The sequence below is a fragment of the Chenopodium album genome, chromosome 16 (assembly GCF_948465745.1).
Source record: "Chenopodium album chromosome 16, dcCheAlbu1.1, whole genome shotgun sequence".
Classification (NCBI taxonomy): Eukaryota; Viridiplantae; Streptophyta; class Magnoliopsida; order Caryophyllales; family Amaranthaceae; genus Chenopodium; species Chenopodium album.
This window is the reverse complement of record NC_137849.1, coordinates 35,135,474-35,198,830: the sequence shown is the minus strand read 5'-3', so window position 1 is coordinate 35,198,830 and position 63,357 is coordinate 35,135,474. Positions and strand designations below refer to the sequence as shown.

General features: G+C 35.2%; 2 protein-coding genes and 1 long non-coding RNA gene across 5 annotated transcripts in view; 1 reads left to right on the top strand and 2 right to left on the bottom strand.

Annotated features, from left to right (window-relative positions):
• Positions 1–5,151: 5,151 nt before the first annotated feature.
• Positions 5,152–18,935, bottom strand: LOC145586404 (5'-3' exoribonuclease 3-like). Of its 2 annotated transcripts, none has more exons than XM_081643239.1 (23): positions 18,633–18,935; positions 16,497–16,599; positions 16,327–16,403; positions 16,047–16,238; positions 15,820–15,939; positions 15,670–15,732; positions 15,415–15,564; positions 15,126–15,290; positions 14,456–14,533; positions 14,252–14,338; positions 13,688–13,942; positions 13,486–13,581; positions 12,364–12,459; positions 11,216–11,286; positions 10,543–10,671; positions 10,395–10,471; positions 9,696–9,736; positions 9,532–9,606; positions 9,267–9,424; positions 7,498–7,614; positions 7,329–7,404; positions 6,138–6,298; positions 5,152–6,035 (listed from the first exon to the last, which is right to left on the bottom strand). In XM_081643239.1, the coding sequence occupies exons 1-23, from the start codon at positions 18,831–18,833 to the stop codon at positions 5,426–5,428; spliced, it is 3,198 nt and encodes a 1,065-aa protein (XP_081499365.1). In that variant the 5' UTR covers positions 18,834–18,935; the 3' UTR covers positions 5,152–5,425. The 2 variants fall into 2 exon arrangements, with proteins under 2 accessions (XP_081499365.1, XP_081499366.1); XM_081643240.1 differs by having other exon boundaries at positions 7,498–7,602.
• Positions 18,936–51,265: 32,330 nt separating this feature from the next.
• LOC145585165 (uncharacterized) lies at positions 51,266–53,908 on the bottom strand. Its single transcript, XR_014100577.1, has 3 exons — positions 53,792–53,908; positions 51,954–52,016; positions 51,266–51,392 (listed from the first exon to the last, which is right to left on the bottom strand). It is a non-coding gene; the product is annotated as an uncharacterized LOC145585165 (long non-coding RNA).
• A 505-nt stretch (positions 53,909–54,413) lies between these two features.
• LOC145585164 (histone-lysine N-methyltransferase ASHH1-like) overlaps positions 54,414–63,357 on the top strand; it is a 10,266-nt gene continuing 1,322 nt past the window's right edge. Inside the window, exons 1-10 of one of the 2 annotated variants that reach the window (XM_081641895.1) lie at positions 54,414–54,657; positions 54,896–55,047; positions 60,057–60,213; positions 60,684–60,770; positions 61,234–61,318; positions 61,429–61,522; positions 61,607–61,805; positions 62,339–62,373; positions 62,894–62,961; positions 63,055–63,221. In XM_081641895.1, coding sequence (XP_081498021.1) covers positions 54,917–55,047; positions 60,057–60,213; positions 60,684–60,770; positions 61,234–61,318; positions 61,429–61,522; positions 61,607–61,805; positions 62,339–62,373; positions 62,894–62,961; positions 63,055–63,221 — 1,023 coding nt within the window. In that variant the 5' untranslated portion in view covers positions 54,414–54,657; positions 54,896–54,916. Of the gene's footprint in view, positions 54,658–54,895; positions 55,048–60,056; positions 60,214–60,683; positions 60,771–61,233; positions 61,319–61,428; positions 61,523–61,606; positions 61,806–62,338; positions 62,374–62,893; positions 63,222–63,357 lie in introns of both variants that reach the window. The other variant, XM_081641894.1, reaches the window with a different exon arrangement.

Sequence of the window (63,357 nt, the reverse complement as noted above, 5' to 3'; positions counted from 1 at the left end):
GGCTTTATTAAACTTGCTATTAATCTGAGGTGAAGTAATCTTGCTAATACTCAAGTCTAGCCAGCTATAATCACGTAATGCAATTCATTGAATCTGTATTAGTAGGAATAGGAGGATAGTGCTCAGATGCACACAACTTCGCAGAATTGGAAAGACCTCATAGTTTCAACGAAATTCATTCTTTCTATACCTTTATTCTGAAGGCAACATCTTTGTTAAACACCTAATACGAAGGATAGTTTGGTGAGGGATTACTAAAGTATATGTAGCTCATTGTACTATTAAGTACATTAACCTTACTCAAGGAACAATAAAATATGCTATTTCTGGTGAACTGCATAACATTGTTGCACGCTTAATACGAAGTAAGTGATTGCTTTTCCTGCATTCAAAGAAGCAGTAAGGTATGAGAATCAAGTGGAAACTTGATGGTAGAAAATTAGAGATCCCACCCTCTAAGGTTGGAGGTTCAATTCTCATCACCCCAACTTTATGATTGAGGTAATCATGATGGCTTATCCTTAGGTAAACTCCTACTATCAGTAAAACGGCTGTTGTTGATGATATTGGGGAAACAGAGCGAAAATCAAGCAATTGGATCATAATGACTTGTGACATATGATAAGTCTTGAACCTCGGCTAGATTAACAAACAAGATTCTAAATTTTTTTTTTTTTTTGAAGTCGTATCTGCTTTCTGTTTTCTTGTGGTTTAATAAGCATTTATGAGCTGCTAATAGATGCTTTTTGTTCAACCTAACATTTTAAGTTCTACAAATGATGTTCAGTTCTAGCTCTTAGGGGACCAACTCTTAATATAACTAGAGTTTGCATTGATACTAAGACATCCCAAACTACGCTTGAAGTAGCAAGTATTTGTCTGCCTATAGAAGCTTACTGATTGCTTCTCTTTATTTTCAATTATATCAAGTGGGCTCATGGCTTTGAGTTCAATTTTTTTGGTCTCCAATTCTCTTCTACTGCAGCTCCATGGTTCCGACAAAGAAAAGAAAGAACCTGCCTCAGGACTTCTGAAACAAGTCTGAAATTATCATCGAGATTTCCCTTTTCATTTATAGAGATGATACCTTGACTTAAAAAGGCACCATGCTCGACTGATAGGTGTCTTCTACGACAGGGTCACTATTTTGGCACGAAACCTACACAGGCTGCATTTGAAGAGATTATATTTCTGGCTTAAGAACTATCACATTTCTTGCTAAAGAACTATCACGCTAAATAGGGAAGAATCTAACATCGCACTCTAAAGATTAAACACCATAAAGAACATCATATTTATTAAAGATCCTAGATTAAAGCAAACGACAACATAACAGTAGTACGAAAGCTCATAACTAAAGGATCTTAACTGGAAAACTCGGAACTCCCCTGTTAACAGTAGTGAAACTGAAGGATAATTCAATATTTAATTTGAGCTGTGTTCTCAAGTCCCCGGTTAGATTTTAAGCATGATAACAAGTACGAACACATAATACAGAAGTGAATTAAAATTAGAGCCAAATTAGGCCAGAGACTGAATTCATCCAGTTCACATATTTAAATTTAGGAATTGAATCAACTAATTATGTTAAAATTTACAACTTCACGTCATTCTTTAAGAATTCATGATTTTTAGGACATAAGACCAATTATACGAAGTATATAACATCATTTTGAAAAGAAAATCCATTAATATACATATAAAAAAAAAAAAAAAAAAAAAAAACGTGAAATCATGAATAACAACATGTGCAAATTTCAACTGAAATAATATAGAATCCAATAAAAAAAATAAAAAATAAAAAATAAAAATAAAAAAGCAAACTCTATAAACAAGATTGTGATAATTCATGAAAATTAATTATTACATAACCAAAAACATCAAAAATCCACCAAAAAAATAACAAAATACCCAATATGAAGCGCGAATTGATGAATCCCCAGATGACGATTGAGTCGATCACTGATTTTGTGATGAAATTTGCGCGAATTGAACTTGAATTGAGATATTGGATTTTTGTGATAACCTAACATTGTCGTTGCTGAAGGAAAAAATTAAACTTGAATTGAGAGTTTTTTTTTTTTTTTTTTTTTTTTTTTTTTTTTTTTTTTTTAGATTCTGGCGATTTAAGCTAAGTGAGGCCAAAATTTTATTTTTTTAAATTGCTTTGGCGGTAATCCTAAACTTTTTTAATAAATTGGTACTCCTTCCGTTCCTTTTTTATATTCCTGCTCTCCTTTTTTGGGTATTCCAAAATTACATTCCTCATTTTCTTTTTTAGTAAGTATTTTTTTTACAAGCATCCCAAATTATTCCTCTTTTTTTGTTATGTAATTAATGTTCACTCTTATTTTCTCACTCTTACTTTCCTATTCTCACTCCTAAATTTAGATGAATATAATTGGTTCTTAATTTTCTAATAGGAGCATGTTATTGGTCTTTTTTTTTTTTGCAAAGGATTGATGACATGACATCATTAAATATTAATCTACTACGTATCTTTGTTTTACTCAAAGACATCATTTAATGTTTTGTACTTCCCATTGTGTTTTGTTTTATTGTTATTTGTTTTATTTTTAGTTCCTTAATTCCCGTGTAATTTTAGAAATAGGAATGTAAAAAAGGGACGGAGGGAGTAATTAAATTTGGGGATTAATATTAATTTTCACTCTTTTTTTTCTTTTTTTTTTTTTTTTTTGAAAGGAAATACTAACTTTTACTTAAGTATATATGTTAATTCACCTTAAAAGAATGTAACACCTCTTAGTGTGACTATAAAATGTTACTTATTTTAAAATTGTTACTTTGGAGTGTTACTTATGTTAAAAGTGTTATATTGAGTGTTACATTCTAATAAAGTGTTACCAAAGTGTTGCTTATAAATCTAATATTTTGCATTTCAAGAAGTGTTACCAATTAGGTGTTGCATAAAGTCAATTATATACTAGTGCAATTTTTATAATTTATGTTAATGTGAAATTAAAATTATTAGCGATAAAAAATTTACAATCGATATACGTAAGTAGGAAGTTTGTTGTAAAACAGAGCAATAAAGTACTCCGTACTATAATAACTATATACAAGTATATATATATAAAATAAAAATTAAAAAAAAAAAAAAGATAAAGGTGTCCAAGTCTATACCTATAACGTCATCCATGTAGTATAAGGGAGAATGCTTCCAAAAATGATGTTCATCATATAGTAGTACTCCACATAAATATAGGATATATTGGGTATTTTGAGAAAACAATATAGTGTAGCAGTGCTCTTTTTAGCCAAACCAACTATTCTCTTTTTAGAATGTTATAGATTATATTTTATTTTTAATTCTAAAAACCGTCATGCAGTTTTTTATGTGGTCGTGGCAGCAGTTTTTTAAATTATATTTTGTTCTTAATTTATTTTTTTTTTGAAGAAGTTTTTTTAATTTATTTTTTATTTCTTATATTAACACAGGTTTTTTTTTTTAGTTAAAATGAAATTTATTTTTTTGGTAATTTTAAATATTGAGAAGGGCAATTTGGGATAGTGAAATTTATCACCCAAAAGGCTCTTTCTTTATATATTACTATAGATGAGACAATTTTTATTTAATTTTGTTTGATTTATGTCATTTTTCATACAAAAAAAAAAAAAAGCCAATTTTTAGTTTTGATAATATCAATATGTTTATTGAATGTATTTTGATTTTTTGGAACGAATTTTGATTAATCTTTTGTCCTTAAAATGACAATATTAATATGTGTTTGAATTTTTACCTTTACTTGGGTTTGGTCACTTTAATATTTCCATATAAATTTTCTATATAATATGGCAACAATTTTAATTATATTAATCTTGTATAATTCTTTAACTAATTTATGTATCAAAGAGAGTAAGGCATAATTGTATTTTCGATCACATAGACATCACACCCCCTCACTTTACTCACTGCTAACAAGTCACCACCTTATTCTTGTCAGTTGCCTTCCACCTACCCACCCTTCCCCCGGGCTTGAGAAAGTCACTGCCCAATAAAATTCTTGTCATTAATGGCAATTATAAGTGTACGTGCATTCATTGATTTAGAATCCATTACTTTCAAATAGGGTCCATAAACTAAATTTTGACAACTTAACAAAAATTCATCAAGAAACTGACATCGCCATTTGGGACAACTACAACTTGCAATTGCATAACACACCCCTTTTTTAACTGGAAGCTACAACACTCCACAAGTGCCATCAAGAGGCTATCACCAAAGGTATCTCTAAGAGGCTAGTTGTTTTCATCTTAATTACTAAATCACTTTTAACATTTTCTTTTTAGCAAGTTTTTTTCAACCAAATTAGCTTAGTTGCATATTCTTGCTCCAATGATCAAGCTAGTAGCTAGGAACTATTTAAAATTGCAAGCAACTCCCTAGTTACAACCATTGGACTAGTTCTTAGAGAGAAAACTTATAACTCGTTTTCACAATTTTAAGGATTTCATTGGTTTCCCATGTAGTAATCAAATGGAACTCTGTGCATTTTTATTTGAGTACTGAAATAGATATATTCATTTTAGTCTGAAGTAATATGGCCCACATAAGTACAATGGGCTCATGGCCGAAAGAGGTCAAATACTTGGCCCAATATGGTCATTCTCTTGCCACAAAAAGAGGACCAATGCCCACTATCTCTCCTTTACATACTCTCAATCATACATTGTTTGAGCATTAACTTGGACATCAAAATCTCCTTTGGATTTTCGTTTAATTCGACAACTTCGCCGTTATTAATGTCGGTGTGGGTTCGCAGAAGGAAGATGAAGATGGTGGTCGCTAGTTGGCTCATGGGAAGATGAAGGTGGTAGTCAGATTGCAGGTAAAATATGAAGGTTGTGGTCGATTTCTGGTTGTGGATCGAAGGAGATATGAGGTATAGGAAGAAGATGGCAGTGGTTTTGAATTTGATGGTGTTCGCAGGAGGAAGGAGATCAAGGAAGAAGAAAGGGGATAGATTTACAAATTTGCTCTTCACCTTATTGCGAAAATGACAATTTTAACCCTATCAAGCAGATCAACTGGGTCTGCCTACTATCTAAGGCACCACAAGAAACAACCAAGTCACAGCAGATGAATAACAATTGTTCCCGTATCAACATTAAGATAAAAGAGTTACTCTGTAAAGAAGATATGCAGTTGTACTTTCCTGAAAAAAAATACTTCAGCTTAAATTTTTTATGGCCAAGATTGGCAGATGATATTGTACAACAATAAATACAATACAACTATGACAAAGGAAAAGCGCCTATATGTTTAAAACTCTAAAAAATGAGATGGGAAAAAATTACACAAATATGAAGCTGAAAGAATGCTACAGAATGCTATAATCCGAAATTGCATATTTTACAGCTTTACCTATCTCAGACATCTTTAGCTCAAATTCTAGTAATTTTACTACCGGCCACGACTAGATGGTGGCCTACGACTTGATCCTCTTTCGAATGCAGAGTAACGGTTTCCTCCTTGTTGGGAACTATTACCATATCCTCTACCACCCCCTCTACCAGAATTGTGAGACTGGGGGTGCCCACCCCACTGATTATAGCCACCAACACCGTAGCTTTGCCCACTCTGATGATGGTAGGCTCCAGGTACAACAGGAGCTGCAGGCCCAGCAGGAGAGTACTGAGACCCATTTTGATGAGGTCCAGGGGGATAATATCCCTGAACGGGAGCTGAAAGATTACCTCTTGCACCATGGTGGGGGCGGGAAGCAGGTGAACTGTATGGCCGACTGTGATGGATTTGTGCAACACCAGGAGGTCGCTGATGTCCAGGGCCCGGATAGGCTGCTCTAAGAGGTGGTATTATCCCACTGTGTTCCTGACCATAGTAACTGTTGACTGGATGTGGGTTGACAGGTCCATATGCGGCAGAGGTAGTTGCATAAGCTGGAGCTCTGGCATATCCACTCTGATCTGCCCTCACTGATAAACTATTAATCACCAGACGATGTGCTGCCTCACCGAGCTGACGACCAGATATGCTCCCAGGGGGGTTTGACCTGCCCAGAACAGACAGATATATGAAGGCCTAATCTAAACATTATGGATCCAAATTTTCCACCTTCAGACTAAATTAATAAGAGGGAGATTAAAAAGTATACCTTTGACTGTCCGTATGCCGCCCTACATTTTCCATATGCCTTCTTCCATTATCCATATGCCTTCTACCATTATCCATATGCCTTCTTCCATTATCCATATGCCTTCTTCCATTATCCTCATGCCATAAGACAGGTTCTTTTAGATCTCCCATTGAGACAATCTGCCATAAATTTTATATGAGCCACAGAAAGATAAGACACTTAGCAGCCAACAAAAAGGCAGAGGGAAGCTGTTAGCCAGCGTGTGCAAGTCACACGTGGGGATTTAATGAAACACAGATCATTGTACCTGAGTACAGAAAAAAGGAACCCATGACTTGTCAAAAACATGGAAATATCATTATCCACCCCAGACCCCGAAGTAAAATCTAGGGAAGATATAACCATACAATCAACAACACTAACTAAAAAGGAATAGATGCAGACTACCAGCTACAAGAACAGTGAATGGTAAATTTAGCAACCTATACAAAATCAAACCTATAGAAAAACAGAAAATTGAAAGAACCATAACCGGAATCATGATTACAATGTACACAGTCAAGATGTAAAATTAAAGACTGGCAAGCACCTGAGGAAGGTCCAAGTGGGACTCTAAACCCAATCCACTTTTAATACAATACAAATTTCAAGTTGCTCATCAGAAGTCAAAACCAAGAGAAGCCAGGTTGATCAGAATAATAGTAATTTTGTTGAAGCTAGAGATTCACTCCCCTTCATACTGAACTGAACTTGGGTAAATGCTCACTCTTCAAGTTTAAATGAAGGCATAATCTTTCACTAACACTAAATATTGCCACAATTGTTTCATACCCAACTTGTAAAGCAAAGATACACTGAGGAGGAGGAGTTCATAAGCCTCCACAATGTCTCAGACATAGAAATGCTAAAAGCATGTACAAAACGTAATTCAAAGGGCAAGCAGGCTGATGTAACATTTTGGTTGCTTGGAGTATCTGAAGTTACTAAAATGTGGACAGAACTGTTCTTCACAAGAACTTTTCAGGGCCCAAAGAAAGCCCAATGAAAAGAAGGGGAACCATTCACTCAGGTGCAGAGCAAAACACTGCGAATTTACTAATGATATTTAACAGTTCATAAAGCAATCACTAATTTAAAAGAAACATATACTAAATTGAAGCAAATGTACTGGCAGCAGCAATTTAGATTCATTATATGAGAACTTATTACCTTCGTTGGAAATTTCACCCCTGGTGGTGGCCGTGCTATGTGTTTGTGATACTCTGGGAGTTTGTATATTGCACAACTACAGAGAAACCATAAAATTAGAATGTCAAAGATACAGCATGGTCATAAATAACCACAGGTTCACACTACAAAAGTGGAGGTTATATCTTACATTACTTGATTGTCTACAATATCTTCCATTCCAGAAACCGGGGATCTGAAAATAGGAGGGCAAGGGTCTCCAGCACAAAGGCAAATGTAACCATTCATCCCCCCACTGCAAGCAGCCCTAAACCACATCAGAAAATGTACGAATTGATCTCAAAACTCATTGATGGCACAAACAGACCTATGATTTAAATTGAAGTAGATAGCAGGAAAAAGGTTTCCAATGTGGAAAATGCCTAAGTAGATTACTTGATCTAGAGCAAATCACAGCAACCACAAATCTCCATTCCCCAAAAGACTTAAGCCTTCCCTAGACTATATTAACCTGCTGAATGTGGATCATAAAAGACATGGATTGATGCAAAGATGCATCACTGCATCCCCACTCAAGAGAGAACATAACAAGCCCAAGAAAAGAAAGCACTTCCCCACCCTCACCCCAATAACAGGGGAAACTGTTGGCGGAAAACTTTTCCACATCATCTAGGTCGTATACCCAGACGCTGCACCCTAAATTTATTCCTAGATTTACTAATACGTTTCAAGACTGAAACCAATATTCGACTCAGACATGTGACAAGTACGACAGAAATGCAGCAAGGTAGGTGGATAAACCGAGTAATGCAGCCTCAAAGACTTGGTTAACATAAGCTACTATGCACATCACACATCAAAAAAACTTGTTGGCAAAATCTTTTGAGAAGACCCAGTTGTTTGTCATTCTTCTTTCGTACAATCATATAACTAATATATAAAGCTAAACTTTTAGCCAAGTCACGAGGCAGCGACACTTGGCGTTCCAATTTTTCGTCAAGTGTCGCACCACGTAGGATAGATATAAATAGACTTCATAAGATAAAAAAAATTAGTTTAGAATTCTATTTGAATAGAATTTTAGGATAAAATTGTTAGTTTAGAGTTTTAATTTCGATAAAATACCAATATTTCATTTGCACAAATTGAATTATAATTTTATACGTAAAAATTATTAGATTATAATTCTAAAAAATTATAATATAAATTTATTTTTTATATCATAATATTTTTTGGAGCGAAGGAAGTAGTTCAACGCGTAAAATATTTATAATATATACTAATCGGTTAAACTAATACACTTCACAATCTAATAGAATTTTAATACTATGTAAACCTATCAATTAGGGTCGGGTCATGAGTCATCTCGGATTTGGTCACTTCAGGTTACGAGTTAAAAAATGTTCAACTCTTGAATAAAGTTTTGGTTCAGATCAACCCAACAGACTTTGAACATTTATTTTATTTAATTTATTTTTTGCTAATTTTTTTTATTTTTTAAATGTATTAAATCGAACATTTTCATCAATAGATAGCAAATCGTCACAAAAGCGCATCAATTCCTAATTTTATTTTATTTTTATTTTATTTTATTTTTATTTTTTTTTTTTTGTTGAAAGGAATTCCTAACTAATTTTGTATCAATGATATATTTTAAAATTTGGTATATAGATTAAAAATTTATCTTAAAATTCAATAAACAAGGGCATCGCAGGGGGCACAAAACTAGTAATTCTTGTAAAGTGATTGTGCACCATGTATATACTCAACCCCAAATGGATAAGACAACATGATATACAAAACATAGATGAGACCAGAATCATCATTATCACTAGTCCACTCAAAAACCTTTACCAGAGATTAATACATAAAAGCATATAGGAATTTAGACACAAACACAAGCACAAGGACACAAATACCTAATTAATATTCAAATAGCATCAAGAGCCCCAGAAATACCTGGCCTTAGGGTCGATTTTTTCTTTGACTAGTACTCTTTCTCCCTCTTTCATTTGCTTACAGCGATCATCAAGTGAAAATATATAAGGGGACAATGGATGCGACACAGAAACAAATAGCATGTCCGACAAGATACTGTTCCTTCTCTTTTCTTCTGCCTACAGAAACACAGTAGATTATCAGGATTAGTACCCAGACCAGAACAACTAACATTGTCACAAGACCAGACACCACACCAGGTCATCAGTCACTCCGAAACACGTACCGTTAAAGTATGTTCAACTTTTGCAATTTCAGTAAGAAGGCAGGATTGATCAATAAAAGGCAATTTAGCAATGCCCTGTAACATTCCCAAGCAAAAATTGTCAAATTTCAAGGCAATATTACATAGAAAGCCCAAAAAAATATGGCCAAGGCAAGAATAGAGACCTGCCAAGCAAAACGCTTCCCATTCATGTCCACTTCAAAATCTGAAAGAGGATCATATATGCGTAGTTAAACATAATCTAGTAGGCAGATTTACATTTGATGAAACACAGCTGTTAATCAACAACCATACTTATTTTCCCTTCATTTAAATTTCTAATTACCATTCATCTGCATGATCTAAAAGTAAAGAAATTATTTATTCAATTAAAAAGACCATGAATTTTTCATCTCTAACCCAAAACCCTACAAAGGAAAGAAAGCATCGATCATGTTCCTTATCAACAAGCTCGGAGTCTAGACAACTAAAGAAAAAAAAACACAAACATATATATCCCCTGCAATACATAAGATTAATGCCCCTTCAAATCTAACCCGCAATTTAGACAGGTTAGACCCCTTCCCCCCTTCCTTGTTACAAGGCTCAACAAAGCTGACCACCCACACACTCCGTGGAGGGAATGGAGCAAATTAAAATAGAACCTGTAGTGTGCAGCACAACAATGATATATAATGTCGGCAAGCTATGAATATCCTTTACATTCATGAGATAAGTAACACCCAAAAAAAAAAAAAAAAAGCCACAGCAACCTTTACTCTGTATTATTTAAATTGAACCTAATCTGTATTATTTAAATTGAACCTAATTAATTTTCTTCAGTTGTACTTAAATATTGAAACCATTCTTCATAAGATACATACCTGTTGGGTAGAAATCAATAATTGGGGAGTTAGGATCACTCATCAACTTCCTATAAGTCTCAGGAAGTGCATGGGAACTGCAAGAAATCATCATTAGAACACTATACTCAGCAACTAGAAAAGAGAGAGAAACAGTAACAAAAACAACCTTGCAGCAGGGAAGACTCCCATAAGCTGATCAAATGGCTTGAAGGGAGAACCAAGCTCAAAATTGATATCTAGGTGTGCAACATCCTTAATATCAGAAGCAAAGGGAGCATAATGATATGGATAGAACCTGTAAAGTAAACATGAGATAAAAAAAAATTTAAAAAAAAATACATTAAACATGGGAAGAAAACAAACCAGGTGCTACAATTATATCTTAAAATTAATGCTTCAAAAATACCCACCCCAATGTAGACAATCCGCTAAAAATGCAGTCATGTAAACAAAATAGGCAATCATTGAAAAATATCTGTGTGCTCCGGCCCTCCCAAAGAATCATATCATTGCCTCATTGTGCAAGTTAGTCATAGGGTAAGTTAATTTAAGACGAGCCATTTAACCTCATAATTCATTCGAAAATGGCGTGGGACAAGATAAGGAGACAATAAGTTGAAACAAATTTGTCAATTTCAAAATCATTGATGATTCAACTTTAAAATTCTGAGTGCATACCAAGTAGGCAGTTCATATAACAACACCATTCACTCAAATGTGACAAGAGATAAAAACACATTTCTAATGAATTGTGTTCTGTAAATTGATAATTGACATAGGAGGCAACAAGATGTTAAGACAAAAAATCATAAGACCTGAAATAGGTTCAAATAACTCACCACTCCCATGAGCAGACTCCTTCATAATAATAATGCATAACCCAGCACAAGCCTTCTGTGTACTTCAAGACCTGAAACCAAAACAATATTAATCTAATAGTCTGGATAAACTGAAACAGTAAACAAAACACACAAGTAGAGAAAGACTTCTACGTAACACCAAATAAAAATTATCTGGTCACAGCCCATGTAAAGAAGGCATCTTGATAAATATTCTCATCATCTTCACAAGTATATTATCTTTTTTAATCCATATAAAACCCTAGTGTATACTCAATTAACAAAAGAGTGTCAATGTTCCAACTTTGACCATTAGGAACAAAACAGCATTATACACTCTTCTCAATCAATCAAAGCCTTAATACCATACATTATACACTCTTATGTATACATTAAAAGTAACTGAGCAACAACTTCATGACATCCATAAAGAGCATCAGCCTTCAATCCCACCCACTGACATAACTAATTTTATTCAACATTTTTTCGATTTCAATCTCCTGATACATAAACTAGGTGCTCATGTGCTTCAACAATGAGCCCACTAGTAATGATCAAGGTCCCAAATATTGCTCAAGTCTAGCTAGTTTACTTGTCACCGTAAGAAAGGGTACATCACAGATTCAGCTATTCCTACCAGCATAGAGTCAAACAGTGACACAACAAGACTCTGCAGCATAAAAAATGAGGGAAAGTAATTCCAGAGCCATACTTATTCCATTATAATACAAAAGCCAAGGTGCCCAAGGATAGTCCACTATATAACATAGCATCCTCAAAAATCTTTCAAAGAACTAGAAATTTTGCAAGACATGAAAAGTAAGAACAAATTCGGGTTTCAACTTTATTGCTAAAAGGCAAGTCTTAACTTAAGGCAATTAACAAGCAAATACTGAGAATAACAAATGCAAGTAATCATTTATTCTACATCATCAACACCCAACAAAACCCCATTAGACAGCTCAAAAGAAGCTAATCCGAGTGTAAAAAACAAACAGTCATGACACCAAATGAAAATACAGATCATTATGCAAGAAATATGAGCTAGGAGGGCCCAAAACATAGGAAACAAACATATTCAAGAAAGCATCACCAAAGAACATATGTAACAATAAATCTCAAAAGAGCAAGCAGAGTATGCAACTTACAACATCCTTACGAATGCTTTCCATTTCCTCTAAAGATTTTGCAGAGAACTTTTCTTCATAGTACCTTTCCTTCCATCCAGGCTCTCCTAATTTGATCTGATTCAAAATAAACGGTGTAAAATAAGCCAGATACTCCAAAACTGTTACAAGAAATTCTTAAAACTTGATAATAACATTAGCAACTAGGAATGAGAACTCTGGAAATTGGTAGTTAGATTTAGAAAAAATTAAACATCAGTAATTATGTCTAACAGATACAAATAATATAAACCACAAATAGAAAGAATTTTGACTACCAAATGTAGCAACTAGCATACATCAAGAGTATGAGATATCTATGGTACAATGAAGAAGAGAAATATAAGAGAAAGAAAAAATTAACTTAGCTAAATTTATTGTTTAAAGGTACCAACCCCATTCCTTCTCATATCCCCCGAAACAATTAAGATGACTACCTTGCGTACATCATAGCAAAATTTGCATACATCATATATATAACCTTAACTGGAAACTATAATGAATAAGGACATGAAGTACTGAGTTCCCACTACTGATTGCGAAGTACGTGTCCTTCCAAAATTCATATTAACTTAACATTAAGTAGAGCCGTTTCCAATCAACCACTTGTATATTCAGTAACCACTAGAAACTGCTATAAGTTAAAGAATGAAGCTAAATTAGTTGAGGTACATTAAATTATATAAAACTATCGTAACTTACAATATCAATCAGCAAACATTCACCTACTGCCATGGTACTGACTCCCTCAAGCCACTATAGTCCGTATGCACCAGAAGGTCCAAAATGAAAGGTGGAAATGCTAAAGAGTCTGAAAAGTTATGTGGCACATAAGCTATGCCTATTAATCCCCAAATTTAAGGTTACGGAAATGATAGGGAATACAAGAACTAAAATAATACCGAGATTCTATAACTTGCATATTCCAGCTGAGCATATCAATAGACTTTACACAATAACACTACTCGTATTTCAAATATACCAGTTACATAAAGCATCTCAAGTAAACAATCCAACTTATATATTATTTCATTAATACCAGAACGAAAATGCTATGATTAAAATATCTATCAGACAGAAATAGAGGATGGAATCAAAATAAACCTTATCTTCCTCCCGGACATCTGAGTTAAAACAATCGGACTTCTCACGAATGGACTCTTTAAGCTTTGCTTTCAAGTCTTCTTTATTTTCATGAGCCTTAAGAACAAAGAATTAACAATTATTTCAGAGTAATATGAAGACAGTAACTTCTTCAAAAGTACAAGAGAAAATGTGCTAGTGGCTCAAAAGTAAAAAAACATACTTCCATCTCAAGACTATTTTCAGCCTGAACAATAGCAGCGCCAATTGTTGCTCCAGAAGTACGTGCCATTTTCTGAGGCTTACTTTCTGAACTCCCGCCTAGTCCCTTTTGAAAGGGGGAAGGTGATGGAGCTGAAGCAAGGCGAGAACCGTGAAATCGTGACACAGGGACTAAGGACTCAGGCACAACTTGTGGTTGCATATCATCTCCTCTTTTGGCATTAGCTTTGTCTCTTTTTATCCTCTCTGCTTGACGCTGAACAATCAAGAAAAGCATATTGAGTACTTATAAACTGCTCATTACATATTTCCACCTCCTCTAAAACTTTCTATTAAAACCGCACAACCTTTAAGCCAACAAGCATTATTAATTACAACCAATATCAAAGTGCTTGGGAATTAACGCAACATCTGTGGTACAGATTGTTGGAACAAATATAACACCTATTTCCAATCTCCAAACATGAAGGGAAACACGGCAGCCTAATAATATCAGCATCTACAATAAATTGATAGCTCGTTCAACCACAACAACCCACTATTCTGCATATAGGAAATAACTAACCTGGTGCAACCGAGCCCTTTTCTGAAAGATCTGGTCTTCATATGATCCAATAGCTTGAATAAATTGTTCAACTTTACTTAAGTCAGGCTGCACATACACAGAGTAAACTTTATCCTACCGGCTATCCATGCAAGAAGCTTAAAAAAAAGGACTACCACCACTATTAACGGGCCTACATATAAAAGCACCCAATCATCTTAATACCTTGCTTCCATTGGTCAGATACCCACCAATTGCACTAAATTCCTTCTTATACACAGCCACCAGCAAGTTTATTGCACCCTGATAAACAGTGAAGATAAATGATGAATAAGAGACAGTAAATAAGGTCCGCGCTTACGTTCTTGCATCAGTGACACCACCAACTTCCTCTCATACCAATAAACAAACAAAGGAAAAAACAGTCTACTTAAAATGCATATACAAAACTGTCTCAAATGGACCTGATCCAGGGTCATTTTGCACAAGATTATTTTATTTCTAAATTTGGTGTTTAATACTAGAGTGTTTAACTTCTAAAAATGCTAACTCCAGCGCCTAAAAGGGCAACATGAGCATGATTACTAGATAACAGTCACCTAAAAACTGATAACTTATTCCTCCAAAAAAAATAAGAAAAATGATAACTTATGCATGGGTGCACAATAATCTTATTGTAGCCCCACACCTGATCCATGTAAGACCAAATGAGATGGATTTAACACACTCTCTTCACTACCACACTCTGTAGCAATATCGACCAAACTATAGCTGCCAAGAACATAAATTAGTTACAAGGCTAATCATATTGGCTGGTTTAGAGTATATATGCTATTGACTCATACAAATTCTTCACGAGAACATAGCAACAGGAAAGCAAAAAACATATACAAACCTCACGGATTTCCAGGGTGGGCATGTGAGGTAAAAAGTCATTGCCAACAAAAAAGCAGATGAAGATGAAGTCATCTACAATGCGCTCAAAATCAATCTTACAAGGAGGATTGGGAATCCTCATCTCATGCTCCAGGTACTCCCTGAGAGTCCACACATTCAGGAACTGCAACAAAAGGCTCAAAGTTATGGAAAAAAAGTAACGAAAAATGAAAACACGCGAAAATTATTTGTTTTCCTACTTCTGTGATGAAAAACAGTTCTAATATAATATAAAATTAATGGCAAACCTGAAAAGGTTTTTTGGAAACAGCAGCATCACCACCTTTCTCATCAAATTCACCAGCCTTCCTCTTTGCCTTGCCTTCGCAATTCGCTGCTAAATGGCCAACCTGACCACATAGGAAGCACTTATCTTGCTGTCCGGCAACAAATACAACCTGCATTAACAATCAAAATAATTCATTTTAAAATTACCACAAAATCAATGAAAAAATCAACAAAAAATACTACAGAAAGAAAAGAGAAGCAAAAGAACAGCATACCTCTCTTAAAATCGAAAAATGAACTTCATGGGTCGCCAGTGCCAACATGATCAAATCTGCATCCTGTCAAAAAATATTTATCATCAATATAAAAAGAGCACATGAACGGTTTATTTTGGGTGTAAACTGCAGAAAATGAAGTGATAATACCAATCCATATAGACAATGGCGTGTATTTGGATCATAACCAGGAAGATTCCTTTGAAGGCGTATGTATGACATAATTTTGTGCTCCCCTTCCCCAGGAACATTTGCATCAGATAATATAACCTTCAAAATTCAACCACGGAGAATTAGAACCCTGCACACCCACCAAATGCTCCAAAACAACCAAATGCCTGAATTTAATGCAAAAGCCTTAAACTTTAAGGCAATACCTTGACAGATTTCCACCCTGGATCATTATTTATTCTCAGGTGAACATAATATTGTAATGCAATAGACAATACAGCCATAAACTCTGTTCCAGGAGTAATAATATTGGTATCGAAGGTTTGTGACTCCTCTTTTGGAGGAAGCTTTCTTCCCTCTTGTTCGAATTCTTGCCGTAAACGTTCTTCTTCAGCAGCCTAAATGAAACCAAAAAAATACACTAAGCAAGTTGATGATTCATGAAGAACGAAGATCCAGAAGTATCAATTATAATGAATCACATACAGCTTCAGCTGCATCTTTAGCAGCCCTGAAACGCCTTGAACGCTGCTGATTCATCTTGGCTCTAGGAGCAACACCATCTGAAAGCAGTTATTGTAGTATTAGTATAATTCTAATGCAGATATCCCATGCACAAGGGTTTGAAATAATTTGTAAAAGATCAATAAACCCACCAATCGCCATGTATAGCAGCTTTCTAGGACGAACCATGTTAAAAAGCCTATCAATGTAGTTGAACATATTTTGAAACACCTCCTCAAATGTTGCTGGAGAAGGCTGAATAAAAATGAAGGAAAAGGTTCAGACATACTGAAAATGCACAAAAAATATTAGATTTTTCAATGTAATATATACTAATATAGAAATCTCAAGCCTAATTGATCAAAACATTGATGTCCCCAAATAGACGAAAGACCCACTCAGCTAATATCTAAAGGACATAAGAAAGGATGATGGCCAGACACGAAAAATATAACATTCAACCTGAAAATTATAAATTCCACTCACAAAGAGGTTTATAAATGGCGAAAAAAGGCAAGCAACAAGAACACACGAAAATAAGGAAACTTCTGGCCTTTTCCTGATACTTAATTAGATTCATTGTGCAGTGTTTTAACTTTGAAATCCATCAAATTTTGCTTTACCTCTTTTACATCAAAAGCAAGCTTCTACTTCTAACAATTATCTAATAATTAAATATAATGAGAAAACAAACCTACGAGTCTATGATGACTTTATGATGCAGTCATACCAAACCATTAGAAAAAATGGCACCTCCTCCCACTTGATCAAAAAATTATCAAGAAGAAAGAGGCAAAATACAAATACCAAAAGTACAAGAAAATTCCATTTTTTCTATTACATACAAGCTAATCCTCCACTTAAATCTGGTGGTTTACTAATGACAAAGTAGCAATGGCTATGAATTGATGATTATAAAAAAAAATCCTCAAACCTCAAGGTATCAGTATTTAAGTTCAAGAGATTGACAATTGCAAACTGCTTATAATCAATCCTCCACTTGTGGTGATTTACTGATCGACTATTGCAACCTGCTAATCAATCATGCCTTAATGATCATCTCAAAAATCATTTAAGTTTAAGAGACTTAGCCAATAAGCCACCACCCAGTATGATGGCCATACTTGATGAGTTGATGGCAGAGATAGAAAATTGTCCTTTGGTCTCAATACTCTCAACTCCTTCATCATGCCTATCTCCTATTGACTCACACTCTGGTGATCTAGGTTGTTCCCCTCTCGACAATGAAACGTATCCCCTGTTGTCTCACACTATCACTGTCTCACGTACCTACATTCTACCAGGAATAATCTAGTCACTACAAAGCTGATGCATACATCATACTAGCAGTAGGCAAACCTCCTAACCGCTTGAAGTAAAATATGTAACCTATCTGGCATCATTACAAGCCCAAGTGATCACACTCTAAGCATAAAAACTGACTTTAAAATATATATATATATATATGGACTTAGGACACCCTACCCCTGAATTAAAGGAGAGGTGAATTGGCATTGGCAAAATATTCCCCGGAAATCAAAAGCATGAATCACAAACCCGCCATCCCATATGCCAAAGTACAATGTTTGCTGGGTCCACTTTGCTTATTCCATATGGGAGGTATTGACATCTTATATTTTCATAGGGCACCATACATTTCACGTAATCAAGCCATCAAAATCCATCCCAGTAGCATATTATCCCAATCATAAAACCTTTAATCTCCAGCACAGTGCAACCTAGCCCTACCCAAACTACTTCCCGGAAATCAAAAGTGCACCACATTTCAATTAATCAAACCACCCATTTCCTCTCCATAGCAAACCACCCATTTCCTTTACTCTGATTCCAGCAAAATGCAACCTAGACCAACTCAAACTACTTCCCGGATATCAAAAGCGCTACGCATTTCAATTAAACAAACCACTCATATCCTCTCCATAACAAATTACCTCAATTAACCTTAAATCTTCAGCACCATGCAACCTAGCCCCAAGCAAACTATTTCCCGGAAATCAAAAGCACCACACATTTCAAGTTACTAAGCGATCCATACCAACTTCAATAGCAAACTACCGCAATCCTAAAATTACAATCTCCATCATACTATCTAACCTCAGCTAAAACTAACAAATTCAGCTCTCCTGAACTAAAAAATCATAAATTTACAGAAAAACAAACCCAAAATAAAAATTTAAAAAAAAAAAAAAATCATACTTTTTTTTTTAATAACACTAATCAACTCCAAATAACATAACATTAAGAAAAAATAAATAAAAATCAATTACCCGATCCTCAGGATGAAAGCAGGGATGAATGATTCCATTCATATCAAGATAAAGATTATCATACTCGAGATTAGGATTAGGTTTACTGGTATCAACTGGAATCTTAATTCCATCGATTTCAACTTCTTCTTCCTCGATTACATCCACAACAATCAACGGATATTTCTCCGCTAACCACCGGTAAAACGCTGGAACTCCCATTGCAGCAGAAGTTCAATGTCGTAAACCCTAGATTGGGAGAAAGGATAAACCCTAATTTAATAAATTAGGGGAAATTGGTTTAGGTTAGAGAGAGAAAGAGAGGAGAGAGAGAAGATTTTTACGACGGCAAAAAAAAGGTAGGTTAAAGAGAGAGATATTTAGTTGGACGATTTTGCCCTCCTGTGCGCGCCTCTACACGTGTGCGATTGTACGGCTCTGATTAATTGGATACGGAGTATTTTTTTGATGCATTGTTCTATCCGTTTGATCTTTTAATTGTTTGCCGCCAATTTTTTTTTTTGTGTTTTTTTTTTATTTATTTTTGTACTCTTTTGCTTTTTGACTTATGTTTTAGTGGTACACAAAATCACAAATTATATTACTTCCGTTTTGTAGCTGACATATTTCTTTGTAGAAATTTTATTTTTAATTGACACTAGATTAATCCCGTGCGATGCACGATTTTAAAATAAAAATTGAATTTAGACTTTTAACATGTATTAAAAGAAAATAACTTCCTCATTTTTTCTAACTAATTTTTCTAATTAAATATGAATATACAATTCCCGAAAGTGCATAATTTTCATACTTCAATTAAATTATATTATTAAAACAATTGTTAACAACTCATAAATAACTAAATAGCATAATATGTGTAGAAAACCCAAAATTTAAAAATTCAAATGGAATATATTTTCAAAGTTATGATAAATAGGGTATCTTAAAAGGGAAAAAAATATATGACATCATCCTTGCATTTTGGAGGGAAAAATCAAAAAAATAAAGTGACACGTAGGCAATGATGACATCAGCAGTTGTTATTTTAGTGTATATATAGATAGATGTTTTTTTTTTTTATTTTGGTAATTTTATATATTGCAGTTACTAGTGTACCTCACTTGTTTTTAGGGGTGTCAAAAACTTACCCGACCCGAAAAGTTTACCTGAATCCGAACTGTTTTTGAACTAGTTGGACCTAAAAAAATTTAATCCAAACCCAATCTGGAATCAATCCGAAGTTAACTCGAAATCAATTTTACCTGGTAATTTACGATCCAAACCCAACTTGGTATCGACTCATTGTTTATCTGAAATCAATAAAACCCGATAATTCAAGACCTAGATTCAATTTAACCCGAAACGAAATCTACTCGAAACCATATATAACCGAGAATACCTCATTTTGCCCAATTCTTATTCAACCCGATCCAAAACTACCCACGACCCCATTAAACTCAACCCAAAACTTATTAGTTAATCAGCTATCGACTTATTGATTATAGGGAGACCAAAGGGGGATTTTAAATAAAAAGTGTAGTTAACGAGGGTAATATTTAATTGTTAGTAGAAGAGAGAACTTCTAAAACACTTGTTAAATAGGGTTGATATATAGGAGTGAAAGACAATTTATATACTTGTATAGAAAATAACTCAATAATGAGTTTAAAATTACATGATTGATTCAAACTAAGATCTAATCAAAACTAAATTGGTTTGAACTGAAACCTAACTTAATATGAAATTACCTGATCCAAAGTCTATTAAATCCATTTTGACCCAAATAAACCCAATTAAATCCCACTCCAAGCTCACCTGAACTCGATATGACTCGACCCGAATTTGACTTGACCCGAATTCGATTTGTATCTGGCCATACCTGGACCCACCTTTGACTCGAATGTAATTAAACTTGACTCGACTTGATTTGGTTTGTTAGGATAAAATGACCCGTCATTACCCGATCCAAACAGCCCGACCCATTGTGGGTCAACCCAAACTCCATTTGGGTACCCAATATGACACCTCTACTTGTTTTTATCATTTTCTCTCCTCTCCTTAATACTACCTCCGTCTGTTTAGTTGACACGTTTTGACTTTGTGCACAATTCACATAACTTACTTTGACTTTTTTTTTTTTTTTGTGATTTAGTATTAGATAAAACCATAGTCGTGCGAGGTATTGTTAGCTTCGTCTCAATGTCTAATTTCCGAATATAAAAATTTTATAATTTTTGCTCATACGCAATTAAAGATATTTATATTTAAAAGCATGCATTGGCAAACGTGCCTAAATAAAATGTGTCAACTAAATATAAACGGATGAACGTATTATTCCCGAAAACTCGCAATTTTTTATGGCGCTTCTGCAGTGAAACGCTTCCAGTCCGTGCACTCTTAAAATATCTCCATCTCACTGACTATGATCTTTGTCCATGGTGCAGTAGTGAGACTGAAAGTTGGAAGCATATTTTCTTTGATTGTGATAGGGTCAGGGAACTTTGGTATGATTTGGATTGTGCAGCAATGGCTAAACATAAGCAGTTTGAAGGGGCCTGTGACTTATTTGATAGCTGGAAAGGATTGCGGGCTGATATGGTAGTGCGTGGAGTGTACTTAATGTGGGGTTTGTGGTAGGAACGGAACTTAAATGTCTTTCAGAATGCGATCACTCCAAACAAGTACTCCAATGCTATCTACAAACCCCAAGTAGTCATGCATCAGCCTAGTCCTCCCTGAGGGAACCATTAAAATTAACACTGATGCCTCTCTTGCAGAAGAGGGATGGGTGAGGCTAGGGGTAGTTGTGCGCAGTTCAGAAGGGAAGGTGGTCTTTGCTACTACTGGGAGAGTTAAGGCCTGTTGAAATAGCCGAAGCGAAAGCTAGTGTCATGGCTATCAGGGTGGGTCGAAAGTATGGCTGTGAGAAAGTGATAATTGAGTCCGACTGCCAAGTAATCATCAATAGACTATCAAAGGGGGCTGCCTATCTTACGGACCTTGACTCTTTTCTATGCGACGCTATGTGCCAGAGTACTTGTTTCTTGAGCTTACAATGGAGGCATGTAAAGCGCAATGGGAATTTGGTTGCTCACAACCTTGCTCGTTATCTCCCCTTTGGTGTAGAACAAATATGGGAAAATTGTGTTCCCCCTAGTGTAGCTTCTTTTGTACTCATGGATGCTTTGATTAATGAGTAATTAGTTTGCTTCCCCTCAAAAAAAAAAAAAAAAAAAAATATTTATATATATATATATATATATATATATATATATATATATATATAAACGGATGAAATATTTGGTTTTTCTCTACTAGGCTTGTAATAACTTCCACTACTACAAAAATGCTCAAAGAGACCATAATTAAGAGACCATTTAAATAAATATGTGGTCTCTTGAATGGTCTCTTGGATTCAAGAGACCAAATATTTCAAATAAATGGTCTCTTATATATAATCTTAGAGAGATGAAAATGTACCAAAGACCATTTATTCCAAATAAGTGGTCTCTCTTTTATTTTTTAATTAAATAAATAAATAAAAAGACCATTTATTTAGGAGAAGTGATCTCTCCTTTTTTAATTAAATAAAAAAAGACCATCTATTTAACAAAAGTGGTCTCTGCTTTTTTTAATTAAATAAATAAAAAAGAGAGAGATCATGTTAAGATTGATACTCAATTACGTCCCCTTCTCATTGCTTATGATCAAATATTTATACAAGAGGACTCCTTGGGCTACAAGGAGAAGATAATACCAAATAATATCAAACTAGGAAACTAACAATAATTTCCTAAGATAAGATAATACTACCATAAGATAATTAATTAGAGATTCTATCATATCTTTCCTAATACCCCCCTCAAGTTGGAGCACTTGGGTCAAAGATGCCCAACTTGCTAAGAAGATAATCAAATTGTTGTTTACCCAAGGCCTTCGTAAAAACATCCGCTAGTTGCTCATTAGTACGCACATGAATAGGAGTAATTAGACCTTCTTGAATTGCATCTCGAACAAAATGACAATCAACTTCAATGTGTTTTGTTCGTTCATGGAACACCGGGTTTTGAGCTATATGAATCGCGGCTTGACTATCACAAAATATTGGAATAGCTTTAGGATGTTGAACCCCAAGACTTAGAAGTAGACCCTTCAACCATTTCATTTCCATTGTTATAGCACACATTGAACGATACTCGGACTCACCAGACGAAGTGGCCACCGTGGGCTGCTTTTTACACTTCCAAGCAATCGGACTATGGCCAAGGAAAACCAACCAGCCCGAGACTGACCTCCTCGTTAAAGGGCACGCGGCCTAGTCCGCATCACACCATCCTTCAAGAGTAAGATCTCCATCCGTCCTTAGCAATATACCATGACCCGGGGTACTCTTCAAATACCGTACTACACGTAAAGCTGCCTCCATATGAGCTTGTTGAGGGGCTTGCATGAATTGAGAAAGAACATGCACAGAGTAGGTTAGATCGGGCCGAGTCACAGCTAAATACACAAGTCGGCCCACCAGCCTGCGGTACGGCTCTGGGTCAGCAAGAATAGGCCCACTTGCACGGCCTAAGTGATGGTTTTGTTCCATAGGAGTCATTGCCGGCTTTGACCCCAAAAGACCCGTTTCGGAGATAATGTCAAGTGAATATTTTCGTTGACACAAAAACAACCCCGTACTACTTCTTGCTACTTCAATGCCAAGAAAATATTTTAGAACGCCCAAGTCCTTCATATGAAAGCAAGTGTTCAAATAATTTTTGAACAATTTTAAAGCTGTAGAATTGTTCCCTGCAACAATCAAATCATCAACATACACAAGCACATTTAATTGAATTGATCCCTTTGTGTAAGTAAACAAGGAATAATTCGAATATGATTGTATAAAACCATATTTCTTCAAGGCCGTAGTCAACTTGGCAAACCAACATCTAGGAGCTTACTTGAGCCCATATAAAGACTTTCGAAGGCGACAAACAAGACCCGGTTCATCAGTGGTAAAACCCGGAGGAAGTTTCATGTACACTTCTTCTTCTAAATCACCATGGAGAAACGCATTGTGAACATCCATTTGATGCAACTCCCAATTTTTAGAAGCAACAATGGCAAGAAAAGCACGAACTGTAGTCATCTTCACAACCGGGGCAAAAGTCTCATCATAATCAATGCCTTCGGTTTGATGGTTACCATAGACAACTAACCTTGCCTTCAATCTTTCAATACTCCCATCAGAGTTGTATTTGATTTTATACAACCATTGACTCCCAAGGGCTTTCTTCCCGGGAGGAAGCTTCTCTAAAGTCCATGTGCCATTGGCTTCTAAGGCACGCATTTCTTCTTTCATGGCCATCTTCCAACCATGGTCTTGCATTGCCTCTTTGAAGGATCGGGGCTCCTTTCCACCTGTTATAGCTGCAACAAAATTTCGGTGTTTTGCAGAAAACTTATCACAACTAACATAATGTGCTATAGGATACGGCATACCTGAGGGAGGCGTAACAATTGGAGTGAGTGAAGTGTCGGATGGACTATTTCGAGCAACATTCATATGAGTGACAAAATCCCGGTATTTTGGGTTAGGGAATTTCGGTCGATGCCCACGTCCCAACAACTCGGCTGCCGTGGGGTCTTCGGCAGTTTCTGCCCGAGCTGCTGCCGTGGCAGTGGGGTCAGCCGTGGCAGGGCTGCGTGGCTGGGCAGCTGCCTGTGACTGCTCGGCTATGGGGTCGACGGTCATGGGTGGCTGCCCTTCCTCACTGTCGAAAATAGGAGGTGAAAAATCCATGTTTTCCCCCAAATTAATTGTAGCTTGTATCCCATCCATGGCTATGTCAATATTAGTACTCTCGGCATCTAAGTAAGGATATACATCCTCAAAAAAACGTACATCCCGTGACACAAAAAATTCCTTTTTGTCCAAGTCAAACAAATACCATCCCTTCTTCCCAAAGGGATACCCAACAAAAATACACTTACGGCTCCTACTTGCAAACTTATCCCCCTTTGCCCTTTGGTTATGAGCAAAACACAAGGAACCAAACACGCGTAACTCATTAAATAAAGGTGGGGTACCAAATAGCATTTCATACGGAGTTTTGTTGTCAAGTAAAATAGAGGGTGTACGATTAATAATATGAGCTGCCGCTAGAGCACACTCCCCCCAAAAATAAATTGGTAACCCCCCCTGAAATCTAAGGGCACGGGCAACATTGAGAATGTGTTGGTGTTTCCTTTCTACCCTCCCATTCTGTTGAGGTGTACCTACACATGAAGTTTGAAATAGGATACCTTGGGCAAGAAAATAATTTTTCATACAAAAAAATTCGGTACCATTATCACTCCGAACGATTTTTATTTTCTGAGAAAATTGCCTATCAATCATGGCAATAAAAGACATAAAAATCTTAAAGACCTCTGTTTTATCCACTAATAAATATATCCATACAGCACGAGAGTAATCATCAACCAATGTTAAAAAATAATGAGCACCACAAGACGAGGGTTCGGCATAAGGGCCCCATAGATCACAATGCACTATTTCAAAAATACGAGAAGCTTTATTATTACTTAAAGGAAATTTGTCTCTAGTGTGTTTAGAACGAGACACACTTCACAACTTTTATTTAAATGACCACTAGAATTGCTAAGGAAAGGAAGTAACTTTACAACTTTTTCGGATGGGTGTCCCAACCGTTTATGCCAAAGGGTCAAGGTATCTTCAATCGAAATAGCCGCAATTGATGCCTCCTCCCTTAAGTAGTATAGTCCATCCTTTAGATCACCCGTTCATATCACCTCCCTCGTGCGTTGGTCCTGTATAGTACACAATGTAGAGTTAGTTATGACTTCACAATTATTAGTAGAGCACAATTGTGAAACCGAAATCAAGTTACAATTTAATTTAGGAACATATAGCACATTATGAAGAGTAATTTTCTCCGTTATTTTTACAATGCCTTCTTTCATGGCAACCACGTTTTTGCCATTCGGAAGTCCTACATTGCAAGGAGGAACATCTCGTACTTCCAATAAACAAGTAGCATCCCCGGTCACATGATGTGAGCAACCGGTATCAATAATCCACTTACCATTAACACGATGAGGTGGAGGTGTTGTATTACCCATCGTGTACGGTTGTTAAAAAAAAAATTTATGAAAGGTTAACCGGCTCCGATACCATGTTAAGATTGATACTCAATTACGTCCCCTTCTCATTGCTTATGATCAAATATTTATACAAGAGGACTCCTTGGGCTACAAGGAGAAGATAATACCAAATAATATCAAACTAGGAAACTAACAATAATTTCCTAAGATAAGATAATACTACCATAAGATAATTAATTAGAGATTCTATCATATCTTTCCTAATAGATCATTTATTTAAGAGAAATGGTCTCTCTTTCTTTTTAATTAATTTTTTATCTGATCTACAAGCATTACAGGAATTACCATGTGTAAAAAGATCAAACCCTAGATTTCTCAAACCCTAAACTCACAACTCCTCCTAATTTTTCACCCCCAACCCCTTCATTTCTCCCATCCTCTTCTCACTTTCATCACAGTCAATTGACTCAAGCTGTGGGATTATAGATAATATGGTTTGTGCTTCTTACTTTTCTTGATTATATTATTGCCATATTATATAATGTTAGGTAGATTTAATCAGCCACAACTAGGAGTCGCCACCTTCAACGTTTTGGTTCGCGACCATCAGCGACCCAGATCGCATTTGTTCCGCGTTCTGATTCGCACGAGTCAGTTTGCGATTTGTGGCATCGTACCACGTTCCTTGTAACATTGTCCACATTTATTTAAAAAGTAATTTTATTACTCATGTTAGCGTAATAATCAAATTCATAACACTCATCTTGGCAAGGACAACAAATACATATTGGTTGTTGCTTTCATATCTAAAAAGTTTTTGGTGTTACTATTCAATTTGCTTGGCTTGTGTGAGAATTGATTAGTTAATACTCTTGTAGTGTCGTGTTTTAAAGCTTTCAACTTTAATAGTCTAACATCCTTTCTCTACTTCAATGTAATAAGGTAGCTGATTCCATTGCAAAGCTCTCCCTTTCTTGGACTTAGGAGTTGATTTGGATGGAGGACTATCATGTTTTTGTTCTTCCCCTTGTCCTAGCTGATAAGGTGAACTCTTATTCTTAATACTACTTTGTTTGCTTCTCGTCCAAAAAAAAAAAAAACAAAAATAAAAACACTACTTGTATATTAGATTTGAAATCTGTAATTTTCATTTTAATTTTCAATTATATCAGATCTAAAATTTTTGGTTTGTTTTCTTTAATGTCATTTTTTTGATAAATTTTAATTTCTTTTGAATTTGTTTTAAAAAATTATATTCGTCTTTTTTTAATTTTTTTGATTTGATTTCGAATTAAGTTTTTAATTTTTAATTCCTGCAATTTTAAATATAATTGCTAATTCAAATATTTGTTTGTTTATTATTATAATTTTGGATGCTTTGGAAAAAATTTCAGGATAAAAAGTGTAATCGAAGAAGATTGCTTACTTTCATTTTTGTTTTTATTTTTTGTTTTTAAAAATTTAATTGATATAAAAGTTTGTTTAATATTTTTTTTATTATCATTGTGTGCTAATTTTGGATTTCTTGGAAAATTTTCAGGATACAAAGTGTAATTGAAGAAGATTAATGATTTTATTTGTTGAATTGTTCGGTTGGTAGCACAAGATATGCTTAGAAGGTCTTGATTGTAGTATTAATAAAGTTTGTTGGTATGAGTTTTGTATAATTTTTGAATGAATATTGATTGTAGTATTAATGAATTTGTTAGTATTGGTTTTGTATATTTTTTTGTAAGTGTAAACTACGTGTATAATTTTTAGTATTAATGAATTGTATTTTTTGTTTGATTGATATTTTATATATTAAAATACGAATATTTTTTTTTAATAAAAAAAGAAAGAAAGAGACCATCTATTTAAAATAGGTGGTCTCAGATTTTGAAAAACTGAGACCATCTATTTGAAATAGGTGGTCTTAGTTTTTGAAAAAATTGAGACCATCTATTCTAAATAAGTGGTCTCTCTTTTTAAAACAAGAGACCACTTTTGATGAAATAGTCTCTTAGGCCAAAGAGACCTATGAGCTAGAGACTACCCCTAAGGTAGTCTCTTTGGCCATTTTGATATGGTCTCTTTGGCCAATTTTGTAGTAGTGTACTTACTCCATATTAAATATAGACTTGGTGCACTTAGTGTTGATTACAAGGGTTGGTCAAAGGGAGGTATGTCCAAAGTATCTTTAACGAATCATCAAGTCAGGTCAAGAGCATTGAGTAAATTAGAATAACCACCCCAAACCCACTATTAATTATTTATAATAATCAGCGACAATAACATCTTCAATTACATCCACACGTCCATCTTCCCAACTCTAGTTAAGTGATCTATTGGGCTAAGATGAGCTATTAGATGTGTCGTTTTATTATACTCGTAGAAAAAAAAAATTATTTGCACCACTTATATAGGCCTTAAAGGTACCTAATGTGAGCGGGTGTAAATGGTTGGTACCAAAATTAGTAAATTTATTAAAAAAAATAACTCTTTTAAATTGATGAAAGTGTATATAAATATTCAAATAAATTCTTATATAATTACACTTTCATAAAAAAAAATAATAATAAAAAAAAATAAAAAATAAAATAAAATGCCTCAAGTCAAGACTGACAGTAAAGCATAATTGAGGGTGCTCACTCAATTTTCGGCCTATCTTTCTTCCACTCAATTTACAACCTTTCTTCCTTTCTTTTAGCTTTTACATCTAGTAGAAAAGATAATCTCATTACTCGTACCTCTTTGTCAACGGCAAAAAAACTTTTCTTGAATTCAACCAAAGAAATTCCAATCCCTGTAAGTTCCATAATTGTTAAATCAAAACACTATAATTGAGCTCGACTTTCATCTCCGCTGGTGGCCTAGTTGTAGCATCATTCGCTTTCTCCACATTAAGAGAAAAATAAAGTATGTGTTTCTTAGACGCAACACATTTGCATTTACATATAGATTTGTGTGCATTGTTAAGAAAAGGACAAGAAAATTGGGCATTAACTAGGGATTATGGAAAAAAAAAAAGTAGTTAGTGCAAGGATATGGCCTGGACACGCATAGAGGGCGTTTAGTTCTTTATTTTTTTTTTTGACAAAAGAGCTATGAAAAAAACTACTACTGAAAATACAACAATTGCCTACGACGAGCACACCCGGCCAACTAGTGAGCTGGTGAAACCCAAGCCCAAGGTTCTTTCCGAATCTGACACACCAACAGGGAACGGACGGCGTCTCGCAAGTCTTGAATGAGCCACTAAACCGAAATGTCTAAAGACCCTCGAGACGAGAGAAATGAAATGACAGCAGCACAATCCGTATAAATCCGGATCTTCAAGAATCCCTTGCGCACTGCAAACTGAACCCCCCATAAACAGGCCTGTAACTCATAATGTAAAGCAGAACTCGCCATAAAAAGCCCGACTCCCACCACCTAGGACCTCTGACGAGCAAAGGTCACGCATAACCCAGCCTGCCCCTGCTCTATTAGTGGAACTATCCCAAGCCCCATCCACAATCAAGCAAGCTATTGGGAAAATATTAGGTAACCCCTGCAAGCAAATCCACGGGACAACCGACAAACCCGAACCAACAGCCGGACGAGAACGAACAGAAGAGTTCTTCAGCTCCTGAGCCTGAACACACCGATAATACCATTCCTTAGCCATACTCTCAATTGTATCAGGCGACCAGACTGCATACTTGAACCTAGAGCTGTCAAAAGTTGACCCGACCCGAAATACTAAACCTAACCCGACCCAAACCCTAACCCGTCTGAACCCGAAAAAAATGGTGACCCGAACCCGGCCTAACCCGACATGAATCAATCCTAAACCTGAGTTGACCCGAGTATTTGAGACCCGAACCTGACCATGAACCGACCTAGAGAGGACCCGACCGAATGTTACCCGTAAATTATTGACCTGAACCGAACCCGACTCGAACCCGAGAATGACCCAAACCCGATTTAACCCGTCAAAACCCGAATTCAACCCGACCTGTTACTAACCCAACCCGTTCCTAATCCGACTCGAATTTAAACCCGACCCTAAATTAACCCGACTTGTTATTGACCCGACCCAAATTCAACCTGACTTGTTATTGACCCGACCCGAATTTAAACTCGACCTATTACTAACCCAAATTTTAGGATTTAGGAATTTTTAGGATAAAAAGAGTACTCCGTATTGACTATTGGGTTTCAAGCTTTTTTTCAATTTATTAACATGGATTCCAATTATAAAACAAAAGTGGCCTTTCTCATCTTACTTGACTTATCTCTTACATAATCCTCGTCAAAGAAAAACTGAACTAGACAGCAGCCAAAAAAAAAATTTTAACAAAAAAATAAAAAATACACGGGACCCAGACAATAGCAGGTCTTTCTCATCTTACTTAACTTATCTTTTTTTTATTATTATTATTTTTTTAAGGGAATTCAAATTTTATTATTCACTTGTCTGTTTAATATTTTTTTTAGAAAATGTTTTAAATTACGTAATTTAATTTGGAGTTTTAAATAAATTGAAAAAAATTAAAAAAACGTAAGTGGACCCAATATGACCCGACCTGATATCAAACTTAAACCCTATTAATCCAATATTTGATACCCGAATTCAAACATGACCCGACTTGATTATTATAACCCGCAAATTATTGACTTGAATAGAACCCGACTCAACCCCGATAATGACCCTACTTGGAAATGACCCGACTTGATTATGTCCCGTAAATTATTGACTTGAACCGAACCCGACTCAAACCCGATAATGGACCGACCTGATTATAACCCGAAAAAAATTGACTTGAACCAAACCCGACTCGAACCCGAACACGACCCTAACTCATTTAAACCCGTAAAAACCTGAATTTAACCCGACTTGTTTTTCACCCGACCCGAATGTAACCCGACCTTTTATTGACCCGACCTAAACCCGACCCGAACCCGAAAAGATGTATGACCCGACGTGACCCGACTCAAGCATGACCCAACCCGAACCCGACCCACATAGGTCCTGACATTAACCTGTATTGACCCGACCCGAGATGACTCGACCCACACAAACCCGACCCATTTACTCGAATTGACAGCTCTACTTGAACCTCAGTTGGTTCCTAGAAAGCCAAATAGCCTAAATAATAGCAAATAAAGCCATAACCTTGTTTTCAGAGCCAGCCGAAGAGTAACGAGAAATAAAATTAGCTAACCAAACCCCAAAAGGTGAAGACTGTTAAAACACCCAGGAAACCCCAACACCACCAACTCCTACAGCGGACGAACAGACGGACAGTCCCTAAAAGTGTGTCCCGCCACCTCCAACTCAGCGTGGCAAAATGCACAAATCGGATCAACTGGACAACCTCGAGAAGAAAGGAGGGCGGACAACGGAAGAGCGTCCTACAGCAACTTCCAACCAAAACATTTCCAACGGGGCAGAATAGGTAACCTCCAAAATTTCCACCACCAGGAAGGAGACAACTGACAACCTGAACCCAAGGAAATGCCAAATTAACATTAAAGAGCATAAGCTGATTTTGTAGAAAAAACACCGTCCCTAGTGAATTTCCAATAAACAAAATCATCCATCAGCCGCTCCGGACGATCCAACGACAGAATCCTCATCGCAGAATGAGAATAAAAAAGGTTGTGAACAACCGAAGCATCCCACGCGTAAGAACGCGGATCAAATAGAGAAGAAATAAGAGACGGCCTAGCCGCCTCCTATGACTGATCCTTAAATTAGACCAGCCCACTTGGAACCTAAGAATCCTCCGGAATCCGGACTCTAGAACCTGACCCGACCTTCCAAACTAAACCTCTAGATAACACCGCAAAACCAGATAGCAGACCCCTATAACCCCAAGACGGACGAGACACCAAAGAAACCTCCCTATTTCTCAAAGAAGGATATTTTGCAAACAGCAGACGAGAAACCAGCAACTGAGGGGACTAAATAAGGCGCCAGCTTTGCTTAGCTAGCAAAGTAGAGTTGAAAGGAGCAACACTACGAATCCCCAAACTTCCCAATCCCTTTGGGAGATGCAGCAAAGCAGGAGATTTGATAGCCATTCCTCGACTTGAATGAGAAGATTTCCACCAAAACCTAGTTAACAAGTTATCCATCTTGGAGCAAATAGTCTCAAGAACTTTAAAAACCGATAAAATGTGATTAAACGAAGCTACTAACACAGAATTAATTACAACTAATTTTGCAGCGAAAGAGAGATGCAAAGACGCAAAACCCTCAAGTCGTTTAACCACTTTATCTAAAAGAAGATTAAATTCCGAGCATTTACTTCGCCCCAGATCAACCGGGAGCCCCAAATAAGATCCAAGCCGGGACTCAGAACGCAATCTCAAACAGTTAGAAAGATGGTCCCGATAATCCTCTGGCGTATTAGGACTAAATTTAACAAACAATTTCTGCATATTAAGCATTTGACTAGAAATATCGCAGAAATCAGAAAGCACATGCATCACCTGATCACAAGCAGATGGCGACACCTGAAAAAACAGCAAGGAATCACCTGCAAAAAATAATTGAGAGATGGCCGGAGCTCCTCTTGCAACTTTAATTCCCTCAAAGAGAACCCTTAGATTCTGCCTTGCGCAACATAGTAGAAAGAACTTCCATACAAAGAACAAACAGATAAGGCGAGAGAGGATCCCCCTAACGTAATCCATAACAAGGCCTGAAACTCTTAGTCGAAGCACCATTAACTAAGACTTGGTACGAGACTGTCGAGACACACTGCATAATCAACTAAAACTTATACGGAGGGAAACCAAACACCTGAAGAGCACGAGCTAAAAAATCCCAGGCCACCCTATCATAAGCCTTGTTCATACCCAGTTTCAAAGCAGCATAAAAGCATTTCCTGGCTTTAGAAGCATTCAAGAACGATATCAACTCATGAACCATCAAACAATTATCAGACATAAGTCGTCCAAGAACAAAAGCATTTTGGAACTCCGAAATTAAGCTTGGAAGCACCCCTCGCAACCGATGAGACAAACTTCGCGATGCATTTGTAAACAACATTACATAGACCAATAGGGCGAAATTGCGAATTGAGTTCAAGATGATCAATTTTCGAGAGTAAAACCAAAAAGGTACGATTCCAGTCCTTAAGCAAATATCCATTAGCAAAGAAAAACTGAATAACCTTTATGACCTGATCACCCACCCTATCCCAATGAGTTTTGAAAAAAGCCGAAGGAAACCCATCCAGGCCTGGAGATTTCTCGTCTCCAATACTAAACATAGCATGTTTTATGTCCTTATCAGAAAAAGGAGCCAGCAACGTGTGACGCTGAGTCTCAGATAACGAAGGCAAGTGAAGAGATTCCCAAGGAAACTGAGAAATTGAGGATCGGATCTCGGAAGGAGACTCTGACTTCCCCTGATAAAGAGATTTGAAAAAATCCAAAGCTAAGGTACAAATACTCCCAACATCCGTTACCCAAGTTCTAGCATTATCCTGAAGGCCAATTATAGTGGAGACTCTGACGTTTAGTTCATAATGCAAAATGTTAGCGTCTAAAATCAAGAATGAAACTAGGATGGTATGTGTAGACACCTGATTGTGTCTCCCCAAGAACCAAACCAAGTGATGAGTACCTTTCACGTCATTGATTATCAAGTGAGGTGAAATGTGAAGAGTTTTCGTGAATTTCCTGTTTTCTAAAATGATTTAATAAAAATAATTCATTTCATATTTCGAAAATCATTCATTTCGTGTCCTATTTATGAAAAAACTTCTAATTTAGTTTAGTTTGGTTCATAATATGGGTTCGATAATTATGTAGGTGGATGGGATTTGAAAAGAGCTTCCCAACGATATATTATAAGCCTAATTTCGAGTTATAATGAGGAAGTTATGGCCAAAATACTAAACTGGGCCTAAATCGAGTTTTATGTGCGGACCCAATGACCATGTGAAGGGTCCATTAATTATACTTCCTCCGTTCTTTTATTATTGCACCATAGAGGTTGACACACTTTTTTTTGGTAGTGGGAAAAGGGAAGAGAGAGAGGGGTTGTAAGGAATATTTCAAGCATTCCACACTTAAGCCCCATTGTAATCATACACTTAAGCATGGTGGCGTCCAAAGGGAAGGAAGCTAGAGTAAAAGGGTCGCCAACAAGTTTTAGGAACTTGTAAACCGTTCACAGGGTGAAGGTTACACCCCTTAACGATCCGGGAGATCATTAACTCCAATAAGTCTGGAACCATGACTGGAAGTTCGGGGATGAAGGTACAAATCCAACCTAAAAGTGATTGAACCTGCCCTAATAATAGGCCTCTACTTTATTCTTCTCGTATTCATGTGTGCTTTCTGACTAACATTCAACCAATAGGTTAACCCTAAACCTGTTTATCTATGTTGGTTGAATTTAATGCACAAGCAAATCTATTATTGGCGATCACTTGAATTATAATCAAATTAACCCTAAACAAGATTATTAATTATCTTAATAAGCGTGATTACAAGTACAAATTCCCTTTAATCATGCATGAAAGGCGTGATCAAGCAATAACAATAAATATATATCAAGCAACATAATAACAGTAATTATAATTATAATCATAATTAAAATAATCATGTTAAAGCATAATATTATTAGCAAAATCCTAGGCATGATACTAACAAGATTAATAACAAACCCTAGTGTAGGGAATATTTCAAGCCATCCCACACTTGAGCCCCACTGTGATCATGCACTTAAGCATGGTTGCGTCCAAAGGGAAGGAAGCTAGAGCAAAATAGTCACCAACAAGTTTTAGGAACTTGTAAACCGTTCACAGGGTGAAGGTTACACCCCTTAACGATCCATGAGATCGTCAACTCCAAAAGGTCTTGAACCAAATAGGGTTCGGGGATGAAGGTACAAATCCAACCTAAAAGAGATTGAACCTGCCCTAAATAGGCCTCTACTTCATTCTTCTCGTATTCATGTGCGCTTTCTGACTAACATGCAAACATTAGATTTACCCTAAACCTGTTTATCTATGTTGGTTGAATTTAATGCACAAGCAAAACTATTATTGGCGATCACTTGAATTATAATCATATTAACCCTAAACAAGATTATTAATTATCTTATTAAGCGTGATTACAAGTACAAATTCCCTTTAAACATGCATAAAAGGCGTGATCAAACAATAACAATAAATAAGCATCAAGCAACATAATAATCATCATAATCATGATCATAAATCACAATAATTATAAAAATAATAATTATAAAAATAATCATGTTAATAATAAAGCTTAAATATAATAGCAAGATCCTAGGTATGATACTAACAAGATTAATAACAAATCCTAGCATGTCACTAAGCAATAAAGATCAAAGCTTTAGCCCTAACATGATACTAACATGATATTAGAAAAGAGTAAAAGACACCCTAAACATGATACTAGAAAGCAATAATAACATCCTAACATGATACTAGGAATTAAACAAATTTAAACATGCTTTCTACAAGAATAGAGCAATAAGATTACATACTTTGATGCCTCGTACCTCTTTCTAATAACAAAATACACGCTTTAGTAACTTTAAGGAAAATATAAAATCAAACAATTAAATTAAATAATTGAAATAGGGATTAGGGACCAAACCCTCAGAAATTATAACTTTTCACGTCTAGGGCGAAGGAAACTTCGAACTCGGCTAGGTGTGTCTAGTGCTAATGTATGAGGAATTGTGTTTGAGGGAAGGTTTACAAAAAGAATAGAGAGAGAAGGAAAGCTTTTAGCTTTAGAGAGAGATAATTGTAGATGATTATAGATGAGAATTCTTATGAAAAACGGAGGTTCAGGACCCTATTTATAAGAAAACAGTCCGGAAATAAGTAGAATTTGATAAGGAATAAAACTCCACACTGTCGCCGCAAAACCAACTTGTCGCTTGGCGACAAGATCTGTCGCGTGGCGACAAGTCTTGTCGCGTAGCGACAGACCTGTCGTTTGGCGACAGCCTGGATTCCTACGCGCTTTCAAACACGGAGTCCACTTATCAATCAAAATTGACTCGTAAAGTCCATATGAAAACTGAAATCGTATTTTTCATAAAATAATATTTTATTCCAAGTAAAACTTATCAAAATATAATTATTAATTCTAATTTTATTAGGACGTAAAAGAACCTTCTAGAGAATTCTAGAAGACTATAATTAATTCTAATAACTTTAGGAATAATAATTAACATTGGGCCCTCCCCTAGATCATCGAGCCGCATGTGAAGATCAAGCCGGGCCCAGTTTAGTATTTTGGCCATAACTTCCTCATTATTCATCAGAATTGGGCTTATAATATATCGTTGGAAAGCTCTTTGAAAAGAGTCAAATGGTGGTGACTCTTAGGCTAGGTAGGCTAATAATGTAAGGATCAAGCCCCCAAGTCTAGCTCTAAATGGAAAAGAATGAGCATTGAAAATTCCTTGATATGATCAATTATGAATGTAAATACGAATGCATTTTTATTACGGTCGCACCCCAATGTGAGGTTGCCTACGTATCCGTTAGGAATGAGGCCAAACGTAGCTCTAGCCGAACCTCGCACAAGTATGTGTATACCTCAAAGAGGTCTTTTAAGAGTTGTAACGTGGTTAGGCTAAAGGTTGAAGAAGAAAGGGATAAAGGCTCAAGACCCTAGATAAGCCCCCAAGGTATGCAACCTTGCTTTTGAATCTTTGTATTATTATGCTTGAGGTTTCCTCACTTTTGAACTCTTTCTTTTTATATTTTTGCTCTCTTTCACTTTTTTTCGCTTTGTCATTTTTTATTTGGATAAGTGTGGGCAATCTTGATCATGCGGTCTATCACTCACTTGGCATTCATGTTTCTGAGGCACGGTACCGAGCACTCGATAGGAGATGCAATCTGAGACGTGTTCATATCAAAGACATGTTCATGTCAAAGACATTGGAACACTTGTCCTTTTGTACACTTTTATTACTATTTTATTTTTTGAATTTTTGAGTTTTTAGGTAAAATCACTCAAGCTTTTGTTCTTTAAAAATTGCATAAATTGCACACCATCCCATCCCAAGGTTAAGAAGATGTGGGTCGAAGAAAGGAAGGTCTATCAGTACACGAGGATCAAAGTGGCTTGTCAAGAAAGGATTTAATTTTTTAAAGGGTGAAAGGTGATATGATGTGGCTACAAGGGGTGCCTCAAATCATTGGTATACCTTGTATTTAGTTCGGCATTTTTTTTTTGTGCAATGCAATGCAATGATCATATGCAAGAAAATAAATGCTCATTTTATTAAAGGGAGAAAAGAAACATACAAAATAAAAAAAATCTAAGGAAAAAGGTGCCTATTGTTAGACTTATTGGGGAAAGGAAAAATGAAAAAGAAAAAGAGGTCACGAAATCTTGTCGTTGAAGCTCGCCTCTTGTCTTGTGCCTTATCATTACTCGGTCTTCTTGCCGACTGGAGGTATAGGAAGCTTGTTATTGTCGATCAAATATTGGATTGCTTCCTTTAGCTTCCAACGGCTCTCGGTAGTATGACCCCTACCTTGATGGTACTTGCAGCGTACATTTGGGTTCCAATCAGGCAATATCTTCTCAAGTGGGGGATCTTGAATGGGTCCAATAGGAGTAATGAGTTTCTTTGCATGGAGTCGATCAAAAGCATCATCGTAGCTAATTCCAATAGGGGTGAAATCCTTTCTCAGTTGCTTTCTAAATCCTCGATTATCCATGGCTAAGATTTCATTAAGGTCGAAAGTACCAACACTGTTGCTAGAGTAGATGTTTTCGGAAGAAGAAGGATAATCGTTCTTCTTTCCTTTACAGCCACTGTTGTTATCGTTACTAATTCAGGCCTTCTTGTCGCGCGGAGGAACATGAAGGAGACTTGAATCAATGAGGTCTTGAACACGATCTTTGAGAGCGAGACATACTTCGGTGGTGTGACCACGACCTCTATGGTATCGGCAATAAGATTTTGGGTCCCAATTGGGATACCGTTTTTTAGGCGGAGGGTCTTGACTGGGACCAATGGGGCGAATGAGACCTTGATCGTGGAGACAGTCAAAAGCTTCATTGTAAGTCATTCCTATTGGCGTGTATTCTTCAATGGTCCGTTTTGCCCGTGGCTTAGGAGCATTGAGTTCTTCATTAGATCCTTGGTGAGAATTTTGTTCAACAACCATCATCCGATTTGCTAATCCTTCTACCACATTCAAGAGCATGGCAATGACATCTTGCAGTTTTCGAACGTCTTCTTTTAGACTTGACGAGTCTTCCCTGATATTATCTAAGAAAATACTTTCATCCTCCTCAATCACGGCCACTTCATCAAGATAGGTTATATAAGCTGTCTCGATCATGGGCTTACCTACAGGTGTGATAAGGAGTGAAGGATCGAAGGATGTTTGATCTTCTGCGATGGCTAGAATCTCGGAAGTTTTATTGTCATTGATCAGATCTTAAATAGCTTCTTTGAGTTTCCAACACTCCTTCTGTGTCGTGACCCTTTCCTTGGTGATATTTGCAGTGCTTATTAGGATCCCACTTGGGTGGCCTGACTTCTAGAACTGGATCTTTGATAGGCCCTATGGGCATGACTAGTCCTTTGTGGTGTAATTTTTCGAAAGCTGTTTCATAACTCATACCAAGTGGAGTGAACACTCTTTTCGACCTTTGGATTCGTGGTTTGGAGGTGATCGTAGCATGTACTTCATTAATGGGAGAGGAAGAAGAAGGATGGTCATTCTTCTTTCCTCTCGCACTATTATCTTTCAGAAAGTCATCTTCAATGTCAATGCCTATATTATACACAGCCTTGAAAGTATTCAAGTTGTGTTGATATTTTAAGTGCTTTGCATATTTTTCTTGAAGATTCTTGATGAACATCCTCACAGATTCTTTCTCGGTAGGAACCTTGACCATATTAGCAGAAGTTTCCCTCCATTTGTTGAAGAAAGGAGTGAACCCTTCGTTTTCTTTTTGTTTTAACATCTTAAGTTGTCTGTGGTCTGTTTCGTCTTGAATGTTGCACTTATATCTATCTATGAAAGCGTTTACAATTGACTCCCAACTAGAGGTTTTCTCTTTATCAAGAGAAAAGTACCATTGCTGACAAATAGTTTCTAAAGATAGAGAAAACACAGAATGAAAAGTTTTCTTATCTATTCCCTTAATATTCATTACAGTTTCAAAGGCTCTTAAATGAAAATAAGGGTTATCCATTGCCTTGAATTTCGGGATGTCGTTGGCATTGAACTTCTGCGGAAGAAGATCCTTGTCCACCGAGACCCCTTGTGAGCTAATGCCCTGGAATCTATAGTCATTGGATAATCTGCTCAAACTTTCCTGGATGAGCTCCATTTGTTGTTGTCTCATAGGGTCATTGATTTGAAGAGTCAGATTCTTCAACATTTCAGCCATGTTAGCCACTTGTCCCTTGAGTTCGTTGACTTCTTCCTGACTTGCCATTATCTTCTTAGCTTTCCTTTTTCAACCGATTGGCTTATCAAAAAGTGAGACTTGAACGAAAGTGTTGTCCTTGATTAATCGTCCTTCTCTCCTTGACCAAGTACTGTGGAAAGGGAAATTAAGGGATATTCATTGTTAATTATTTGAATTAACTCTATTCAACATTCAATAGATGGAAGAAAGTAGGAAGAATGAATATTGTGATACGGGGAAAGCATGTAGAGAATGGAAAGATGATGTAGATGGAGAGATATGAAAAAATTAGGAATATAATGTACCCCCAACTCAAATGACGGAAAAAACCGACTCATGCATGAACCTAAGACATGGTCATGGTGACTATATAAAGTGTGTGCTAACACTAGTGAGTGTAGGTGACATGTTAAGACTTGTGTCATGACCATGTGGCCAGACTATGTGACTAGACTCAAGCAAAGACTAAGTTAAGACCTCACATATATGCATTAAACTGGACATGCTGTGGTATTTTAGTCATAACTTTTGATCTGTGACTCTGATTGGGACGAAACCAACGCCAAATTAAAGATAAAACTCGGGGCTACAGATCCATATGCTGTACGACTCGTAGTTCTTCCTAGAACTCCGGCTATGACCAAAATAAGTTGACGCTTGTGCAGTATACGGGAATAAAAATCCGGGTTGACTCAAAGGAACTATGACTCGATTTTAGACATATTTATTAGCCAAATTGATTAACTAATTAATTAAGCAAAGTCTTTTAGTCCTTGGTTATTTTATTTAATCATATTTATAATTACAAGTCAAACCAAACAACGGTTAGTTAAATCACATTTAAGTATGCACAAGCAAATAATGCACAAGTAGTCAAATAGTCACAATATGATGCAATGAGTTTGCAACCTAACCATGGCTCTAGTTCTCTAAAGTTCAAGGATATGGGTTAGTCAAAGAGGGTCCATGGTTATGAGTCCGGATGCATCGTGCGGAAGCCTTACCTTTGGAAGGGTTGGCGCGTATGGATGGGACCCCGCAAGTTAAAAACTTGCTTCCACGGTTTGGTGGATTCACAAACTCGGATGTACCTGTCGTTCCCAGGAGCGTTCGATTGGGTAGATGGAGCGTGAACCCCCAGAGGGTTATGTCCATATGTAGAACACATATGGGTTTCAGAAAAGAGAGAAAAGCTCGATCAGGAATTAGAATCGAGCCAACAGTGCTAGAAATGGTCAAAACAAGAAGCCAGAGTTCTAGCTCGGTATTGGAAGAACTTGGCGCCAAACTACAGGGACTGTCGCCGCAAAAGTACCCCTGTCGCCAGGCGACAGAAGCACTTTACAGGCGACAAGCCCTGTTTTCTAGACGCTAGTTCCTACATGCCTCAGCAGGTATCTACGTTCTTAGAATTTTCCAGATTTCGCAGTATTATTTCAATTCTAGTTGTGAACGATATTTCTCAAATTTTCTTCGTGTAAAAATCCTATGTTTTTTTACTCATTTCGGATAGTCTATCCAATGAGGACCTTTTTTATGCATATGACAATAATGCTAATCAAAATTACACACATGAAATACTTAGAACTTTTCGAGTCTCATCCACTCATTCTAAATCATTGCCGAAATAAATTTCAGGAATTAAAACAGAAATCCTCCCCAGTGGAGTCGCCAAAAACTGTAGGGAATATTTCAAGCCATCCCACACTTGAGCCCCACTGTGATCATGCAATTAAGCATGGTGGCGTCCAAAGGGAAGGAAGCTAGAGTAAAAGAGTCGCCAACAAGTTTTAGGAACTTGTAAACCGTTCACAAGGTGAAGGTTACACCCCTTAACGATCCATGAGATCGTCAACTCCAAAAGCTCTTGAACCAAATAGGGTTCAGGGATGAAGGTACAAATCCAACCTAAAAGAGATTGAACCTGCCCTAAATAGGCCTCTACTTCATTCTTCTCGTATTCCATGCGCGCTTTCTGACTAACATGCAAACATTAGATTTACCCTAAATCTGTTTATCTATGTTGGTTGAATTTAATGCACAAGCAAAACTATTATTGGCGATCACTTGAATTATAATCATATTAACCCTAAACAAGATTATTAATTATCTTATTAAGCGTGATTACAAGTACAAATTCCCTTTAAACATGCATAAAAGGCGTGATCAAGCAATAACAATAAATAAGCATCAAGCAATATAATAATCATCATAATCATAATCATAAATCACAATAATTATAAAAATAATCATGTTAATAATAAAGCTTAAATATAATAGCAAGATCCTAGGTATGATACTAACAAGATTAATAACAAATCCTAGCATGTCACTAAGCAATAAAGATCAAAGCTTTAGCCCTAACATGATACTAACATGATATTAGAAAAGAGTAAAAGACACCCTAAACATGATACTAGAAAGCAATAATAACATCCTAACATGATACTAGGAATTAAACAAATTTAAACATGCTTTCTACAAGAATAGAGCAATAAGATTACATACTTTGATGCCTCGTACCTCTTTCTAATAACAAAATACACGCTTTAGTAACTTTAAGGAAAATATAAAATCAAACAATTAAATTAAATAATTGAAATAGGGATTAGGGACCAAACCCTCAGAAATTATAACTTTTCACGTCTAGGGCGAAGGAAACTTCGAACTCGGCTAGGTGTGTCTAGTGCTAATGTATGAGGAATTGTGTTTGAGGGAAGGTTTACAAAAAGAATAGAGAGAGAAGGAAAGCTTTTAGCTTTAGAGAGAGATAATTGTAGATGATTATAGATGAGAATTCTTATGAAAAACGGAGGTTCAGGACCCTATTTATAAGAAAACAGTCCGGAAATAAGTAGAATTTGATAAGGAATAAAACTCCACACTGTCGCCGCAAAACCAACTTGTCGCTTGGCGACAAGATCTGTCGCGTGGCGACAAGTCTTGTCGCGTAGCGACAGACCTGTCGTTTGGCGACAGCCTGGATTCCTACGCGCTTTCAAACACAGAGTCCACTTATCAATCAAAATTGACTCGTAAAGTCCGTATGAAAACTGAAATCGTATTTTTCATAAAATAATATTTTATTCCAAGTAAAACTTATCAAAATATAATTATTAATTCTAATTTTATTAGGACGTAAAAGAACCTTCTAGAGAATTCTAGAAGACTATAATTAATTCTAATAACTTTAGGAATAATAATTAACATTGGGCCCTCCCCTAGATCATCGAGCCGCATGTGAAGATCAAGCCGGGCCCAGTTTAGTATTTTGGCCATAACTTCCTCATTATTCATCAGAATTGGACTTATAATATATCGTTGGAAAGCTCTTTGCAAGCCCCATCCAACTGCACTATTATTGGACCCTTTTCATGGACCAAACTAAACTGGATTGACTATTTTCATAAAATAGAGTTGTTTTTCGAAAACAGAAAGAAAGAATTTTTAATAAAAACTAACCGCAACACTTGACCTTTCACACTTTCACCTTATTCGACTATTATTCGATGCAAAAGGTATTCATCACTGGGTTTGGTTTTGGGGAGGCACAAATGGGTGTCTACGCCTAGCATGTCACTAAACATTAAAAATCAAAGCTTTATTCCTAACATGATATAAAGAAAGAAATAGGAAGCATCATAATAATCATATATGATATTAGAAATATTAGTTAACCCTAAACATGATATTAGGAAGCAATAAAACATCCTAACATGATACTAGGAATCAATAAAATAATCTACGCATGATTTCTATATCAAAAGATCAATAAAACAATTAAATTACTTACTTCGATGCCCCGTATCTCTTTCTAATAACAAAATACACACGTTAGTAACTTCAAGGAAAATAAATCAAAAAATTAAATTAAATAATTGAAATAGAGATTAGGGACCAAACCCTCAGAAATTATAACCTTTCACGTCTAGGGCGAAGGCAACTTCGAATTTGGCTAGGTGTGTCCAGGACTAATGAGTGAGGACTTTTGAGAGAGGGAAGGTTTAGAAAAAGAATAGAGAGAAAGAAAGCTCCTAGCTTTAGAGAGAGAAAAGAGAAGATTGTAGATGATTGTTGAATGTAGATGATTTTAAAACAGGGAGATACGACCCCCTGTTTATAAGAAAAATAGCACGGGATCGAAGAAAATCATATTCGGAATAAAATTCCTCCTGTCGCAAACGACAGGAGCCAGCGCCAAACGACGAGCTTCGTCGCCAGGCAACGAAGGTCAACGCTTGGTGACGACGCTGTCGTCTCGCGCTGGTCCAAAAGTCAACGCGCTTTTTCACGCGTAATTACCTTCAACACCGGTTGCGGGTAATTAAGCGTCCGAGCAGTTTTTGAAATCAGATTTAATATATTTTATTCTAAATAAAACATCCTTTTTTATTTTAAAAAATAATAGTTAATAGGCCCTCCTCTAGATCATCGGGCCACCTTTGAAAATCATTGGGTCTAATCTAATTTAATCCATAACTTCCTCATAAGTCATCAGAATTGGCCTATAATATATCATTAGATAGCTCTTTTCGAGCCCAATTCAACTACACTATTATTGGACCTTTATTATGGACCAAACCAAATTGGACTGACTATTTTCCATAAAATAGGAGTAAGAAAAGAAATATTTTTAGAAAACAAAAAGAGAAATATTTTAATAAAAACATACTCATCATTAGACTTTTCACACTTTCACTTCGTTCGATAATCAAATGACGTGAAAGGTATTCATCACTGGGTTTGGTTTTGGGGAGACACATTTGGGTGTCTACAGGGGTAAAATTACAAAGTTATCCATGTAATGTAAGCATAAACTAAAGAATCAAGTGGCAAAAGTAAGGGTATATTGGGTATTTGTAGTGTGAACATAGATATTTTGTTTCCTAAAATAGAAATGGTGCTATATTTTTGAAACTTCCTTAAAAGGCAAGTGGTGCAATAAATAAAAAAAACGGAGGAAGTAATGGTATTTCTAAAGTCATTAGGATTTATCTTAATCTTCTAGAATTATCTAAAAGGTTATTTTGAGTTCTAAAGGGATTAGGATTGAAAATTATAATTATTATTTATTTTGAAAATATAAAGAATTCTATATCGAATAAAACAAGTGTTTTAAAAGGATTAAAATATGATTTAATAAAAGATAAGTACGGACTTTGGGAGACGGATTCCGTACAAATTTTATCGTACAGCATCTACCGCGTCGGGATGGAGCGTGTTTTACTTTGAGTAAATTTTGACTCTTTTCTAATCATTTTCGGTCGTTTTTCCTTATAAATAGGGACGATTTTCTCCGTTTTCAATTCACCAACAATTATCATTTCTTTTCCCTCTCTAAGCTAAAGCTTATTCTTTCTCTCTCTATTCTCTTTCTAAGCTTAGCCTAAACACATTAAACACATCTTTGATTTGATCGCCATTCCTCATTCACGAGAATCGAATACTCCTAGCCAAGCTTGAAGTTGCCTTAGACCTCGACGTGAAAGGTTGATAATTCTGAGGGTTTTGTCCCAAATCCTTGTTTCAATTCTTTAATTAGATTTATTGTTTAATATTTCCTTGAAGTTAGTAACGTGTGTCTTGTTTTGATAGAAAGAGGTACGAGGCATCAAAGTAAGTAATTTGATTACTTGATTATTCTTTTGATATAGAAATCATGTTAGGATGTCTTTATTAATTCCTAGTATCATGTTAGGATGTCTTTGTTGCTTTCTAGAATCATGTTTAGGATAAAGCATTGATTTTTAAGTATTGAGTGACATGCTAGGATTTGTTATTAATCTTGTTAGTATCATGCCTAGGATCTTGCTTATATTATTATGCTTTGATGAAATTATTTTGATAATGATGATTTGTGGAGTTAATATTATCAATGATATTATTATGTTGCTTGATATTATTAATATTATTGCTTGATCACACCCTCTGTTGCAGGTTAAGGGAATTTGTACTTGAAATCACGCTTAATAAGATAACAAATAATTTTATTTAGGCTAATGTGATTTTAATTCAAGTGATCGCCAATAATAGTTTTGTTTATGCATTAATAATCAACCAACATATATTAAATATGCTTAGGATTAATTTATTGATTGTATTTTGATCGAAAAGCTCACATGAATATGAGAAATACAAAGTAAAGGCTTATTTAGGGCGGGCTCAATCTCTTTAAGGTTGGATTCGTACCATCATCCCCAAATATCTAGTCATGGTTCAGGACTACTATGAAGTTAGCGATCTCTGTGATCGTGAATGGGGTGTAACTTTCACCTCGTGGATGGTTTACAAGTTCTTAAAACTTGTTGGCGACTCTGTTGCTCTAACTTCCTTCCCTTTGGACGTTAGCATGCTTGAATGCATGATCACAGTGGGGCTCAAAGTTGAGTGTTTGAAATATTCCCTATAGTATGGTGTTGGAAATTGATTCTTAATACCTTATGTTTAGTTCATTAATATGTATTTGGATTGAATTTTTGGTTTTCATTCATTTGATACATAGAGTTTTTGTATGATTCACACCCACCTTTCCCCCTTGTGTTTCTAATTAAATGTCATACCTGGTGGGTTTGAGGTGTGATGTTTGAAATTGGAATAACATTTGGTATGGGGTTTATACCCATTCCAAATTCATGCCTCGTACCTCAAATTTTGGAACCAACTAAATGCTAAAAAGAATTTGTAAAAGATAATGAAAAAATGTTCTACCGTTGCAAAAAACGGTACATCTAAGCTTCACTATTGAGCTACAATTTAGCATTTGAATCCTAGCTACAACAAAATTATAACATTTTTACACTAACTTAAGCCTTAATAATTTTTTAACCTTGTGCAATTGCACTACCTGTACCTACAAAAGAGTGCGTGGATACTTATTTTTTTAAAGAACATCGATCCCTTGACAACCTTATCTTCATTGCTATTACAATGTTGGACCCATGTATAGTTGTAACAACTTTTAAAAGTCTTAAATATATTAATGTAATGTTCAAATATCCATTTTAAAATACCATAACTTCATCCAAAATACGAAGTAATTAATATCATCATTTTTTTTTGATAAAGTAAGCTACACAGTTTAATAACCCCCTTATCATAGAGAAGGATTATTAAGATCCAGAAGTCTCCTTATCACAGGAAAGACTAATATACTAATAAAAAAAGGAAAAGTACAAACTACAAACTACGGAGACTAAAAAAAAAATCATCACAAGGAAACTAATACAAGGCTTCTTAAAGAAGCTTACCTAGAACGAGAATCTAAACCACCAAATCTGACTGCTAACGACTGAGGCAACAACAACCAAGTTCGGCAACAAGGCGAGAACCAAGCTTCAAGGTACTAGAAGCAGATGCTTGCAGCAAGCGGCAAGTGTCGGGCTCGACTTAAATCGGACAAATCGAGGGCGTCTATTACACCCAAAAATCAGATTTTTGACTTTTTGTTTGACTTTCTTGACTTTAACCAAGTTAAGGGGTTTTCAGAGTTAGTAAAAGGTCTTTGGGCTAATTTGATCGAAAATATATCACTAAATGGGCTGGTATTATCTAAGTCCCACTAACATATAGGCCGAATTAAGAGGCTAATGGATGATTTTAAAGAAGTGTTGACGCCAAGAAGCATAATCGTACAACAGTTATGGGTGTCGGCCATAACTGCTCCATTTTGTCTATTAATAGAAGCGCAAGGATCAAAAGAGGACATCAACAAATCAATCAACAACAAGCATTTTATTTCTTTTAAGCTTTTTTCTTAGCTTTCGTAGTTCCCCTTGGCTTAGTAACCAAGCGATAGTGTAGTTATCACGTAACATGCATTAAAGATCGATCGTCTTTTCCAATTGTATGATCAGATCATAGAGGTTACCTCTCCTTCAACTTGTATAATTGTAGACCTGACTCTATCCCTTAATTAATGGAGTGCATTTAATTCTTTTGTCATATGTTTATCTACTCATTTCTTTAAGCAATTTAACTTGTTTTACTTCTTCTGGGAAAACTTTCTTATTTGCTTTGTTTTACGTTAGCAAGGTTATCAATCTTTGAAACTGGTAACTCAAGGGGCAGCCCCCTAATACTCTAGAACAAGATAGAGTATTTGACTTGTCGGTAAAGAACAATATTTACCTCTAACAAGTTTTTTGGCGACCTTAGTGGGAGAAAACTAGACTAAATTCATTTAACTTTGTTAATTTGGAAGTTTTTCCCATGGCTCCTAAGAGTTCAACGCATGAAGGAAGTACTCAGGAAGATGTCAATTCAACCGAATACAATTCAATCCTGAAACTATTTTGGAGGATCAACCAAATCTAGAAAATCAATTGCCTGCAGATCACATGGCATACTCTTTCGAACCGTTTCAGCCTCATACACAAAGGCAAGATGAATCGGCTTTAGAAGGAGTAGAGAACCAGTCTCCTTCAGCACAATTTACACTAAATATGTGGAAATCGTGAAGAGTTTGATGGAGAATTTAAAACAAAATATAGAGCAGTTTAATAACTACTATCGTGTCATGGTGGAATAACTTTACATACACCTATTTCTATAATCTAAAAAAAATGAATATCATTATGCATTGATCTTTTTGTAAAGATTTCTTTAACATCAAATGTCTTATCAAGAAAAAGAGACTAACAAATGATGCAATCATGATATTTATTACACACTTTGATTAACGAGCTTGAATTGTCAACCATATTAACATATTGAAGTGCCTTTGTTCACCCAAATATCTGTAGTTGGTTGGAGTTAGGGTTGTGAAATTTATGATTCACTCATAAATATATTTCGGGTAATTGTGACATTGGGTTGCACGATTATCGACCCTATTCACATGCATAGTTTTGATTATCCACTTTCTGGTTAATCGAATGTATATTACTTTCCTACTTAACTTAGACACAACAATTTGAAAAACATATTTGAGTTTGCAAAGATAGCTATTTACGAGTATATTAGTTTTATAAACCCTCCTCTTTATAAAGGTCTTAAATCTCAATACATCTCACATCAGATAACCTTAATTAATAAATTAATAAATAAAAGTAAAGGAAACCAAGTAGTCTAAGGGGTCGTTTGGTTGGGGGTATTCATCAAAGGGAATGGTAATCAATGCAATTGCCCTCATTCCTTTTGTTATTGTTTGTTAGGTCTTTTTTCCCATTCCCTTTACCCTCTCTATTCCCCCAAATCCTTCCAAGTTGATTCCCCACCCTTCCTAAGGTATTTCCATTCCCATTCCTTAGCAACCACCACACCACCATACCACCACCCTCGTACCTACCCACACCACCAAAAAAACCCAGCCACCGCACCACTGCCTCGCTGCCCTCCCCCATCCCTCGCCGCAGGAAGAGTCACCAACTATGTGATTTATAGTGGCCGATGTACACTGAAATATAATCGCCGATGTTATCAAAATCACCATTAGCGCCATTAAAGTTCATGTTGAAGTCTGAATTCTTCCATTTTTCCACTTCTTGAAGGAATTTCATCAATAACAGACAATAATTTGATAAACTCGACCAGATTTTTACCAAAAGTGAAAAAATTGCAACAATTGAACTGAAAAGTGGGGAATGATAATTGCAACAAGTGAAAAAATTGCAACAAGGCCTAAATATAGGGGTTTTTCATTCCATTCCATTTCTTTCCCTTTATTCATCCCATTCTGTTTACCCTGTGCCAACCAAACGACCCCTTAAAATACAACATGAGTTGTTAATGACATCAATAAATCAACAACTAAGTATTCCTTAATATATAACCACCTTTCGTAATTGCTATCTAAAAAGAGGAAACCCATTTTTTTTTCAAGAATAGGAGGAAATTACTCATACAAATTTTCATTGGTTAATCATTGACAAAAGTTATTAGCAAGTAGTTCTTTCAAAGAGTCGATTGTATAACATATTATTGCACCTGCTTAATCATCTTCATTCATCCCATTCTAACACATCGAAGAAATCTCCAATGACACTTATTCCTTCGTTTGTATAAGCTAAATATGATCAAATCCGTCCTAAGTCCTTTTCTTTTGTTTAGCTTAGTCGTCAATTCCCACCTAACCTCACAATATAGTTTCACTTTCCATTGTGTAAATCTTGAGTAAATGCCTTCGATCTCACTTTGGAATAAGGACCATTGACTTCCTTATTGTTTCACTAGTATCCCCACGTTTTTATTATCGCCTTCACCAATGAACAATTGCAAATACTCAATCAACATGACTTCACAAGGTATATAACCAACCCCAATATTCTTTGGTAGACGGATGTATGGAGGATTAATGATATACATTGATTAAAAAAAAAAAGAAAGAAAGAGAATTACATATTTAAAAAGCATAAATTGAGGTGAGTCAATATAATTGTGTAAAGAGTGCATCAATTTAGATAATACTTTTGATAAAATTAAAACCTTATATAATCATAAACTTTCATATGTGGCTAGCTACACCGTGTGGCCAGCCACAATTTTTGTCTTGAATTCCTCACCTCACACCAACACGGCAACACCATACACTCCTTCCCTTGTTTTCATCTCCATTCTTCTGCCATTTTTCCCGCTTTTCAAGATTTTCTCTCTCCTCCCAACCTTCAACCATGAATTTGCTGCTACTTTTTCTTCCTTACGCTACTTCTCTCCAATCCCTTCTCTTGAATCCCCTTCTTCATCCTCCATTACAATAACTCAGCTTTCCTTTTTCCAATTCTACCTTCAATTTTTCTCTCCTTAAGACCACCATAAACCCCTTCCTCTGCATCCTGCGTTTGCGCCGTCGCAACCATCTCCCCGTCGATTTCGAACACCTCCAACCTTGCTGCATCGAAGTTTGATAGATTAATTATTGCAGAATTTTTCTGTTGATCGGGTGAAGCATTTGCTGACTTACTTGGCAAAGTTTCCGTTGTTGGATGAGGATAATCGAACAACAAAGAATCGTGGCGCTACAGCTTGTTTTGATTGGGTTTTTATTGTTGTACATTGTTTTGATTTGAAGTATGGTTTTAGGGTTCGGTCAGGTTACTAGGTCGGTTAGGGGTTACTTGGTCAGGGTTACTCGGTCGGTTAGGGGTTAGTAGGTCGGGTAGGGGTTACTAGGTCGGTTAGGGGTTACTAGCTCAGAGGGGTTACTTCGTCGGAGGGGTTATTAGGTTGGTCTGGGGTTACTAGGTCGGAGGGATTACTAGGTTGGTTAGGGGTTACTAGGTCAAAGGGGTTACTTGTGTGATAGCTGGCCACACCGTATGGTCAACCACACACAAAACATGCTGTTATATAATTTAGTGGATGCCAATCATTTTAGTTGGTTAAATCAAGATCAAATTTCGTCTATGTCTCTGCCCTTTGTTCCTCAGTTCAAAGACTTCAAACTTAGTTGAGAAGAATTATTTCGAATTGTTAGGTTATGTTAGTTCACATGATTTGAATTTTGTTTTTATTAGATCTAACATGGTTTTCATAATTGACCAAAATTTGACCTTAATTTTACACTAATCTGTTAGATAAAATTGTCATAATGAGATATCATTAAATGCAATTCGTATTAATATGCGCTTTCCAAATATGAAATTTTCATTATTTTTTAACTTACAAAACAAATAAAAGATACTCAGTAGTTCGTAAGATTTGACGTGTTGTAGAGGTAGCTATTAGTTGTGGTGATAGTCGTAAGCTGTGCAAGTAACTGTTAGCCGTAAACATAGATAATTAAAATATGAATGTTCGATATATTAACGGTTAATTAGGTGTTACATATTCAATTTATTTAATTTTTTTTAAAAGTATAGTCTAAATTATTACTCAATTAACAACTACTTTTAATTTTAAGCTAATAATTAAGCTTTTGATATAAGTTACCTCTACAACTAAACTACCTTGACCACTACTTTGCTAAATATTAAACACTCAATTTATTTTTAAATAATCGTTAAAAGAGTAAAAGCTACTTCTTATTCTAAAACTAGTGCCAAACACGTCTTTAATCTAACTAGTTTTTAACCCGTGCGATGCACGACTGTTTATTGTATAGTAATTTTTTATTAAAAAAAAATATTACTCAAATAATATGGGATTTCAACATCATATATAATGAGTTCATATATAATAAGAAGAATAGAATAAAGCCATACAACCCGCCCCGCGACTAAGTGTTGGGATTATTATTTCTAATTTTTCCTTAGTATTTTAGCAAATGACCCATTGTTTTATTCTCGAAGACCAATTGTTCTTGTAAATCGTAATACACACCTGCAATACATAATATAAATAGTTTAGATTTATAAATAATTAAATTTGAAGATTTCAGCAATTAAGAAGATCTAGGGGGAAAAAAAAGCAATACCTCTGAAGTTCAAGGCATGATATAGGACTGATATATACTCATGTAAGTCCTAAACTAAATTATGAGTAACTAAAATGCATAATACATAAACAATATAGCAAACAGGCCAAACACAAGGCCTTAAAACAAATGAAAACTCATCATGCTGAATTAGCCTAATGAAACCCAAAAATGAAAAAGACGTAGGCATATATAAGAATTAAGAAGTGTTTACTTGTTTATTCACTGGTATTAACCCCTGAAAAATCCACTCAATAAGTCTGACATTTAAGAGTTTTTTTCCACCATAGAATCTGTCATTCCAAGTCATCATGGATATGCACCGGATATCTCGGTTCATTAATTTTAAATATTCTTTCTTTAACGAATAAATTAAACGCAGACAAGAAAAACTTTAAAACTGAAAAAAGCGACTGTAAATAAAACTGACGTTAAATTTTGTACTCGTAAGTAAATTAAGGAATTACTAGGATAGATAATGAGAGGGGTGCCGATAAGAGAGGAGAGAGAACGATCAGCTTTCATATTTCCTGAAAAAAGAAAAATCAAAACCAAAAAATTAAGAAGCCACAATCAAAATAAAATTTAAGGTAAAATTAGAAAACCTTACAGGATACATTTATTTTTGAAGACAAAAGAATTGAGAATAGTTTTTCCAACGAAAACCTTACCAAAAATAAATAAACTACTAAACAACAAAATAAGAAATTAAATTCAAATCTGAAATTTATAATTGCAGTAGGAAGAACATAAGAAAGATGAAACTCAGACCTTAAATTGAAATGAAGAATAGAAAAACTGATATTGTTGAAGGGAGGAGATGTATATATAAATTGATGAAGCGTCATCTATATGAATCTGAAAAAGATTGTTTTAGAAAAAAAAAAAAGAAAACGATAACTGCTTCCTTACACTAAAAAAAACAAGAAAAAAAAAGGTTGTTGTAAATTGACGAAGCGTCGTGTGAATGAACTGAAAAAGATTGGTTTTTTAAAACAAAAAACTGAAAATTAAGGAGGATAATTGCTTCCTCATTAAAAAAAATTTTAAAAAATGAAAAAACAAAAAAGATAACATGGCACTCCAAATTTCTTTTAAACTTTCTTGTTTTAAAATAATACTCCGTAGTACTGATTATGTTCGAAATAATCTAAATTGAACACGTACTTCCAATATTTTGATTTGAGTTACTAGCAAAGGATGTGTCTTAATAAACACTTCATTTTGATAAACAAAGAAACAAATGTAGTCTAATTTCAACTCACAATTTGAGAAAAAATTCAAATTACATACATCCTAATTTCAACATCAATTCTTATCTTTAATTCACATTAATTTCAACTTCAACTATAAAATGCAAGCTAAAACTCAACAAAATCAAGTAAGCAAACAAATCCACAATTCAACATACCCAATTATTCACAATCATCTAAACAAAATACTAAAAACAACAATCAAAATCAACAACATTCCTCATTTCAACTCCAAAGTAACTCAAATTCAAATCAAATTTTAGAGCTACTGACCAAATGAACACTAACCCTTTTACGATCAACAATCTAAGTGTTGGCGGCGGCCAAAGCGGTGCAGATTTTGACAAAATACTTCCTCTTTTTTTTCTTAGTTCACGTGTTTTAAATTTAACACTAAATTAGAAAAAAGATTAATATTCATTAATCACATTTCAAACACAAAATTAAACCAAATCATAGAAAAATATCATCAAAACTTTAAGCCTATGTTGCACAGAAACGGGAAACGGAAACGGAAACGGGGAAACGGGGAATCGGGGAAACGGATTTTTTAAAATCATGGGAAACGGGGACACGGAAAATACATGTTCAACGACAATAAGCTTAAATAAACTTCTCCTACTTGACATAAAAAAAATATATAATTGTTCAATTAATTATATTCTCAATAATCAATAAAGCACATAAAATTGCAAAACACATGTAATACTACTCCACTACTCTAGTATACACAATTATATAAAATTGAATTGCTTGAAAAGATACATTAAAAATTTAAATAAAAAAGTAGTACTAAGCATTCTATAAAACACGTGTAATACTACTCCTGTACTCCACTACTCCATTATATAAAATCAATGTACTCAGACTACTCACTACCAAACAAAAAACTAAAAAAGCATACTATTTCTATCAAGGCAATCAAGGAGCAGTGGAGAGCACCGATCAAGATCAAAGATTGAAAACCAAAACCAGAAATATAAAAATCGAACGGATCACAATCAAAATTGACACCAAAATACAGAAATCGGCCGGTGGTAATTGGTAATTACCTCGATGTTGTTCCGGCAACACGGTGACGGCGGCAAACAAGGGTCGGCAACTATGGAAACGGCAAGTCGGCAAAGGAGAACTATGAAATTGCTGCTCTACTGCTCGTAATAGGTAAAATCAAGGGTTTAATTGGTTTTTTTAAAGGGAAACGCTTATTTATAGTGAGAATTGAGTTTCCTAAGGGTTTCCAAACTTCCAAATTATGAGACGCGTATCCAAAATTTAGGAAACTCAGTAAACCGTTTCGAAACGCGTTTCGAAATGTGATACATTTCCGAAACGTTTCGAAGACGGTACGTCAGTTAAATTAGCCGTTTCCGTGCATCACAGCTTTAAGCGTGGGGTCATTAAATTAGAAAATGACTATGTAACATTTCTCAATCTTTTGTTTTTCTTTGGTACGATATTCATAAAAGAACACATATCTACAGATTCACTCATCAATATTTCTCACCTTTGAGATAAGTATTAGCTCATGAATTAAAAAACAATTATAAAAATATAAGAAAGAAAAAAGGGAAAGGGAATATGGGAGTTAGGAGTCTTGGGACATAAAGGGAAATATATGAGACCAATCTACTGTGTCAATACCCTTTAAGCCCAAAGCATGTATTTCCTTTTTAGTATTGTATAGATATGGCAGTTCCTAATATTGAGAAAATACAAGTTTATATCTGTAATAACACAAATGATATCGCAAAAGTGTGGGCAAAACCGCTACTTCACCTTATTCCTCGTCAATTTTATTCACTGTTGGAACTTTTCATTTTTATTTCTTCTGTACTCTCTGCCATTGAAGCGTACTCTGAATTCTCCATTGAAGCGGCTTCTGAGCTTTCTCTCCGCCATTTAAGCAGCTTCTGAGGTAATATGTTTATTTCTTTTCTCAACCTTCGAATATAAATTTCGCAATCTAGGGTTTCAATTATCAGTATAGTCAATTTAGGGTTCTTCTATGATGGATTAAACTGTTGATTGTTAACGCTGAATTTATGATGATTTTAATGAGCAATGCTGTTGCTGGAATATTGCTATGATGAAGCTAAGGGAAATTTATGTGATTTTTCGAGCCTAATTTGATAATTGAGTCAAATTAATTGCAGGAATTTGTTTATAACCCTTTGATGCTAGGACGAAACTATGAAAATGGATCTTTTTTCCCGGGGACGGCCTCCCATCGTGCCCTGGCTCAGGGACAGGCCTGCCAAGAAATCGGATACATACACATTGATCAAAACGAATTTTCATATAGGAAGTGAGATATCTTGGCCCTATCCTTTTCATTTTTAAATACTCCGTATATGTTGATGAAGGTCCATAATGTAGAGTATCATCGCGATTTGGTAAATTAGACATTCATTTATTAAGCAATTCTTGTTTGGTTCCATGAATTATATAGATTATTTATTGAACAAAGGAATCTGTAATTTGGCTTATTAATAGATTGGATTCCAAGCAACGTGGTTTTCGATCTTTCTTGTATAACCTGTTCAGTCACCTCTCCATTTTACATACCTCCACACTGCATGGTTTATCACCTCACCCTCCACCTCCACATGCCTTATTGCCTTTGGAATGCGACAATCTCCAATGATTGCTTACTTGGGTATATTCATCGGTCTATTTGTTTTACTAGCTATTAACTTTTTATTTCAGCTGGTAATGGTTGGCTATTATGGGATAGTTGTCACTTGTTAATGGTTTATCTAATAGGTTGATCAAAAGTGTTAAGCAAAATTAGTAAGCAGTACGTATCTATTACATAGTAAAAAAATGTAATGGAAATGATTGATTTTCTAGCCTTGTCCGCGTAGATTTGTCACATATATTCAGAAACGCGGTGGCTTTAGCTATGAGTAGTTGCCATGGCCCATGATAGAGAATTAGAGAATGGTTTGTTGGAGGAGAGACATGACGGTTTTATGGAGAATCATATCTATTCTCATTAGGGTGTAATTACTTGTATAATGAGACATCAATATGCAATCTTCAAATTACTTAAGTACTATACTAAATATAAATTGTTTCATAGGAGATTAACAAGTACTACAATTTTGACTTTTATTTAAGGGAGTAAACTTGTTGGAGTACTACACTTGGAAGAAACCCTCTCCAACTGAACATTATATATATATATATATATATATATATATATATATATATATATATATATATATATATATATATATATATATATATATATATATATATATATATATATATATATATATATATATATATATATATTTTTTCACATGATAGTAAAGCTGAAATGCACCCTGAACTTCTTTGATCCCATCGTTACCTAATTTCTGAATTTCTTCATCCTCTTTGATCCCATCGTTACCTAATTTATTCCACCCCCTCGTGAACTAAAAGGAGAATTATACTAGTGAATTGGTACTTTTTTTGGTCCAATAAAATTAATTGGGTAGTGAATTACAAACCTGTACTGAATCTCATACTGATGAATTGGGTAACACTGCTATGATCACATGTGTTGCTCTACTAGTTTACCTATGGGAAATGCAAGATGATTCTAGTCTTTGGGTTGAGGATTGTATACTTGTATAGCGAGATGGAAAAGAATGTTGCTGATAGGTATTACTTATTAAATAAACATGGTTGGGAAGTCCAGTGATTTTCAGAAAGTTTATTTAGTAATTATGTTTTAACTGGTGCTCCTTGTTAAAAGCATTTAGCATGCTTTGCTCAGCTCATTTGTTAATTGGAGATGATGTGAGTATGGTGAGAAGTAAGGACTTTAATAAAGGTGATGTGATTTCTTTTCTTCAGTCGTAGTTTAGGCTTTTCAAACTTTGATCAACAAAAGTATCCTAAGTAAGGACAAAAGTAAGGCTTCTATTTGGAGAGGTGAATAAAGATAGACATATTGGCTGTTGCATGGGATTTAGAAGTATCTATTATTGGAAAAGGGTTATCACTGCAGATTTCTGGGGATAAAGAGCTCTAATCTGAACTTCTGAAGTCCAAATTCTTCTGATGTGATCTTGTCTTATTGGTCCTTGAATAAGTGTGTTCTATGCCATGTTCACTGAGCGTAGTACTTAACAAGAAGTCTTTTGCCAAGATTCCTAGTTATATAAATGTTGCAATCCCTTAAAGTAGATTTTATAAATCCTCCTAGTAAGGGCATCTGTCTACCTCCTAATATATCCAAACCATCTTAGTCTTTCTCTCTCTCTTCTTGTTTTTTCCCCATCGCTTCTTAAGTTTTTACTTTTTTTTCTTATCAACTACATCAATTTGACCTCCCATTTGTTCCTATCAAGGACCATGTCTTTGACGAGTAGACGTAGACTTATTATCATTTCAATTCTTCTTGGGTTCATCATTTCTTCTCTTGCAATCCTTTCACCTTTACTTATTATAAATTTAAAATCATTTCTCCCAACTTACAAAGCAAGAGGAAAGGGTAAATATCATGCTTGAATCCTAATTTTTATTTATTTCTATACAGGGCCATGTTTTTTGTAAACTTTAGCAAGGCTAGATCCCTTTTTGTCTGACTTTGCCTCTTCTCCTCTTAACCTATACATACTATCTTAGTCTCGTTTATAGCAGCATTTCATCTATAGAAGCTATTCCCACCTTATCTCTTATCCTTTCATTCTTGACTCCATCTCTTAATTCATGGTCTCACATGAGCTTGAGCGTAATGAGTCTGAGCAGCACCCATGATATTTAATGGTATTTATTATGGTTGAGAACCTATTAGGCATTCTCCATAGGAGGCACCAATTTACAATGGATAACTGATTAATCAGTCTCTCCATTACCTATATAACCCCAAATATTTGAGACACTGTACTTTCATTTTATTATCTTCTCCAGTAATATCTTAAGGTCTGTGGTAGATCACATGTCCTCTAACTTACTCAAGTTCTATTTATTTCTTCAAAACAAGAAATCCATTGATTTTAAGGTTTCCCTCCTTATTTTATAACTTGTCATTGGCACCTTCTTTAGTCTTGGAATCTCATACACTGAAACTGTAATCAGAAAATAACGTACACCATGGTAATGCTCCTTGGATTGTTGTTCTTAAGCTTGTTATTATTGTGAAAAGGAATGGACTTAAAGTAGGTCCTATCATTGTGCTTATCTGGGCTGACGTGTCTATATTTAGGCCGATTAAGAAGCTTTGCCATCTTTCCTTGATGTGAAGCTCATCTAGGGCTTTTCCATCTTTGATGCATCTCACCTGATCAAGTTTAATGATTCCACTGTAGCCCTCACTAATCTAAATGTGTGCTTTCTCACTTTTTGTCCAATCATTGGTATAACAGTTAATATGCCCTATTTGTGGCTGATACAATTGTTTTCTTCACCCTTTTGTTAGCCATCCTGTACTTGTTCTTGTTTGCTACATTTTTTTTTTTTAAAAAAAAAGGATATGCTATTACCTAAGACCTTGTATGCCTCCCTCCTTGATATCTTGCCCTGAATTTCTTACCTCCTAAAATGATTTAGATGAACAGTATCAAGTATCTCGGGTTGTATCACCTCTTTGAAGGAGCCAAGGAGGGACACGTGTAGAATTGTTTAATGTGCTAGAAGAGAAATGTATGGACTCTAATATGTTTGTTAGTAGAATGTATAAGTTTTACGCTTCTGAATGCATTGAACATTTAGCACCTATATTCATCTATCACTAGGCAAATTCACACTGGAACTGTTTACTTATCTATAATAGAATATTGGTAATTGGTAGATTGGGTGTTTCTAAGAATTAGAAGAAAATGCTACTCCCTATAGAAATGGAAAATAGAAATGTTTATTATAGAATTCTAATTTGTTGTGTTTGACTGTGATCTCGCTATATCGCTATATCTGCAGTTGATTCTATATCTTTTGAGGGCAGTGTTTCAACTTTTCATTAATCATTACAATGAATTGAATAGTGATAACTTAGCTGACTATTGCACATGACTCTCTCCATTCTTACTTTTTTTTTTTTTTAGTGCTTTTAATTAGTAGTTTGGTTTGTTGCCTTTGATCAAGAGTTTAACATAAAAACCTTTCTGCATTTAAGGCTGCATTTGTTTACCTTCCCTTACCTCATCCTAGGTTGGGGTCTTGTTAGAAACATAAGAGTGATGACTTGATATGGTATTATTGATTTTGAATGATTTGTTAAAGTGCATTTTGCCTCCCTCCTATAAGAATCAATTTTAATTATGTAGTGATGGGTGCTCCTTGCTAGTTGGTTACTCACTTCATGACTATTTTATGGTCTATATTTGTCTTTCACCTAAGGAAAAGTGGAAAAATCTTTAGTTTATTGTGGTGTGAAGCTGTGAGGAGAAGAAACAAGGATGTAATGATAGGAGCAGAATAACAAATTGCATATTAACAACCTTAGGCCCTGTTATTTAGAGCTGCTCTGCTGTGCTTCAATTTCTCTACTCAGCTTAAAAATAATAATTAATATTGAATTATAATAATTATAATAACTAATATTTAATAATAATAATAAATAATTAATATTTAATAATTATTATTATAATAATAATTAATATTTAATAATAATAATAATAATAATAATTGATTTTTTATAATAAAAATTAATATTTAAAAATAATAACTAATATTTAAAGATAATAATAATAATAATTAATATTTAATAATAATAATAATAAATAATTAATAATTAATAATAATAATAACAAATAATTAATATTTAATAATAATAATAATATTAACAATAACAACAACAACAACAACAACAACAACAACAACAACAACAACAATAATAATAATAATAATAATAATTAATACTGAATAATATTTAATGATTATAATAATAAATCTGATCTGCTCGGGCCTTACTTGTTTATCACTTGTCTAAAGTTGCAAGTTTCAAATTCCTCTCTAATCATTCTCACTTGTTGGCGACCTGTCAATTTGATGCTCATAGACATCCATTTTCATGTTCAACAAAGTGCAATTGTTACAGAGAAATATGTTCTCTTTATCTATAATGTATTTCGATTGAATGGGTTGTAAGTTGACCTCTATAGTTGTGAATTTAGTGATTGATTGTTGTAATTTCAATTGTAATTTGTATGGCTAACTTTGTTGTGTGAACTTATTGGATCCTCTTTGACCATGCATGTGGTGGTGTTACCTACTATTTTCTTATCTCGTTGCTATTGTCATTTTTGGTATTGTTATCCATGTGTTTGTGTTCTTATTTTGTGACAATCAATTTTTACCATTAACATTTTATATGTTTTTTAGGCATAAGAAGCAGAAAGAGGAAGATATTGTCATTTGTGAATGCAAATTCAATCCTAGTGACCCTGAGAGTGCTTGCGGTGATGGATGTTTGAATGTACATACCAGTACAGAGTGCACTCCTGGTTATTGCCCTTGTGGTGTAGTTTGTAAGAATCAGGTGATTTGCTGTGCTTCCCATCATCATCTATTATGTCATTAGGATGTTTGTTTGTGATATCTTTACTTCTTCGTTCCAAATTGGGCTTCTAAAATAAGCATATCTGCTCACCTGGAACAAAGAAAGAGTTTGAAAAAGTAGGGAAGGAAATACTCTGGCTGACTGTGCAGATAAATTTTATTTAGATCATAATGGCACTAATGACGGGCACGCTCCCCTTGGTGCCATTGTATTGGAGTTTCTGAGTTTCATTTTATGATGTAAAGCGTTGCTGGGATGCTGTAATTTATCCCCTCTTCACATAGTTTCTTAGAAATTGTCATGTAGTCAACTTTCTTTTGTTGGGTACTATGCAGTCAGCTTTTACCATTGCTAACAACAAGTCTCTGTAAGAATTATCTGTGCTATGTATACCCATAATACAAAATTCTGTTTCTTCTTTCAATTCCTGATATGCATTTTCTTTACAGAAATTTCAGAAATGTGAATATGCAAAAACCAAGTTATTCACAACCAATGGTCGTGGATGGGGTCTTCTTGCTGATGAAGAAATTAAGGTATTGGTCATTTAAAAGCTTAAACTACTTTCCATCATTTTACTGTTGACTTACTCTGTTTTTTTACTTAAGTTACTTTACCAACGCTGTATGATCGGGTTCTGATGGCCAGTGTGTCCTTTTCTGCGTGTGACTCTTGAAAGTGTTCCTACCTAAGAATGAGGTTGCTCTACTGCTTTTGATGACCTCACACTTTTTATTATGTCTTTCTATATTGATTTTTTTAAAGTGAATTCATGACGGAACTCAATATCTGTATAATTAATCCGTGAACTTAAATGTATGTGGATAGGTGAACTTAAATGTATGTGGATAATCCGTTAAAATTAAATGTATGTGCAGTTTTTCTTACTTGCGTTAGTTATTTGTTATACTTTGGTGTCAATGAAGTGCCACCGGAATCTCATTTTTCACAATCTATTTCATTTTTCAATCCATCTAACTCCTTTGCTCAATCCCTCAGGCTGGACAGTTCATCATTGAATATTGTGGTGAAGTAATCTCATGGAAAGAAGCTAAGAGTAGAGCTCAAGCTTATGAAACCCAAGGTATGTTGTTTATCTTTGGCATTGGTAAATTTGAATTTAAGTTCCTTGAAAACCTGCTGTTGTTGGTTGGAGGTTGCTTAATAAAACTCGGGAATTTTTCTCACGTCAAGGTCTCAAGGATGCATACATTATATCTCTTAATGCCTTCGAATCAATTGATGCAACTAGGAAGGGAAGCCTCGCTAGATTCATCAATCATTCATGGTGAGACTTACACATAATTTTGTGACTTGTACAATCCAAGTATAATCCTCTCACTGCATTCACTCTTTTACTTTGATTTCACAGTCATCCAAATTGTGAAACAAGGAAGTGGACAGTGTTGGGGGAAATAAGGGTTGGCATATTTGCTAAGCACGATATTTCAGTTGGAACAGAACTAGCATATGATTACAACTTTGAATGGTACGGTGGTGCAAAGGTGCGGTGTCTCTGTGGTGCTGCTAGTTGTTCTGGATTTCTCGGGGCAAAATCTCGTGGTTTCCAGGTAAAATAAGTGATGATTGGGAGGTTATGAGTGCAATATTGAGCTATACCCTTTGTCTAGGATTCATGTGTTGCAATCATAAGCTGATTTCATGGTATTTAACTTCAGATATATTTTAAAATAACGCTTAAACGCAGTACATAAATAATTTTAATAAAATGGGATGTTTCAGATCTCTTGAATGGATATGGGCAAGTTTTTTGTTGTAGGATATGTAATTCATATCAGCTAGCGACAAATAATCTAGTAAATTGGCTCCGTATTATCTATCTTGGTAAATTCACCCGTATCAGGCAATGCCTAGACGTAAATAGGACGGGTTTCTTCTACTGTTAATTCTGAAATAAAAGGGAGCGGAGTTTTTCCACTGCAGATACTGTTCTGTTGGTGATTGCATTTTTGCAAGATGCAATATATGTCAATGTAGTCGTCACCTGTTTTTTATTTTTGCATTTCCGATTTATATTACTTCCAATGTAAAGGTTCTTATATTGCTCTATTAAGCTAATTTTTTCACTCTCTTGTTCATACAGGAAGACACGTATCTGTGGGAAGATGATGATGACAGGTAAGATCTGATTACAGACACTAACGGTCTTGTGTGCAGCTTTCAACTGTCTATTTTTGTATTATTTATTATTTATATTTTTTATGTAGCTTATATCTAATCTGAAAATCTTAAGTTGACAAAATTGTTTTCCAGTGATCTTGCTCAATCTGTTTCTCATTTTTCCTTTTTAGTTTGAAGCTTCTATTCAACATTTTATTCAACTACTATCTTTTTCTCTCCTTACTGTCCTCCAGGACTTAAATAGGCATAAAAGACTTCATATGATTTTTCCTAATTTATTTTTCATGCTGATATTTCTTTAGAGCTAGGTTTTCTGGAATATTCCATACTTAAGCTGATTAGTACCTGTAGTTTATTGTCAGAGCCCCTCCCTAGGGATGCAGTTATGGTTCTTACCTTTTTGTGTAGGTCTATCAGTCTATGTCTTTTTAGTAATTTACTTGGCGATATGATAGTTAGATAGTGTCAAATCATGTATATAGACATTAACCTATCAGCTTTTTTTTTTTTTTCACAGATACTCCGTTGAGAAAATTCCTCTGTATGACTCCGCTGAAGATGAAGCTTCAATGCAAACGGTTACAAGTACAAACTCCTCCAAAATTGAATTTATGATGGATGCTGATCATAAAATTGATTCTACTCTGCTGAATATTGATCCACTTGCTTCTATTCCAGCAAATGGTCTTGCATCCATCTCCCGAAACTATCCTCTAGCTAAGAAAAAGCTAAAACGTTTGCCCAAGGGGAAGTCTAAAAATTTGGCACAAAAGGAATTTAATGCTAAATATGTTGTCTCCCTTCTAGAAGCAAAAGAAGCACAACAAGAGATCCTGATGTATGAGGTATAAATTGGAGCTCTGACTGGCTTTTCCATAAATTTTCAGTTTTCCTTGGCTGCGTCTGACTGGTCTAATAGGCTTTAGTGTTAACACATTCTTTTGATTTTTCTTAGTCTCATGATGGTTTTCAATCATACCC

What these genes read in the sequence shown, in the direction of transcription:
- LOC145586404 (XM_081643239.1), bottom strand. Translation starts at nt 18,833, where the DNA reads ATGGGAGTTCCAGCGTTTTACCGGTGGTTAGCGGAGAAATATCCGTTG. An exon ending in ATGTCCGGGAGGAAGATAAG is followed by an intron (nt 12,460 to 13,485) that starts GTTTATTTTGAT and finishes ATTTTGAATCAG; the next exon opens with ATCAAATTAGGAGAGCCTGG. An exon ending in GGAAGCGTTTTGCTTGGCAG is followed by an intron (nt 9,607 to 9,695) that starts GTCTCTATTCTT and finishes GGAATGTTACAG; the next exon opens with GGCATTGCTAAATTGCCTTT.